Source organism: Helianthus annuus, chromosome 9 (genome assembly GCF_002127325.2).
Source record: "Helianthus annuus cultivar XRQ/B chromosome 9, HanXRQr2.0-SUNRISE, whole genome shotgun sequence".
Lineage (NCBI taxonomy): Eukaryota > Viridiplantae > Streptophyta > Magnoliopsida > Asterales > Asteraceae > Helianthus > Helianthus annuus.
The window spans coordinates 32,534,816-32,606,904 of NC_035441.2; the positions used below are offsets into that span (position 1 = coordinate 32,534,816).

The following is a 72,089-nucleotide window of genomic DNA, read 5'->3' on the forward strand; positions in this document are numbered from 1 at the left end:
TCGAATGATTTGTTCGATCGGTCAGTACACCACAGTTTGCCTTCAAACGGTTAGCATGTTCGATCGATTGACTTGATCGATCGGTTAGCTTGTTCGATTGGATGACAAACAGATGATTGTAATCAATTACCGTCCGATCGGTCGGCTTGTCCGATCAGTTAGCGATATGACGTAACCAAGAGATAACAATTTTCAACAAAGCTGTTCGATCGATCAACTTGTTCGATCAACCAACACTGATGATGCAATCAACAGAATGTGTAAGCACCCTAACTTAAGTCGTTCGAACAGTTCGTTCGATCGAGTTGATGATGTCAACAAGTCTTAAGAACAGTTAAGTAGTCCAAACGGCTGACATCAGCAACCAAGAACAGTTAGTTTTTGATGAATTTGAACAAGTTTTTGAGTGAATTTTGTTATGAAAACTTGAAGGATTATACTACTGATGATTTTGAATCGATCTATAGCAGTTTTATCAAATTTTAACCTTAAAATCACTCTCAATTTTAAGTTTTTCCGATTTTATGGTGACAAAATGAGAAACAAAGCTAGATCTGAGTAGAAAGTAGAAGAATCTCTCAAATTTCCGGTGAAATTTGAGTCAAATCGGCAGAAATAACAAATTTCCGGTGAAATTTGTCTCTAAATCGGCAAAAGAAACTCGAATTCCGGTGAATTCGTCATCGTAGATCTCGATTCAGCTCCCTGATGCTCTGATACCACTTGTAGGTCCCTTTGACAGGATCTGATCGACTGGAACTTAGATGAATCGGATATGATCAATGCGCGGAATTCATTGAATCAAACTACAGATGTACGAAGACAAATTCAACTCTAAAATACTGTCTGATCTTCCTTTAATCGAATATGAAAGTACAAGGCTCCTTTGGAATCTCAGACCGACATGAGTTCGCCAGAGAGTCAAAATATCAAAAGTTACAAATGAACAGCTCGGCTAGCTATTTATAGGCACATCAGGATAGAGAGAGTGCTGGCCGATCGGCTGTCATGCTGTTCCATCGAACACCCTGTTCGATCGAGTTGCCTGTCCGATCGACTAGGCTAGCCGATCGGTTAGCATGTTCAAAAAAAGTCAGCACTTTATCATATATTCGCCAAATCCGGATCTACTATACTAACTATCATACATACATACATAACATGTTCACAGACATTACAAAACATGACTACATACTGACGGAAGCTACAGACGTTTACACTAACACAAACTGATATCTTGCAAAATATTTCAATCTTCAATCAAGATTTACAATGCTAAAATCTAACTAAAATCCATCTATCTTTCTACCCAAATACCCGTCACTATCATTGTAAGTCCCACATGGGTTGGTGGTGCTGATGATGAAGATGATGACTTGTCTGCAGATGAAAGGGTGGGTTTGTAGTTTGGGAACCTTGAAGAAGATGATTTATGTTGAGAGAGAGAGAGAGAGATGTCTGTTTGAGAGATGAGGTTGAAGATGACGATGATAAGGGGTTTTATTATAATTGAGTTATAATAAAGAGATAATAAATCTAAAATGACCAAAATACCCCTGAGGGTAAAGACAAAATAGCAGGTCATTAATGGGAAATCTGGTCAAATTTGAAATTTGGACTAAAATGATAATAAAATGCAAACCACAGAGACCCAGATGTAATAAGTTTGAGATTTGGACTAAAGCGGCAACACTGGCCAAACCACAGAGACCAAAATGGCAGTTTACTCTTTTTTTATTTCAATTGAAACCCATCTACAGCCTAAAAAGACCAATGTGAATGCTGTTACTTGATTGCTTTTACTTTTTGTTGCTTCATATATTCGAATGCCAATACCAATTGTCGGTTCACCTACCAACTTCAATTATTGCAGATTTGATACATTGAATCAATTTCAATTTCAATTTCAATTTTAATGGCATCTACTTCCTACTCTACTGTTATGGCTTCTTCTAGGGACAAAGCCTGCAGCTATGATGTGTTTCTAAGTTTTAGAGGCGAAGATACTCGACATTCTTTTACTGATCATCTGTACCATAAATTAATTCAAGCAGGGATTTGTACCTTTAGAGATAACGAAGAAATTAATAGAGGTGAAGAACTGAAACCTGAAATTGAGAAAGCAATCAAAGCATCTAAGGCTTCAATAGTTGTATTGTCAAAGAACTATGCAACTTCCACTTGGTGCCTTGATGAGCTTGTGCTCATCCTCCAGCAAAGGAGGGAGTGCCGTCATATTGTTCTACCTGTTTTTTATCACGTCAAGCCCACCGATGTCAGGAATCACAAGAAAAAGTTCGGCATCAAAGTCAAGAGTGCTTCAAGGTGGACAGATCACAACGTAAGTATGTGGAAGATGGCTCTTATGCAAGTTGCTCAGTTGACCGGCTTGGTGCTCACCGGGTAAAAATTGTGCCCACTATTCTTATTATCTTATTATTACACATTTGGGTAATGGTGTTCTCGGTTTAAAATAGATAAAACCAAGCCTGAAACCGAATTCCGGATTCGGTACAGTTACTGATTTGGTATTTGGTTCTCCAAATTCTCAATTCAGATGACTCTGATAACCCATATAACGCATTTTCGTAGAGGGGCACAACAACGATTAACTTAACCATGACTGATACATTAGGAACCGGTTTAGGATAGAAAAAAACAGTAGGTTAGAAACCATTTTGGAGATTTTCTAACAAGATCCGGTTAGTAATTGATTTTTTTCAACTAACGTAACCAGTTATTACCGTTGCGGAAAAAATTGCCGTTTTTTGGACCATTCTCGTGTGTGTTGGTTAAAACACTTCTCAAGATTTAAAAAAATAAAAATAAAAAAAACTTTATTGATCTTATTGTATATAGAGTTATCTAATTCTGTTTATATCTTATTTTTATTAAACCGATTACAAATATGGTTATTTCAGCAAACCGGTTTGGTTATTAACTTAATAGGTTATATAGGTTAGGTTTTAAGGCATGCTTGCATCTGTTATTGACCTATTCGGTTTCGGCCAAGTCAGCCAATAACAGCTTTGGTAAATAACCAATATAGAAAGGCCCAGACTCTTCGCACCTTTCTGCTGCTAATTTGCACACTTAGGGTTTTAATACGTTGTGTATAGAGTTATGTACAGCGTATAGGTTGCGTAGAATTTAGAGCCTACCTAGCAATCATAGGCACAGACAACTAGGGCTTATAAACGTTTATTTAGGGCTATATCAGCGTATATAACCCATCACAATTTTGTCTGGTTATTTTGGTGTATTTGTGGTATAAATTCTCACCCGGTTCCAATTCTAAATCGCTTACAATATATAACGGTTAATGTTATACCATTAATATCATATACCGCTATTTTTTTTTTGAAAAACGTATATACGATTCGAATATATTATATTGTTATGGTTTAAATTAAATTATTATACCACGTCTAGTGCAGTTCGAATGCTATAAACGTTTAAAAATCATATGGTTAATTATTTTTAAATACTCGTGTACGGTTCGAATATATTATACCGTTTGAATACTATACCGTTTAAACTAAAACCGATAAATATTTTGAAATATCATGATACGGTTTGAATATATTATACCGTTTAAACTAAAACCGATAAATATTTTGAAAATATCATGATACGGTTTGAATATATTATACCGTTTGAATACTATACCGTTTAAACTAAAACCGATAAATATTTTGAATACGGTTTGAATATATTATACGGTTTCAATACTATTCCGATTAAATTAAATTATTATGCCAAGTCTCGGTGCGGTTTGAATATTATACTGTTTCCGTTAATTTTACTAAATTACTCGGGTATGGTTCAAAACAACTTGACCCACTTAGGCATCCATTCTTTTAGGCTTAGAAAGACATCTTGCTCGATTATGACCACGTTGTCTACAAATTCCACAAAAGTTAGTCTTTTTCCCTTCTTTAATCTCCATTCCATTTCGTAGCCTTGTTTAACGAGGGAGACCCTTTTTATCTCGTTTAAGATTCGAATGGGAAGTAATTTTTGAACAAACGATGAGTGTGGCCAATATGCTTCCTGAGGAAGCGGGAAAAACTCGGCTGACCAAGTAGCACAATAATCTACGATTGAGTAACACTTATGAACATATTGCCAAGTGTTCAGTGAAAGTTTGGCACATACACTCAATACATGTGAACACGGATACTTATATATCTCCCACTTACCACATGTGCAAGTTTTTTCTTCCAAATTAACCACTTGAACATTTTCCCCCTTTTTAGTTATCACCTCAAATATTCCTTTCTGTCGGTTAAAAGTTCTTAAAGAATATGCAATGGCTTTTGACATTGAAGCTGCTTGTTTGGCCAAAACATGAGGTGTATAGGCATCTCCATTAGCTTGAGCATTAGATCCCATGGGTCATCTCATATCAAAATAGTGAACCAATCTATAAAATGTAAGTTGAACACATGTTGTAATTGGTAAGAAACGAGCACCTTTAAGCACACTATTAAAAATCCCTGACAAATTTGTAGTGAGCAACCCGTATCGCTTTCCATTATCATGTGAAAGTGTCCATTTCTCACATGCATGTCCCTCGAGCCATTTATGTGCAAGTGTCCATTTCTCAAATGCATGTCCATCATGCTCAAGTGTCCATTTCTCAAATGCATGTCCCTCGAGCCATTTACTTGCACAGAGGTGCCATTTGCAACCTTGCTCATGTAACTGACACCTTATACACCAAGTGGATGGTTTTGATTCAGCAACCTCAAAATGTTTATGTGTTTTGATACTATGCAGCTTGACAAATTTAGTAAATTCTTCCTTGTCATTGAAAAAGTCTTTTCCCAACTAATTAGTAAAATCAGTTTTACTCTGAGAGTATGTTAGCTTCTAGTTTTCATCAATATTCAAATTAGTTTCGTCTAAAGTGGTATAAGTTGAAGGTACTTTACCATTTGATGTTTCATCTCGAATTCCATCTTCTTGAAACCCGTCATCCATATCAATATCATCTCCAAATTATTCTTCTTCTTCTATCACATCATCATTGTTCACGATTGCAAATTGAGATATTTTAGTAAAATCCTCGTTTTGAATCAATTCTCTTATCGCGTTAACTTGCTGCATTCTCTCTCTCTCTCTCTCTCTCTCTCTATATATATATATATATATATATATATATATATATTTGACAGCTGTTAATAAGAGCTATGAGACATTATAAGAAACAAAAAGCAAATAATGAAAGTGAAAAAAAGACAACAGAAAGCATCTTTTGTCATGGAGATAAAACAAAAAAAGCAACCTAACACAAGTAAAAACCAATAGTAGAAAAAAACTAGATGAAGGGATTGAACAACTGAAGGGATTATTTTGTACGGATAAACAAAACAAAATGCCATCCTGATCAAAACCTAAGAGGAATCGTAGAAAAAAAACTAGATGAAGCAAACTAACACAATTCAAAACTAAAGTAAAGATTATTTTGTAGAGATAAATAAAACAAAAGCTATCCTGATGAAATCCTTGAATGCAAAACTGAATGGATCGAATCTAACTAGATGAACTGATGAAGTCGCCCTATTGAAATCTTATTGAAATAAGAATACTGAAACGTCGCGTGTGTTTTAACCTATTTTCTATTTACAAAATAAAGATTATTTTCTTTCACCTATTTTGGTAATTATTTTTCAAATCACCTATTTTAGTAAATAATTTTTCCACCTCTATCCATTTGGGAAAAAACTCCAAACTCGTTTTGGTGGGCCATGGCTCATCGTTTGTTGGCTACAAACCAAAAAATATCCAATTTAAATGAGTAACCAAAGAAAGATATGTAATACATTACTCCATGTGAACATCCATTTCAATTAAGTGTATTGAAGCAAATCTGATTTTCATCTAATTTAGAGTTGTGTTTCTAAGAGACTCAAGTTCAATTCCTGCTTCTCCCCCTTTGTTTTCAGTTGCACATGGTGATGATGAGAGACTAGGCGAGTAGACGGCGATCGCTAGTTCGATCCTTGAACTGAATGGGTTTTACCTCACCGCATTGTCGTGCCTTTGGGGGAGTGTTCACTTGCTTCTGCCCTAAGTGAGGGTTTTCCCCAGTTCGGAGACGGGTATATCCCGATGTGGTGAATTTCGCCAGTAGTCCATTTGAAGGATTCGTTAGCCGTTCAAAAAAATTTAGAGTTCGTATCTTTCTGATCACTTTTTTAGTTTAGAAGCTTTAATTATAATAACTATTAACTTATTACATATAAACCTAGAGTAAAGAAACACTAATAAAAAACAAACATGTTAGAGTATTATCAACCTATTTATTATATAGTTAATATACGATAAAGTCTGTCTAAAATGCAACCATCAAATCCCCACACTTATCTTTTTTCGTCCCGAAAAAATCACATGTAATGGAATCATAATCAGAATCAATGGCCTTCAATGTATGCAGTTATTTTATTAAGAAGTCTAGTCACACGTTAACTAAGATTGCAGGTATATGATCCACCTAAACCCAACCGTCGATTTCTAAGCCCTTATTCACAATTTATTTAAGTTCAAGTAATTTATAATTATCTATGGATCTCACACTCAAAAGACTACAACGCCACCTAAGCCCGTTACAAGTTTATAAGGTTAAAAAATATTAAATCTACCATCTTATATAAAAAAACTCTTATGTTAGTCCCATTAAATTTATGATGGATAGATGGACGATATTGCGAGCTTTGCATGCTTTTGGATACGTTCAGTTTAGCAGCCATACCCCACACGAGTCACCATCCCCATGGTTAATGCCATAAACTTCACATATTTTCTTATAACTCCACTTAGAGGGTATGTACCGCATGAGTTGCTGTCCCCGCAACAATACCATAGGTTTTGTTTCCCTTTTTTTTCAACATGTGCTCAAATGAATGGATGGAATTTTTTTTCAGGCGCCACAATGTTTCTAATTTGTTTTCACAAAAAGAAACATGTGTGTTAATTTAATCGGAAAAACTTATAAGCTTTTTATTTATAACGTACCTCTTATACTTTCCACAGTTTCAGCTTTATCACAACTTCTAAAACGATAACCCACGAGATTCCTAATTTAAGGTATATTGTATCGATTCTAAGAAACCTTTTAACTGGTTGGGTGTACCCACATATCCTAAGTTAGACGCATAATTGACCGTTCGTTATCTCATATATATATATATATATATATATATATATATATATATATATATATATATATATATATATAGTGTGATGTTCATTGGGGAACACTCTTAAAAATTTAACTTAACATGTTAAAAATTAATTTTTTAAACATCTTTTTCGACGCTTCTCCTTATATATACTTGTAGAAGCATTTTTAATAAAAAAAATCAAAAACTAAAAATATTAAAAAAAACGATTAAAAAAAGGCTAAAAAATTTTTTAGAAAAAATAATTTTTTTTATTCGACTAGCTTCTCCTCCTTTTTATAAAGAAAAGCGCTGAAAAATATAAAAAAAAATTATTTTTAACATGTTAAGTTAATTCTATAAGATATAACTATTTTTTAAACATTTTTTTATATTTTTAGTTTTTGATTTTTTTATTAAAAATGTTTCTACTTGTATTTATCAGAAAAAGCTCCGATTTTTTTAAACATGTTAAGTTAATTCTATAAGATATAACTGTTTGTTAACATGTTAAGTATAATTTTTAAAAGTGTTCCCCCGTTCTCCACTTTTTTAGTGTTCCCCAATGAACCCTCCACTATATATATATATATATATATATATATATATATATATAGGGTTGATATCATTCCAGTACTCAATATAGTTACAGAACTTGTAGAACTCATATGAACCCTTAGATCATTTGATCAATGGTTCAAAACAATATTGGCATTTGTGTAATTATTGACACTTTAAGAGTCATTTTAATACGTACAAAAGGGCTTTTTAGAAAAATAAGTTTTTTTTCCTAATTTATGTTGCATCTTTTCTCACTCATTAACCAACCTTTTTAATATCTTTCTCAAATCAATTAACATCTATTCATGATTTCTTCTGTTACCTTAAATATTATTCCCAAATTATAATAGTTTCTTTTGAATCATGATTGTTTTGTAAACGTTAATTAATTTTGTGTTTTCATTTACTACATACTAGTTTAGTTTCCCATGTGATACACGGGTATAACAAATAATACTTATATAAAGTTTAAAGCTATAATTAAATAAGATAACATATTAATGTAAATAAGTGAGAAATCTCTACAATATATTAGAATTCACAAAACATATAAAAAGTTCATGAATATCTAAATATCTTCTTACATACAACATTGACTATTTTATTTGTAATATTGTCGTCTCTATAAGCATATTGTCGGTAGTACAAACTGCAAGATAATAAAAATGGTTATAGTGTTACACAAAAATGAGTTATTTCATTATAACGGTCATCACCTACATAAGAATTAGCCATTTTTATAGGTTTGTTATTTCATGTGTGTTTTATATTTTAATAAAGTAAATCGTGGATAATAAAAAACTTGCATTACAACTAATGTGAAATATTTCCTTTTAAATATTTTTTTCTTATAATATTTATCCTGGATAAAACATAAATATGTAAATAATTTAAATACATGTAAACTAAAAAAAATATTTTTTCATTCGCATGAATGGTGAATAGGAATCAAGCTAACAAATCATCTATATTTGGATTAAATTCATATGTTTAAACTATTATTTCCAGTTTTTTCTATATATTCGTAACATAAAATTATTTTTTATCGTTTTCATTTGGATTTGAAAAATAATATTTAGATTAGATTAGATTAAATTCATATGTTTAAACTATTATTTTCCATTTTTGCTATTTATTCGTAACATAAATTATTTTTTAATTCATATAAGATAAGTATGAAATTGAGGTTAATAATTTAAATTAAATAATAATTATCAACAATTAAGTAATATTAGATGGTCTAGAATAATGACAAGTGTCTTTTTATTAGTTTATTTTATTATATAGTAAGATATGTGTAGACCGGTTTTAACTCCGAAACGATTGCGAAACGAACGTATAACGTGCGGAATCCGTACACGAATGGGACCTAACACACGTGATGTAATATAAACGTGATTCTATATAAGATTTGATAACGTCAAGCACCTTGAATCACAATGACAACACTTTCTCTCTCTAGATCTAGAGCTTCCTAACCACAAATGAGCAAAAGTCTTTTAATCTATGACATAATCTTCTATTTATAGTCCAAGGCATTTAATGAGATTTCTCATTATTACAATTATGCCACCTTGCCTTTTTGTGTAGCTACCACCAATATAATGACTCGTTTTCTTCTGTTTCTCGCTACTAGTCAATCTCGTAGCGTCTTGTCTTTCTCTCTTTGAGTCTTCTTAAAGTTTTAACACTTTATCATCAACGTAGACTCTATTTTGTTTTAACAGAATCCCCGTGGATCTGTCTTCAGCTTCAGCTTCAGCTTCTCCTTTCTGTAAACTCTTTTCTTCATCAGGCTCCCGCTTTCGTCAAGCTTCTGTGCTTTGGGATCGACACCTTGCTTTTCGTATACAAGCTCTTCTAGGATAGTTTCCTGGCTTCTTGAATCCACGCTTCCTTTTGCGTTGAGCTCATCTTCAGACTCCCCCTTAGACTCAGCTTTCGGGATCGTAGTCTGGTATAACATCTGCAACACTCAGACATTTATAAGTAACAATGTTTTCATATTATCAATCAAATTCTCTAATCCACTCTCCCTATCAACAAACTAAATGATTTAGCAGCATTAAAGAATCCAAAATCCTCACAGTTAATCTTCCAAGTCCAAACTAATGACCTTGGAGATATCACAAACTGTTTTTGAAATTTTTGATTTTAATTCATGTATCAAATTAATGAACTTGTTTTATTTTCAGAAACACAATCAGCTTACTTAGATTTTGAAACTCAGCAACTCAGACATCGGTTTATCGAAAATAAAGCAGAAATCAAAATCTTTTTGTATTTTCTGAAAATATAAAGCAGTAAAGAAATATATAGAAACATATTTACAGACAATATTTTTGTTTGAGTATGCGTTAGATGACAGTTTTTGACAAGTCACAAGTACCGTTGAGCTTAATTACACATTAAGATTGAAACAATTCACTTAGATTCTCGATATACTGATCCACTTAAATTTTAGTATATCCACTTAAATTTTCATACAAATTTCAACTGATTCAGGATACGAATTAGATGTTTTAAGAACTTAAACTCATTCATGTGTCCCAGCTCTTGAATATACTCCCGTATCCAGAGTCTCAATATTCAGTCTTACAGGTGATTATACTACAATGATATCTGTACATAAATTAGGAAATGCGAGAACTGAGGGATCTCAGGTCGATACTTCCGTATGCGCAGAGAGATATCAGTTTCGACTTTTCGGTATGTCCCCTTTAGAGGATCTTTTAGCTACAACAGCAATGATTATCAATTTTATTGTATAATCAGCTGAGGGCTTATGCTATGTTTCAAGCATTTGAAAAAAATATGATCCAAGGACTAGGTCAGAATTTCCATTCAGCAGAAGTCCCGGAATAATACCCCAGACATCATTGAGTATAAAAACCTAATATATCAGAATACGAGACCTTTCAAACGAGATTTCAGGGCTTACCTATATATCCAAGTAGCGTTCTCCACGAAATAAGTAAGTGTTTGAATTTAGGTTTATATCCCGAAAAGTTTACTAAATGTATCAAAACCTATCGACATATCATCAGTGAGACTGTTTAACACTATTTAAACATTACAATTCTTTAGCATACTGTAACTGTCTACCAATGTACTATCATTTCCTCTTTTTACACAACAACTCAAATTTTTGAATTTTATCATGTTTTTGTATTTTTCAAATTTTCTAATGTTTTTGAATTTTCTAACAATACTTCTCCCCCTAAATTGCAAAACCATTAAAGGAAATTTGACAAACCGATACTCATAGCTTTGTCTCGCCATCCATTTTCAGCTAACTATGCACTGAAATTTATTAAAAGCAGTAATTACCCCATGATTTACAACACATTGATTTTTACAGTTTGAAAACCGTTTTTCAACCTGATGAATGTAATCATGTTTGTTCAGCCATGAGGGTTTCGGCGTATTCAATCAACACATATTTTTCAAATTTTTAGGGTTTTAAAAATATTGTTTATTTATGTACGAAAAAACAAATAAACTCCCTGTTTCAACCAACACAGGGTCCAGCAGCCTCTGCTTCCTCTTCATGTGCCAGGCTGCTCCAACTTCCACTTTTACAATCTTCAGAATTGTTGACCACCTGTACATTCAACTAATTGAATTACTTGAACAATTTAGCCCAGGTCTGTTGGACCTTAGGCATTCAACACAATAATTTTCATTCAATGCTGGAAATTCATTGTCATTTTTCACAAAAACTTTCTCAATTTTAACTTCAACTTTCTCATCTTTTACCAAATCAACATGTTTCTTAACACTCCATGTTTGACCTTTTGGTGTTCCTCGTTTGTAAAAATGTGAATCTTTTTTAGCACTTTGATTTTGAACAACAACTTTTAGTTTCAAAGACTGTTGGGGTTTTGTCATATCAACTGAAGTTTTCCAGCTCTGTGTTGTTCTGAATCTGGGTGTGTGAGAATTCCAGGTCTGTCTTGAATCGAACCTGTTTGGATTTGATTTCCAATTTTGATTTGAAGCAAACTTGTTTGTGTTATACCTCCAAGTTTGTTTCGAATCAAATTTGGTTGACCTTTGTCTCACAGTCTCAAATTTTTGTTTCTTAGCATCAATCTAATTTTGATCAACTTCCACAAGTTTTAGATTTGGACACTTGCGTGCAAGATGTCCTTTTTGATCACATTTGAAACATGTTCTCATGGACACATCTTTGACCTGTGGTTGTTGCTTTTTCTTTTTAGCATAGAACTCATCATTAGACTTTCTCATTTTGAGTTCTTTTTCTTCAGCTAAACTGTTTCCCTGAACAAAACTCATCTTTGCCTGATAATTTGGCGTTTCATTTTTGTTTCGATTCTGTTTCTTCTTATAACCCAACCCATCCTTCATGTTTTTCTTTTTCAAACCAGGTTTGTTATACAAACCTTTATGACTCTTACCGACAAACTTTGAAATCTCAGACTTCTCAATCTCAACCATTTTGAAAACTTTGTCAACTTTTTCTGAAATCACATTCTGAATCGGGAATACAACATCTAAGAACAATTTCTCTGATCCAATCATGGTATAAACCAATCCCTTTGAATCATCATTCAAATTTTTCTAGGATTTTGTATTTTTCAGATATCCATCATGAAGATTTCCTTCATCTTCATCCTGTGATTCAGATTTACCTGTATCAACCGACTCTTCTTTCAACACACTTTGAACGACTTTACCTACCACCTCTGAATCATGAGAATCATCAGATTTGAAATAAGTTATCTCAATGTTGTCTGCAATTGGTCTACCACGTTGAAAGCTTTTTCGACCTTTTCCTCATCTTAAAATGCAAACTTTTCCGGTGGTGGAACTTGATGAAACTCTGAGCCAATGCCTTTCTTGTTTTGCTCAGACTCACCATCTCCCGGTTTTATATTGAAAATTCGTTCAAGCACATATGACGACACGTGGTAACTTTTTAACTTGTTGTTATCCTGTTCTAAATCAGCAATCTGTCGCTTTAACTTAGTAACATCCTCAATATAGGAATTAACAACATCTTGTTTTATAGCATACATTCGTTTAAGCTCTTTAGTTGTTTCAAAAAGATAATTCATTCTTGATTGAGCATATTTCATTTCATCTTTCACTTTCTCATATGACTCTTTCATAATATGATATGCTAATTTTATAGAGTCATATTCCTTTTTCATTTCTTGACAAGCAATTTCTTTTTGAGAACACTCTTCTGTCAATTTAGAAACATTTTCTTTCAAAACTTGATTTTCTTTTTCTATCTTTTTACATTTTTCGGAAAGTTTTTCATCATTTTCTTTAAAAACTTTTTTTCTTAACATTTCTTTGCATTTTTCTTTGAAAATGTTTTCGATTTTTGTGAATTCAAGATCTCTTGTTTTGAATTGCTCATCTTTTTCAGTACAAGCTTTGCACGGTTCCATGCATTTCTTGCACTGATCAATCAGTTTTAAGTTTTCAGAATCAAAATTTACCTCAGTGATTGGCACCTCGGTGTTTTCAGCATATTATGTCTGCTTCTGATCAGCATCATCTTGTTTCTCTTCAATACTGACTTCCTAACCAGCATTACCAGCTTCTGACATCACATCCTTCTTTTCTTCTTCTTTTACCTCTTCTTCAATCTGCTGTTCTACAGAAACACCTTCTTTCACAACTTCTACTTCAACAACCTTTTCAGCAACCTTCTTCAAATTATCCACCATCTCTTCAACATTTTTCTTCATTCTTTCCTCATCCCTTTTTCTCAACATGACAGCATAGCATATCTGATATCTTTTTCATACTGTTTAACGTATGCATCATCTTTCATCACCCTTTTGTAGTATTCGGCTCTCAACGGGACAACAAGAAGAACATCATCAAAAATTATGTCTTTCTTTGGAACAACCGGTTCACCTTCTCTGTTGTAGTAACACTCTCTCTTCTTATCCCATCTTCTGTTGCTGGCAGCACTTTTATACTCTTCCTGCATGTCATCCATTCTGTTGTAGACCACATTTCTTTCTCTGTAAGTCTTCTCACTCAAGATCTCTTCTCGAGTTCTCTCTTTAATCTCAACTTTTTCTTCATGGATTTCAGTAGTGTCTTTGTCTTTGTTTTCATCTTGAATCTCAGCAACGAAAACAAACTTTCTTTTCTCTGTAATAGCCCTGCCATGAGCTGTTTTTCGAACATTCTCCAAACGATCTTCTTCTTGACAAATAGAGCTCCAATTAAAACCTTCATCCTCGTAAATTACAGCACAAACTCTTGATTTTTCTTTTGGTTTATCTTCAATCAAATTTGGCTCTTATCTGCTTCGATGGTAGATCGCCTTTCGATAATCGTCATCGTTGAAAGGACGTTCATTTCCTTCAGCAACTTCAGAGTTTCTACATTCTCTTTTGAAATGACCCTTTTGCTTGCATCTGAAGCAGGTCACCTTGGATTTGTCAAATCCAAGTTTTGTTGAAGCACCTACAAGCGATTGTTTCCCGGTAATCTCCATATACCTCTGAGCTCGGCGAATACAACTAGCTAAACATCAACGGATGTGAATGAGCTCCATCTCTTCCGGATCAATCTGGTCGTAGTCTTCTTTGGTTAACTCTGAATTTCCAATTTTGCCAGCTACAAGACCTTCATATGACTCCAGAACAGATGCAAGGAAACTCATTTGCTGCTTTGCTGCATTGATGCTCATTGAAGGAGAATTCTTCAATTTAAGAGCAATGTTGCACAGAATCTCTTCAGTTTCATAAGAACTTGACTTTGCAGATGAATGATATCCAGAATGATGACTTGTCGACGTTGTTTGTGGTTCTATCATCTTCTCACCACTTAATGCTATTTTTGGTGACCCAACGCCTTTATCAGAAGGTACACTGCCTTTATAGTACAAGCCCACATTCTGTTGACGTGAAGAACCAGTCATCTTGCTTTGCTTTTGTAGCTCCAGATCATGACTTTAATCTTTTCAAACAAAGAATCAAGAGAAATTTCATCATATGAAGCATCATTTTTTAAGATAAAAACAAAGGTTTGCCACTGGTCTGCTCGTGGTAACACTTCAATGACTTTATCAATAAGTTCCTCTCTTGTTTTGTCAATTTTAAAATGTTCAAGTTCGATTTTGAGGTGACAGAATCTCTCTATCATTTGTCTCACTGTCTCTCCTTTTATATTGTCAAACAGATCAAATTCTTTTTTAAGTAAAGCAATTTTATTTTTTCTAATCTGTTTTCCCCCTCAGCTTTAACTCGTAAAGCTTCCTAAACTGACTTTGACGATCCATCATGAGTGAGCAAGGCAAATATATAATTTCTGATTGCTGACTGGATCAATGCAATCATTCTTTGTTTGGCAGCAAACTCAGATTTATCATCTCTGGTAAATCTCTTGAACGGTAGTTCTTCTCCTTTATCATCTTTCGGCTTTTCGTACCCAAACTCCAGACAAAACCAGCTTTCATGGGCATACGCTTTCGCCCAGTTGATGAAACATTCTTTCCACCATGTATAATCTTCAATGCTTTCCAGAGTTGGTGGCTTTGAATGAGTTCCGTAAAGGTTATCATGCTTGATATTTTCGCCTCCGTGATGGTTTTTGGTGTAACATTTGCAATTTCGGACGATTCGGATGTGAACGCGTTGAAAAATGTGTTGTAGAATTCTTCAGTCATGATGCGAATTTCTTGAATTACCTTGAATATCTTGAATTACCTTGAATCAACAAACAAACAAACACTTATCAGTTTAAACACTTATCAAACAAACAACTGAATCAAACTAATACTCGAACTGGTGAATATTCTTGTGCGGACAGAAGGTTGACAGACTGTGCGGACTGAACTTGATGCGAATTGAGATTTAAATTGTCAAACCGTAGAAACTGCTATGACCCGGATCAAATTCAAACAACCCTGACAAAACCACACGACGTGAGACTGAACCACCTCTTGTGAACTGGGATCAAATTCAAACCGTGTGACACAAAATTCACTTTCAGACTACCTTGACCCTTTCAAGTGACTTCCCCCAGTGAATCAAACCATGTGATCTGATTGATAGGGCCACACAATAAGACTTCAACAATTAAAATTCAAACTATGCACTTCGGCCGTAAACACTTAACACATACAAACTATGATTGGGCCTTTATATTTAATAGATTTACCAATTCAAAACACAACTCGTCGATAACAATTTTCACCAAATCAACTCTATTGGACCTAAATTCCGACCACTAAAATGACAAGTTCAAATCTTAAAACTGTTCCCGACAAACAGAATCAATCAGGGGCCTTTTACCATGTAACCGACAACTTTATTAATTCAATTATATGATTGGGCCGCCCATAAATTTTGGTTAATTGTTGTTGTTTTTTTTTAATTCATTGGGCCGCAAAACTTTAATGAGCTGACATCAATTATGCAAATCACATGTATCTCTTAAACAAACATAAATGTGGCCGACAAAAGTTATTGGGTTTATAATCCTATTGGACCGCAACAGGAACCAATCTCATGGGTCGATAATTTTCATTTCACAATTCAATTCATTTAATTTTATGGCCCACATCATTTGTGTTTGATTTATTCATGATGTAAAAACATTGATTGGACCAAAGAACTAACAACTATGATAATCAAGCTAAATGATGAACCGACATTTCGTTTATCTTGAGCCAACACAATCACATGCACATTTCTTTAAATCTCGTGGCCGACAAACTTTTATTACTCTGTTTAATTATCAATTTATAAATGGGCCGATACGTTTGTATTCAGTCGATGACTGATAAGCGGACCTAATGAGCGGAACCTTTAAAGTCACTGTGAGCGGACCACACAAAATGTTCGAATAAGCGGACTTGAGCTTGTCAAATAAGCGGACCACAAAAGCGAACTTCTAATATGTCACAATAAGCGAACCTATATTGTTCGTAAAAGCGAACCTGCAATTTTGACAACGAATTTGAACTGAAAATCTTATATTTCTCCTAAACGGTTAGGAATTTGGATCTGAAACTTGGTAGGGTTATAGATTAGATGTTTACGCACAACATATCAAAAAATGAGACGATTTGGACCATAAAAAACCGTTCAATTTGACGAAAATCAGTTAAAAACGTGAAAAATATGAAAAAGATGAAGATAGATGAAATCCGGATCTGAAATCGATGAAATCACGAGCGGAAATGTGTGTTGGATCAGTGCAATCGAGCTCCTGCTCTGATACCACTTGTAGGACCGGTTTTGACTCCGAAACGATTGCGAAACGAACGTATAACGTGCGGAATCCGTACACGAACGCGACCTAACACACATGATGTAATATAAACGTGATTCTATATAAGATTTGATAACGTCAAGCACCTGGAATCACAATGACAACACTTTCTCTCTCTAGATCTAGAGCTTTCTAACCACAAATGAGCAAAAGTCTTTTAATCTATGACATAATCTCCTATTTATAGTCCAAGGCATTTAATGAGATTTCTCATTATTACAATTATGCCACCTTGCCTTTTTGTCTAGCTATCACTAATATAATGACTCGTTTTCTTCTATTTCTCGTTACTGCTCGGATTGACGAAGGCTATAGACATAAATGCACTAACAATATGTAAATAATTTAATTACACATATGTATGACAATTACATATATGTGAAAAAGATAAGGGTATAACTAAAATTAATAAAAAATAAGTTAACTTTAAATGGGTCTAGTGTATTACTATAAAAAAAAGTGAATTTGGAAAACACCATAACACATCATTTTTTGTTCTCCTCAATTATCTACGTACCATGCTTTTCACTCCTCAATCCTATATCCACAAACTTTGTATAGCCATTGGTTTATTAATTCTTTCTCTTTTCTTAATGCATTTGTCACACCCTGATTTTCGGTTTATGCGGAAGCGTATGGAGGTGTGACGAAAGCGACAATCGTTACAATCAATCGAGTAAACAACATATTTGTAACCAAAAAAAGAAGTTCATCCATACATTTGTTTTTGTTTCGAACCATAATTTACAATACATATGTCTTGTTCGGAAATTGAAAACAACTACAACTTTAACCACATTGTTTAAAGTTCAAAATAGTTTCATAAAAGATAACAACTGAAGATGGATGACATCTCAAAAGCTTGCGTTCTTGATAACAACTCGAAAATATTTTTTCCAAAGCCGTCCACTAATCAATCTCCCGTAATACATGTTAATTTTCAAAACGTCAACAGAAGTTGAGTGAATTCATGTTATTTTGTTTTCGCATCAAATTAGTCTCCAAATATTTGAAGTAGTAAAATTCGTTTTTGTATAGTATGATGAAAAATCGTATGATCATTAGTGTTTTGCAAAGACATTAATATGTATGCTATAATAGGAGGCAACCAAACCTTGACAATTTATTGCGCGTGTCAACGACACTAGTTTGGACACAAAGGCACTCTTAACGATCGAGGTTATCGTTGCCGATAAGAGTGGGGCTTGCCAAAACCTAAATAGATCTATCCGTTTGTTCCTCGGTACTTGTTTATTCATTAATGGTCCCTTTATTTTAAACACCTATCCGCATGTGATCAAAATTGTTTCATCGTATCATCATACTATTTGTAACATGTATACATCCCCGAAAGTTTAAAACTATAAACATTCAAAGTAAAAAGGGGAAAACATGAACTCACAGATTTGCGTTCCGTGTAAATTTTGCGTTCCGTGTAAATCTATATTCGATTCCAAATTCGTCGTTTGTTTCTCGACCTGCAAGTGTTCTAATCTCGTTAGACACTTAGGTTTGTTTTTGTTTATCGTACAAGTATTTCATCTTGTATTTCGTTTTTTAGTTTCTTGTAATCATTTGCTTCCTTTGTTTGTGTTTTCGTATATATGTATATGTATATGTATATATATATTCTATTTGATTTGTTTTTGAATGGGCTTAATTTATGCATTAGATCTTAAGTCCATTTTTGGTATTTGATGTATATGGGCCTAGCCCAAATACCTTTGTTTAAAATGGATCAAGCCCAAATTGATTTGTAGGAGCGGGCGTTAGCCCAAAACACTTTTATAAAAGTGGGTCTAGCCCAATTTAGTTTAAAATTGTGGACTTAGCCCAAATAATTTGTGTAAGAATGGGCCTAGCCCAAATTATTTTCTATTAATGTATCTAGTCCATAATAATTTATAAAAATTGGGCTTTTAGTCCAAGTATTTTGTAAAGTGGGCTTTAGGCCAATTTTGACTAAAAATATATTTTAGTCCATTGTTTTGTAAAAGTGGGCTTAGCCCAAATTTTATTTATGAGAAATGGACATTAGCCTAATTTAACTTATGGACTACTTTTTCATTTACAAGATTTTGGGCTAGTAAAAAATAATAGTAATACTTGTATTTTTATAAAAATCTAGGTTTTATAAAAATCATTACTTATGCCATATATGAACCTTTTTAGTGCATAAGCTTTTGTGACAGTTCGTATTTGGTTATGACTATTTTTTATGTTTCAGTTTGATTTATTCATCTCGTTTGTCCCTTTGGTGTCGTCCGTCTCGTTTTTAACAATTATTTGGTTTGTGCCATTTTATTTTGTCAAAAAGTCCATATTTTCCAATAGTGTCCGAATTTGTCCGTTTTTGTGTTCATGTCCAAGGATGGACATTTTATTTCGTTTTTCAAGTTCATATATATTTTTGTAATTTTCGTGGATGTGTATAAATTTTGTATTTGTTCTTTACTTGAACTAAACATATAATGTACACATCAAAATATATATTTATGATACTTGATGCATATTTTTGAAAGTACATATTTTATCCAAAAATATATACTTGTCACTTTTGTTTAGAAATATTTTTATAAAATATGGATTTATAACTTTGTCCAAAATTTGTTTAACCATGTTCAAAGACCTCAAATAGTTGTTCTAGTTACATACTTCTTTGTTTAACTACTTTTTAAACATAACAAAATTTATAAAAATTTTGCCATAGTTTTGTTTGAAATATGGATTTTTCCCCAAATTTATACAAAACTTGTTTTCAATTTATTTCAACACAAAATATCATCAAGTATCAATATCCATCAAAATTTGTCAACAAAAGTAGCATGAACATGATATAGTTCTTAACTTTCCCAAAAAGGAAACTTTATTCCTTATTTTTGCCAAAATTTTGTAGAACAAGATTTTATTGAAAATTCTTGTTTTAGATGACTCACAAGGTCATTTGAAGCATAAATATGTGTTTAAAACGTTTAATATTAACATATTTCATTCTTTTGATTCTTTCCAGAAATGGAAACTTTATTTAAGAAAATTTTCAAAAATTTATTTTCTTGGATTTAAATGATTTCTCATATTTTACTAGCATGCATGTTCATCATAACCCATTTTCATCACTTTTGTTGATGAATCTTGGTTGATCCTACATGCATGTATGTAGATCATATTTTTAAGCAAAAATAACCAAGATTCAAGTTTACTAGTCTAGATTTCTCCAAGTTCATCCCAAAATCATTGAAAAATCATGGATAAAAATAATGATTTTTAGTTGTTCTTGTTGTTATTCATGTGGGTTTATGATGAACTTGTAAAAGAAATCAAGAATAAAAGTAAGACTAGTGTAATGTTCTTACAATTTTTGCTAGGAAATAAGGATGAAAAGAAAAATCTTGAAGATCTAAGGGCTTCTAGTTCCACCAAAATGCTCCAAATAGCTTTACTAATCTCCCTAGTATCTTGTTTCATCCATAAACATCCATATGAGCATGTGTTCTTGAGTTTGAATATTGAAATGAAGGTGATGTAGGTGATGTTTGGTCTAGCTGATTTTGGAAGAGAATTGTTTAATGGTTTTAGGAATTATAGAAGAGAAGGTGGAGTGTTGGAAGGTTTACTTGGATTAGATCTACCCTAATCATGCTCTCCTAGTTCCAACACAACAAGTTAGATAATGGTGGCATTGAAAGGGGGCTACCAATTTTGAAATCAGCCATGGGGGGTATTTTACTATTATTATTTTTTTTATAAAAATCTTGTTTAAACTAGAAGCTTTAGGAATTTTAAGAACTTTGATATTTTATATAAAAATATCTACAAGGTTTCAAGCTCTAATATTTTAAAGTAGTGTGACACTAGGTAAAACTAGTCCACCAAAATTTTTAGTTTGTTGTTCGGGTGAAAAAGTTGGTTCGGGTCCTGTACCGGGTTAAATACTGACACCGTGTTTTTGTTTAAATAAATACATGACAAAAATTATTTTTGCACACGTTTTATCATCCAAATAATTAATCCAACTTTTTGGACTAAAAAATTTTCTATTTCTGACACGGTTCTGGTACCGGTTTTGCTGACTGGCAGTTTACTGAACTAGCCATGTAGCTTAACGCGAAAGATTCAATTGTGGATTTTGTGTCGTTTTTAATACCCAGTATATTATTTATGTCAAATAATATTTATTTTTGTGTTTTCAGACAGTTACTGTTTTGTTCTTCGGAATGCTGTACACTTCCGCAGGATTACTGTATTTTCTGCGGACTTCGACAATTTAGTTTTTAATTGGAATTTTCTAAATAATAAGGCACATATTATTTTGGACAAAGCTTTTATAGAATATTTGTGTAGACATATCTGTATGTCTTGTTTATATGGTGTCAGACTGTACCGCGACTAGTACTGACATGTATCGTTTATTCGCGTTCCTAGTGTCAGTCTAGGATATTGTTCCTAATCGCAACGGATTTGTTATCATACTTCACTATGATTTTTAAAATTCCTAAACTTTTAAGACTTGATTAATTAAAATCAAGTTGTAGGATCATTGTATGACCAGAATGAGTCGATTAGAAGAGTTGTTTATCCGAATCAAAGGCGGAATCAATGAAACGGACGCTCGATGTAATTATAATGTCTCTATTATTGATCTAACACTGATTTACAACCTGGAGACAATCCGGGAGAGCTTCGCTACTCAGATCCCAAAGTTACAAATGAAAAACCAAGTGCACCTATATATAGTAGTGAGATTTTGCTTGAAATGGTCAAGAACACTTTCAAGCGAAATCTATTGTTTCTGATTTCGCTTGAAATGGTCCTTGTTCATTTCAAGCGGAATCACCAACAATTAGGTGAAATTCAGTTTCTAGAACCTCGAGCACTTGTTATCCTATCCTATCCTATCTTATTATATGACTCGATACAAGACAAATCAATAGACATAGTGCACTAACAGACTCCCCCTTGGATATTGATGAAGTCTTCAGTGTCGAATCTCTATCATGACACATCTTCAGTCTTGATCAGTCTTCAAGCTCTTTTCCAAATTGTCTAACACTGTAAGCATCCATCAAATTTTTCTTTTCTTGATCAGCTTCTCTCTTTAATTATCACACCAGGATCTTATCACTGGCTCCATTATCAACAGCTTCTTCAGGCTCCCCCTTTCATCAAGTTTCCGTGCTTTAGGGATCGACACCTTGCTTTCCAGAGTTGGTCGCTTTGAGTGTGTTCCATAGAAATTATCATGCTTGATGTTCTCATTAATCGCTTTTGTGATGGTTTTTGTAGTAACGGTTGTAATCTCGGAAGATTCGGATGTGAACGCATTGAAAAACGTGTTGTAGAATTCTTCAGCCATCGTTTGAAATTCTTGAATAACCTAGAGACAAACCAAACAAACACAATCAGTACAAACAATATCAAGCAACTTGAAATAGACTAACACTTGGTTTACGTGAAATGATCTTTGACATGAAACGTCCTTTTTCAAGCGAAATAGTGATTTCAAGGGAAATCACTTTTGGAGCGGAATCCCTTTGGAGCGGAATCAAGACTTCAATATACAAGCGAAATCACTTGATGAACAACTTCAAGCGAAATCAAAAATTAATTCTCAAGCAGAATCTCTTGGATGACACTTCAAGCGAAATCAGAAATAATCTTTCAAGCGGAATACCACTTTGAAGCGAAATCTGATTAACTTTCAGGTGAAATAGCGATTCAAGCGGAATCAGGTGCCAATTTCAAGCGGAATAGTCATTTGAAGAGGAATCTGTTGTTGATTTCAAACGGAACTATAGTTTGAAGTGGAATCAGCTAAGTTTTTCAAGCGGAATCACAATGGTTGTTCAAGCGGAATCAGCTTTTTGGCCTATTTTTGTCATTTTTAATTAGAATTTTAGTCTGATTCTTTCAAGGCTTTGTTAAAACACTGTTTCGCATGTACTGTGAAAAATTCAATCCATTTTGACCGTGAAATCTTGTCCAATTTGAAAAAGAAGGTGTAGAAGACAGAAAACTGATGCAATCAAGCTGAACTCTTCTTCTTGAGCTCTGATACCACTTGTAGGATCGTTGTATGACCCGAATGAGTCGATCAGAAGAGTTGTTTATCCGAATCAAAGGCGGAATCAATGAAACGAACGCTCGATGTAATTATAATGTCCTTATTATTGATCTAACACTGATTTACAACCTGGAGACAATCCGGCAGAGCTTCGCTACTCACATCTGAAAGTTACAAATGAAAAACCAAGTGCATCTATATATAGTAGTGAGATTCGCTTGAAATGGTCAAGAACACTTTCACGCGGAATCTATTGTTTCTGATTTCGCTTGAAATGGTCCTTGTTCATTTCATGTAGAATCACCAACAATTAGGTGAAATTCAGTTTCTAGAACCTCGAGCACTGGTTATCCTATCCTATCCTATTACACGACACGATACAAGACGAAGTCAATAGACATAGTGCACTAACACAAACCATACACGCGAAAATAATAGTTGAAATTGTTGTTCAGGTTGTACGGAATTACCGGAATTTTGTCGACTGTCACAACATTGGTTTTTGTATAAATAATATTAACCTATACATATTAAAATATGTAATGTACGCTAGTTACACATGTAAATAAAAAAGTTACATATATGTAAATGCATAGATATATAAGTTACATACACATAACTGATAGATATATTTAAATTTGGATATAACACATGTAAAAAGTAAAAATAAATATATGTAATAAGATAAATACATATGTGTAAATGTTATATATATAAATGTGCACATATGTAACTTGTTAAATTGTACATATTAAAAAAAGATAAAGAATTACACTCACTAATCGGATGAATCATTGTTATACATATGTAAACTATCAATTACAAACATGAAAAGAATTACATATAAGTAACAGGATGAATCATAAGTTATACACATGTAAACTATCAATTACATACATGCAATCTGTATATATGTCGATCACACCTATATATAAAATAATAAAAAGGAACTACACATGCTTTAAAAAGAATCCACATCTATTTAAATTATATGTAAATTAAAGAACAACATATTGCAACCAAATCAGGGGTGTTCATCGAATCGAATATCGAATTTTCGAATCATTCGAATCGAATTGTTCGAATAATTTTTATTTTTCCTTCAATTCGTATTCGATTTGAATTCGATTAAAACCTACCGAATTCGATTCAAATTCGTATTCGAATAAAAAACCCAATTCGTATTCGATTAAAAATTCGAATTCGAATCGAATTCGAATAAATTCGATTTAATTCAGATTCTTTAAAAAAAACATGTAAAACACTTTCATAATGAAACATAAATGTTAAAGCAGCCATAAAGCACGATATCACATTAAAAAGTTCCAAATAAAGCACCACAAGTCTAAAATTCAAAACGAGAAGTCGGAAATAACCACTCCACATTACAAGTTAATATTTTTACGCTTAAAAATCTATTGATAGATTTGTTACTTAGGTTTTAGTTATGGGCCATGTAGTGGGTTTGGTAATGGGTAATTTTAATACTTGGAAAAAAATTGAAAATAATTTATAGTATAGCCTAATCAAAGTTATATATGTATTATATATAAAAATAATAAAGAAAAATATATAATTTTTATTCGAATTTCGAATCGAATCGAATTTGAAATTATAAATTCGTATTCGATTTACTTGAATCGAATTGAATCGAATTCGAATTCTTATAATCGAATTCGAATTCTTATAATCGAAACGAATTCTTATAATCGAAACGAATTCTTGATAGAATTTCGAATTTTTCGAATTCGAAACGAATTCTGCACACCCCTGAACCAAATATATAAGAACCCTGGCAGTTTCCTTCACATAATACAAAGCATATTACGTATGAACTGAAAAGTTTCAATTCCCAAAAAAACAAATTATGCGTAAGTTAAAAAATTACACAGTGATTTACATTTTTAATTGGATGATTTGATGGAAAATGGATGATTTGATCAAATTGACTATTTCAAAACCAAAAAACGTAATTGTGACATTCAGTAGAAAGCCTAACTCTTGAAATTGAGATAAATAAGGAGATTTGAAAAAAACATGTGATATAACGGTAGTCAAATTTACTTTTATACCCTTATTATAAAAATAGAGTAAACATTAAATCAAATAACATGAGTAACTATAAAGAGTTGTGCAAGTTATTCTGAGAAGAAAATTAAATTGAAAAGAAAAAGAACAAAGGGTACAATTGTAAAGCCTTAAATAGTTTTCTCTGATCTCATTTATTATTCTCTTTGATTAATTAATTAGTCATAAAGATATCATCCTCCACACTAAAATTTTTGCTAAGATACATCAAAATTTATCCTACACGTTTTTTTAAATTTATCCTACACATATTGAAATTTATCCTACACAACTCGTAATTAATCCCACACACCTCATAATTTATCATACACCTTAAATTAATTTTTTTCTTCTTTGAAAAGATATATATTTTTTTTGAAAATAAGTTACAAATTTAATTTAGTTAGCTATTAAAAAGGAAGACTAACAATTAATGATCTATCTATATTACCAATATACCCTAACACCCATATTAAATACAAAAATTAAATAAAGTAAAATAAGACATTTTTATTGGTTGAAGTTTGTTATTTTTTATTCTAACAAAAAATTTCTTCTCATTAGAACCCTATATATATATATACATATATATATGTATGTATATATGTATGTGTATATATATATATATGTATATATAGGGAGAAGATCATGCGAGAAACACCTCTTATTGTGAGAACTGCGAGAACCAATGTGAACACACCAAAAATGCCTAAAAATAGCTAAAAATCACACAAATTTTTTTTAAATATTTTTTATATAAAAATCGCTAATTTTCGAAGCAAAAAAAAAATTAATTAAAAAAATTTTTTTTTTTGGCCACTAAAAGTAGCGATTTGAGCATAAAAAATATTAAAAAAAAAGAGTAAATTACAAGTTTTGTCCTTTATCTTTACACCAAATTGCAGGCGCTGTCCTTTAGCACAAAAGTTGACAAGTTTTGTCCTTAACGTTCCAAAATCTTGCACGTTATATCCTTTAGGCCAAACCTAGTTAGATTTTTTGATTAAATCTAGCCATATGCCTTGCATATGAGGGCATTATTGTCATTTCATTATTGTCAATATTGAAAAACCTAAAATCTTTCTCTGACTCTCTCCCTCTTTCTTTGAACACCACAATAAACACGATCATCATCCAATTCACAAACAAAACCACATAATCAAAACCTAAACATAACATAAGATGATTCACTTCTTCAAACTCCCCCGAACACCAGGACCAGATTTCGATTCCACCAGGGGCGCTAGAATAGCATAAAGGTTCGTGATCTTGGATTCATCGTACGGAATCTTAGGTTGTTTAGACTCATGGTGAATCTGCATGGTTTTGATGTCTGGTGCGGTGGTCTTACAAAGAGGACATTCGAACTTAGCGTGACCGCCCTTCGATTGACCGGTCCGATCAACGATTCCGGCCTTGCCGTCGCCTCTGTTGGTGGTAGCTGCGTCCACTTTGGCCTGGATTTCCTTGGCTGTGTGCTTCTTTGGCTTCGCTTTTCCGGTCATGGTTGATTTATAATTGTTGTTGGGATGGTCTAGGGTTTGTTTGGGTATGAGATTAGATGGGAGGTGGAGAGGATAGGGGAGAAGGGAAAGAAGGAATTAAAAGGGGAACAACTGAAGAACCCTAATTGGATGTTGCTGTATAATAATGAAATGACAATAATGCCCTTATATGCAATGCACATAACTAGATTTAACCAAAAAATCTAACTAGGTTTGGCCTAAAGGATATAACGTGCAAGATTTTAGAATATTAAGGGCAAAACTTGTCAACTTTTGCGCTAAAGGACAGCGCCTGCAATTTGATGTAAACATAATGGACAAAACTTATAATTAAAAAAAAAAATTAGATATTTATTTTATTTTTTTAGATTTTTAAGGTTTTTTGGGGGTTTAGTTTTTAGCATTTTTGCTTGGGGTGTGGGGTGGGGGGGGGGAGGGTTAGGTTTTTTGGGGGGTGGGGGAGGGAGGTTTAGGTTTTTTTTTTTTTTTTTTTTTGGGGGGGGGGGTTTCAGTTTTTTTTTGGGGGTTTTAGTTTTTAGCATTTAGCTTTTGGGGGGGGGGTAGCTTGGGGGGGGGGTTTAGGTTTTTTAGGGAGGTGGGGTGGGGGTTAGGTTTTTTTAGGTTTTTTTAGTTATTTTAGGTTGTGTTCACATTGGTTCTCAAGGTTCTCACAATAAGGGTGGTTCTTGCATGAGTCTCAGCTGTCTGATCATCTTCCCGCATTGAATTCGCATGTTGTTTTTTGTATCAATTTTGCATGTTGTTTTTTTAACATGCAATTTCATCAAAATTACCACATGCGAAATTGTTACAAAAAAACAACAAGACATTTCATCAAAATTATCACATGCGAAATTGGTACAAAAAAACAACATGCGAATTCATCAAAAATTATTACATACGAAATTGTTATAAAAAAACAAATGCTATTTCATCAAAATTATCACATGTGAAATTGGTACAAAAAAACATGCGAATTCATTAAAAATTATCATATGCGAAATTGTTATAAAAAAACAACATGCGATTTTAAAATGCGGGAAGATGATCTGACGGTTGAAATTGAAGCGTACATAATGTACGATAAACAATATTGTACGGTACACTTTACCTATATCTATATACATATATATATACATACATACATATATATATATGTATGTATGTATATATATATGTATATATATATATATGGGTAAGATCAAATAAAAAGTTTATTTTGCTTAAGTAGGATGAGAAGGAATCTTAACCATTCATTTTTTCAAATCAATGGTTAAGATGAAATCCTAGAAAAATCCTATTTATGGACTTTTTCTCTTCACATACAAGGCACAAGCATATTCCACCCCCATTTTTTAAACGTTCATAACTTTTTTATACGACATTATTTTTTCATAAAAATAGAGCGTCTTTTTATCTTTAATTTGAGTACCATATTGCTATATAAAATATGAAGATTAAAAAAACCCACTAAAATCTGTTGTATATCTATTTTGTATAAATTTTTTTATGCTGGATTTTTGTACTATATTTTTGTGCTAATTTTTTGTGTTGAATTTTTGTCTTAATTTTTTTCTCAATTTTGTGTGCTGCATTTTTTGTACTACATTTTTTTGCTGAATTTTTTTCGTGCTATATTTTTTTGTACTAGATTTTTTTGTGCTATATTTTTTTGTACTAATTTTGTGCTATATATTTTTGTACTAGATTTTGTGTGCTAGATTTTTTTGTGCTATATAAATATATCTAGGGGAAGGTTTAAATAAGAACGCTAAATATTGTGAGTATCGTGAGAACAAATGAAAAAACCGTGAGAACTTGGTCAAAAACGATTCAAATTCAAAATTTTTTTTCTACACTTATCATTATTATTCGAATAAAATGTTACAAATTTAATTTACACGTTTAAATTTACGTGAATTCGTAAATAAAGAAAATTTACACATGTGTAACTTTGCCATTTACAAATGTGTAAATCTGTTATATTTACATATGTATAAAAAATCTAAAAAGGGTGATTTTGAAAGATGAAATGAATAATGTGATATTGTAATTTCTTTTTTTTCATGTTGTATTATAATTACAATGAGGTTTGTATTAAAAAAATATGGTTTTGACTGGTTTTTCTTTCGTTCTCACGGTTCTCGCAATATTTAGTGTTTTTAAGATAACCCTCCCCAATGTATATATAAGGGAAGGTTCAAATGAAAACTAATTAAAAAAGCCAAAAAAACATACCATTTTTTTGCATACTAATTTTCTCAATTTTTTATATATAAAAAAAATTTCAAAAACAAAAATATTTTTTGTAGTGCACATGTGTAGATACTACACATGTGTATGTGTACTACTATAGCGATTTTTAATTAAAAATAGTAAAAAAATAATTTTGGTGTCTTTTTTAGGCTATTTTAGTTAGTTTTCGAGTTTTCACAATAAAAGTGGTTTTTATTTAAACCTCCCCCTATATATATATAGCAATCAAATGCCAAGGATCTAATTATATCTATTATCTTCCATTTCATTGCAAAAACTTTCTCGAGACATTTTCTATTTTTTAATTTTTTTTGGATTTTTGATTTTTTTTCAATTGTTTTTAAAATTTTAGTTTTTACGACACGACTAAGAAACACTAGACGCTAGTCTCCCCTCCCTACACTTAATTCCTGTATTGTCCTCAATGTGGAAGGAAACTACAACTCAAAATAAAAGGAATATATATATATATATATATATATATATATATATATATATATATATATGTGCAAAAGATTGGAACAGACTTCCCTGGTTAAAGAAGCACGACGGTATAGCATTTCTTTTGCGGTCGCGTCCAGTAAAAACTCCGGTTGCTCTCTACAAGTGATGTTCAAATCATTACGGTCCAAATGGAGATTAAGTATGGACAATTCTGAATGAATCTTGATCTGATAAGCTCTATCCATGTTTCGAAGAATTCACCTGTACAAATTCAAACAGGACAGCCAAGCGTAATACCGAACTAAAGAAATATATATATAATAAAATAAAAGAAAGATATTTTTGGGTTTTTGTTTTTTATATATTTTTTATGTTTTTATTTTTTGTAATTTTTTTTAGAAAACTAGAAAAACACTATGCGCACTAATTCCTCGACAATGGCCTAATTAAACTACGTAGATATCGTAAGTAGGGTATCGTATCCATGGGGAATTTGTGGTTAGTGTTTAACTAGAGAATTATTATATATTAAAGAAAGCAAACTCCCACCCAGAATCCCGATTGCAAGTTTAACACAAAAACCGGTTTATAGATTCATAACACCGCATAAACATGGCATTGGAATTAATGACTTTGAATAATTATTAGGGATAGTTTTGTAAGATTCACCATACAACCTAATAACCCGTTTAGTTATACCAATGACCCACCAATTTACCAACCCGTTAACAACGCAAGTATGGTGCCAATACGCTTGATAAATGACAAAAAATTCAAATATAATAAACGTTTCACAAAATTAACACAAGTGGTCAAGATTTACCAGTTAATACAAATCAGAAAAACAACGTATAATGTGAAAATATAGAAATTAATCATCCGGGGAAAGTCCTCCAACTTTCAGATTCTAGGTTCACAACAAACTCAGTTTAATCATTAATTGGACACCACATAGACATGATGCTGAAAAGTCGGTTAATTTAAGCGGCAATCAAAACAGGTCTTTATTATCAGATCTTTTACAGTTCAATTACCCTATTTTACTAATGTGAGTCAACGTACTCTATGTCACCCAACAAGCTACAAGGTCTTGTCATCGACCGAGCATGTTGTAAAGCAAGAACTCAAACACACACAAATAGTACAAATAAAGCAACTCATCAAATTATTTATACGATGTTGTCAATGTCAAAAACAAATCCAAACCTGAATAAGCTAAGAAAAATATTAAACCCTACGAACCGTTCACTTAAAGAAAGCCACCTAGACGCTCATGCCTTGAACCATGTGCAGCCGCCAAAAGGCGGCTGCCTTCTCCGTGCGTCCCTCCTGTCAAAACTTCTCTTCAAAACCGCCGTCCAATCCCCCAAAACTGCCGTCCAACTCCTCCCATTCTCTATTTATCATTTATTATTGGGTTTTGTGGTGGCCCAATTTATGTAATTTAACGTTGCAGCCCAAACATAAATTTAATGCAAATAGTTTCCACTAGATCCATCCTTGTCTTTGCAGCAGCAGTTCTTTGCTCTTTCTTTTATCATCCAAAAGTGTCACATAATAGTTCTAATACACAAACTCCTTTTGGTGAGATATGTAATACATTACTCCATGTGAACATCTATTTCAATTAAGTGTATTGAAGCAAATTTGATTTTCATCTAATGTAGAGTTCGTATCTTTATGATCACTTTTCTAGTTTAGAAGCTTTAATTACAATAACTATTAATTTATTACGTATAAACCTACAGTAAAGAAAAATTAATAAAAAACAAACATGTTATAGTATTATCAACGAATTTATTCTCTAGTTAATATACAATAAAGTGTGTCTAGAATGCAACGATCAATATTTTAACAATAATAATACCAATAATAATAATTATAATCTTAACAATAAAAATAATATTTTAACAACAATAATAATAATAATATTTGTTTATAATAATAACAATGGTAATTATTATTATAATTTTAACAATAATAATATTAATAATTCAAACAATAATAATAATAATAATAGTAATAATAATAATAATAATATTTTAATAATAATAATAACAATAATTATAATTTTAACCTGATTAATTTGAAACGGATTGCCTGGGTTAAGAGGGTTGATTATCATCATACAGTGGTTTGTTCGGAGGCTCATCACCGTATCCATACGGATTACCTTGTTGCACGTACGAATATTCACACCCGTATCCTTAATCAGGATACACTTGATGCGTCGGGTAATATGGTTCATCAACAGGTGGAGTCGAAGCCTCGTTCTGGCAACTGTATCTTTTGATCAACAGGGACGCAAGAAACAACCTCCTCCTCATTAGCATCATTCACACCACACGAGTCATTAGAATACTGCTTAAAGAAATAATTGTTGTCCCCAAATGATGCCATTTTAGCTCCACAGTCGTGCGAGAAGTTATAACCGATGAAATGAAGAATGAATGCGTGTTGTTTTGAATTCGTAGGCAAGGCAGATGAATGTCTAAATACTAATTTGAATTCACAATTATCAGCCTCGTATAGTTCTATACGCGGCGTATACATTTATTCACGTGCCTAGACAACATCGTATCAATGCCAAATTTGTCTGACATACCCTGCGTATAGCTCTATACGCAGCATATAGATGCTTCGTGTATACTGGCTGCTTATAGCTCTGTACGCAGCGTGTGTTAGACAAATTTGACATTGTACAAGGTTGTCATGTACCTACCTTGTACATATCCAGCGTATAGAGCATTACGCAACATATAGATACCTCGTATACAGGCTTCGTATGGCTCTATACGTAGCGTATATATAAATGATTTGACAGTGTACCAGGTTTGACTGAGTGGTCATGTACGTAACTTGTACCTACGTTGAGTATAGACCTATACATAGTGTATAGGTGTAACCCTATACTCTGCCTATAGAGCGTAGGTACATGTAGGGTTTTGTGTGCAAATAGCCAATGTTGGTGTGCCAATACGTGGACCCTATAGAAAAACCAGTTAACTGGTATGCGCACCTCTACATTTTGGATATGTCTACTGTTAAGATTTAACTTAGCCCAATATAGCCCTCTTTTAGTTTTATCTAAGCCTAATCAGTCCATTATCAGCAGCCCAAGTTAGCCCAAAAACCAGTTAACCTAAACCCGATTTGAATTGAGCGTCTTATTCACTTTTTGGTTTTGTTTGAACCTTAATGAATTCGGGTTGGTTTGGTTTTGGTTACACCCGAATAAAAACTCAATTCGAACAAACTGAATCAAGTAACCCAAAAACTAAACCGATGAATAACCCTTACATTTGGAACTTTAATTTTTCTAGTGTTCTAATTTAAAATACCTAAGAATCTCTATATGTCATCCAATGAGCATCTTCATTTTTCTTGTGTTTTTGCAGGCCTGAAACAAGCTTTTTAAATGAAATTGTTGATATAGTTTACACTAAATTAGATCGTAAAGATGTTTATCTTCCACTCAACATAACGGGGATGACCACTCGCTATGAGGAGATCAAATCCTGGTTAGATCAGTACAATCTTGAATTTTTAGCAATTTACGGCATGGGTGGAAGTGGCAAGACAACACTAGCCAAATATATATACGACTCAAATCAAAATACTTTTGAATACGTGAGTTTTGTTGAAGACATTGGTAGCAGATGTAAAGGACCACATGATTTACTTAAACTACAAGAACAACTGCTCAAAGATATTTTAGGGGGGAAAAAGAGAAAAATACCTAGTGTTTCTCGAGGTACATGCATGATTGAGGAAGTCTTGCAAACAAAGAGAACTCTCATTGTTCTTGATGACATTGTTGATCATAAGCAATTAGTTGCTCTTCTGGGAACAGGGAAGATTAATGCACAAAGCAAAATTATAATTACAACCAGGGAAAATACAGATACCTGGTTTGACCATTCATATTGGAGGTGTCAGAAGTATGAAATGAGATTATTGAATGATGATGAATCACAAGAGCTATTAAGTCGTCATGCATTTGGGTCCAAAATTCCCATGGCGGGCTTTAAGGAGCTTGTACTACAAGCAGTACAATATTGTGAAGGAAATCCTCTAGCTCTTGAAGTTTTAGGCTCATCTCTATTCAAGAACAATACCATCTCACATTGGAAAAGTCAATTGAATTTATTGGAAAAAGATATAGATTCTCGACTTCATGGTGTACTTGTTAGGAGCTACATGTCATTGCCATATAACTCTGAAAAAGAGTTGTTTTTGCATATCGCTTGTTTCTTTATAGGCAAAGACATGGATTATGTGGTAAAGATATTGGAGCCTGATTACTCTGCAACATCTGGGGAAATGGGGAAATGGGTAAAGATATTGAAAGATGTCTTCTTTCTGTTTCACCAAACAAAAAGCTCATAATGCACAGATTGCTTCAAGAAATGGGGAAAAACATAGTCCGCCACGAATCGATAAAATCCCCTGCAAAGCGTAGTAGAGTTTGGCTTAATATAGACACTTATAAGATATTGAGCAAAGGAAAGGTAAGATGCTTATCATCTAACCATTTTTGTTTCCCCTTTTTTGTCCTTCTAGTTTATCTATCTACTATAGTTTCAAGCTTTCTCCTTCTAGGGTTCAAAAACGGTAGAAGGTTTAGCACTAGATATGGAAGTGCTGTTGGAAGAGAATTTTGCAATCAAGGTAATTTAGAATAAGTAATAGTCTAAAGTTATGCTTTTGACTTTTTAATTTGTTTTTATAGGTTTTATACTACCTTGTTATGTATATATTTGATAAAAGATGTAAAAAAAGGCTTTTTGCAAGCTCTTTCAGTATATGTTAAGGATTTGTTATAACAAGTTTCATAGGGATGGATCGAATATGTGCACAAGGACCTATGACATGCTCATGTGTGTCAGACTTTACTAATTAAGTTTCGCCATGCTAATTTTGCAGGCTTCGGAGCTTAAAACAGACTCACTTAGAAATATGGATCGCCTAAAATTGCTCCAGCTAAATTTCGTGGAACTCCATGGATCCTATGAAAATATTTCTGAGGATTTAAGATGGCTCTGCTGGCTTGGATTCCATTTAAGAACCATACCCTCAGACTTATACATGGGAAACATGGTGGCTATAGATATGAGCTATAGTAACCTGGAAGTATTTGAACCCCCTATGGTAGTGAATCCAGTATCTTCTTTTGTTGCTTCTTGTGTTTTAATGATCTTTAAGAAACTATACTTTACTCACTTATTGTATATGACTTATGCTGCAGGTTCTTCAGTCATTGCAGATTCTAAATCTTAAAGACTCACACAATCTATTTGAAATCCGCAACATATTCAAGATGCCTCATCTTGAGACTTTAATTCTTTGGAACTGTTACGAATTGCATAATGTTTGTGAAACCATTGGAGGCCTTAAAAGTCTTGCAACATTGAACATGATAGGGTGTAAAAACTTATTCAACAGGGAGCAAAACAATCTGTTGGGAGCTTCTACTTCTGGTGAAGTTCTTACAAAACAACCTACTTTTTACTTCCCACTTTCATTACATCGGTTATTCCTCAAAGACTGCAATCTTGAGTATACTGATTCTTTTTCTTTGGGTTTCAAAATACAACCATATTTGCAATACTTGAATTTAGGCAATAATTTATTTGAGTTCATCCCTTGCTACAATCATCTTAAAAGTCTTCGGGTTCTTGATTTGAGTTTTTGCTCTAGACTCAAATGCCTTCTATGTCTCCCTAGAACACTTGCAGAACTGTATATATATTATTGTGTGTTACTAGAGAGAATAACTTTCGAATCACATAGATTCACTTTGCATGAGTTCGGTTATGAAGGCTGTAATAGTTTGTATGAAATTGAAGGCTTTATCAAATTGGTATTAATAGCTAATCTAACTGAAAATGATTTGGGACACTTGAAGTGGCTACAAGAATATAAGAATCACCAGATGTGCCTTGTTGGTGATGATGAGCTCACATTAGGCAGAAGTAGCCAAATCCAGGTTCGTTGTTTCTCTATGAAAAACATCATAAATGTACCATCTGCAAACTAATCATATAGAATAATTGAGCCTTTTGTTTGTGTGGCACAGATGCTGTTTGAATTTGGTATGATGAGCACATCTCTGCCGGATATAAAAGATCCCAACATAACACCTACGTATATATCAGAATCAACGTCTTTGTCCTTTGAAGTTCCTTCGTGTCCCATAAATAAGACTCTTAAAGGAATTAATGTAACTTTTAAGTATGCAGTATCAGGTGATGATTGGGTATGGTTTTGTAAAGTCAGTACGAGCAATGGTGTTGTTGATATGATGTACAACCCTAAAGTCTTTGGCAAACCTGAATCTGGGAAAGTATGCATATGGTTAAGCTATTGGCCAATCGGGAAGGTATTGGACATGGGAGACACAGTTAGCGTGTCTATTGTTGTCATTAGCGGATTGGAGGTACATGAATGTGGTGTGAGTCTTGTGTACTGTGATCATGAAACCTTGGAAAATAACATGGGATGGGCCGAAATTGTTGGGGTAGATTTGACTGATTTTAAATTAAGTACCGGAGCGTACTATCTTTGTCGGCGTGATTTCTTTTCGTTAATGGAGGTTGGTAGATTAACTCCTGACTGGTTTAGGATTTTAGTCGGTGATGCCATTGACTACACTGGTATGTCCTTGGATCGTGTAAAGCTAATTGTTCATGTTTGTATTTAAATCTACGCTGAAAATAGAGAAATTTTATCATATCTTCTCTTTTTATTTATGTTGCAGAGGTAAGAGGATGGAGAAAGACAGGTCGGCCAAAACAGGTGAATGATTCATCATTTACCGAGCTGAAAACTATTAGATGTATCATCGATGGTCCTGAGTTGGTAAGTTTGCTATGTAACATTGGTTACTTTGTATCTACTTGTTACATGAATAAGATGGATAGGACCTTTGTGATTAAGGTGTCTATAAGCTTTTTAAGTTTAATAGACTTACTTTTTATTTCTATATTATCCTCTGAATGTTATGCTACTTCACATTCGTCATGTTGTCTTGGTTTCGATTAGTAACGATCCGAGCTACGCTAATCTGGGCTTTGGTGTTTATGATAAACAAATAGGAGCATGTTTACAAGATTGCAGAGATGTCCAAATCTTCTATTGATGATAAAACTGTGGCATTCACATCAAGCTTGCTTGAGAGGGGAGTGCAGTCTAGCACTAGATCTGATTTAATTGATAAAGCAATAGAGGTAATTGAATAAGTTTATTATAAATATAAGAGCTTAATGTGCAGTTGTGTAGTAAATTAAGCCTCTCACCTGTACTCAGGAAATTTATGACGAGCGATATGGGTCTGGCGATGAGAAGTTTGGCAATTTTATATCTACTGCTGATGAAATCACGATAGAGGAATCTGATCTTTACCCACATGTAAGTATGTCTTTTTCAAAAAAAAAGGTGTTAGTGCATATTAGTGTGTGTCCATCGCTGTTCGAATAGACATGGTGTAGTCATATGCTGAATAGGTTAATTTGTGTTAAAGTATACGTGGTGCAAATGATTAGGCCAATTGTTTGGGGACGTAAACAGTTGGACCAAATGTTTAAAGTGATTGTCCTTAATGTTCAGCCATCACTATAAATAGTCTAATCATTTGCATTTCTTGATATACATAATTGAGGAAGAGTAATTGAGAGTGACGTGTGTGTGTCTGAGAGTAATTGGTGTGTGCTGATGTAAACTATTTCGGTATTGATACAATCTGTGGCGGTTCGTTCACGTTTATTCATCAGTTTTTCCTATCTCAAACATACTTTGTTTATCAAATTCAACCGGACTCTCTGTCCTAGCCGAAGGGCATAAGACATATTACAGGAGTAAGTGCTTTGATTTCTGGTTGACGTCATTAAAGTTAAAAAAAATTCATTCTAAAAGTCCATTTAAACCTTTATGATCCGATCTCTAAAATACCAAAAAACTCGATTAACTAATAAATAATATGGTAATAATCTAATACCAGGAATAATAGTTGTAGTGATAGTAACAAAAATACTATAAAAATATAAGAGAAATGAAATATATATTAAAGTGCCGGCAGGTTCAAAGCCACAACATCCTCTTATTAGGTGGACTGCCCATTCATTAATCAATGCAAATGGTTTGTTATCTTAAAAACACTTTTAACTTTTTTTTTCTTGGCATAAAATATTAGTGACTATTGCGGAGTTAGTCACTTATTTTTGTTTCTTATAGAAAATTGATAAAGCACAACGCCAAACTTGGTTGACTAAGTGGGAGGGGTGGTCATCACTTGCAAAAATTCCATCACTCATAACATCTAATCAAGTTACGCCATGTCATCAACCATTATTCTGTCACTCACAACCTTTTTTAGTGACAATGGTCATCACTCACAACACCCAACAATAAACCCTCACACCCCCTCAAATCCATTTATCACTCAATACCCCATAACGCGTGAAATATATCACGCACTACATCCATCACTCGTTGAAATATATAGTGGCGGTGATAATCTATATTGTCCACACGTTGAACATTGGTCATCACGGAACATCACGTGTTCCACCCCCACTGCCCTAACTATGCAATATTCAGTAATATTTTGTTCTCGTCGTCTCATCTTCGTTATTGATTTTCTTGTTATTTGTTCAGGAACAAAAAGAGAGCGAGGGCATGTGTTGGTGCACTTGTGTCTGTACTTTGTCTGTATTCAGTCTGTATGTAAACGATGTCCTAAATCAGTCTGTAAGTTGACCAAGTCAACTATCCTCCTAGTTTGACTTGGACAACAGGATGTTTGTCTGGATCGAAGGATAGCCTCGAAGGATACGCACCATCCTTCGAGGTGCTCGAAAGATATGGTTCGACCATTAGACATCGAAGGATGATCCTTCGATGTCCACGCTGATCGTTCGAGCTCCCTGTCATCGATAGATGATCCTTCGGACCATCTATCGATCCTTCGACCAAGACCTGCTGTGTATGGGTATAAATACCCATGCAGTGTGTTAGTGTGAGACATATGCACACTTAGAGAGTTAGAGAAACTCTGCTGGAAAACACACACACACACACTTTAGAGAGTTTGCAAACAAGATTGTAAACATTGTGCTTGTAACCGTAAACCTTCATACGTATTAATACAGTGGTGTTAATCGGTGAACTTTGTGTGTTCTTGTGTTTGTTCTTGCATCATTCCGGTTTGCCCGCTAGCTTGGATTCCGCACTCGCTAGTGGGTTAGTATAACAAGGTTTAGGTTTGTTCTCGATCCTCCGAGAAAAGGGACCTACAAGTGGTATCAGAGCCTCGCTCTTTACCTTGTTTAAAACCGGTTTGTTCAAGATTCTTGGTGTGTTTGGACACTTGGCTTAGCACCCGTTTTTGGTAGTTTTCTGCATAAAAACGCGTACTAAACCTATCGGGAGTGTTCGGGGTCGGTTTGGGTAACATAAAAATCGTTTTTGTGAAACCTTAATTTTTCCGGCCATATCTCCGGTGTGTTTCCGGTGACCAGTTCTTGAAGATAAGGTTGCTTATTTTGGCAAAATTTTTGAAAGTCAATTGTTTGGTGAAAAGTTGTTGCAGAACCATCCTTTCTGCCGAAAGTTGGTACATCAACACATCACCCTTTTTCACCAACCCGTCGTACTTTGTGTCAGTGTGTCAGAGCTGTCGAAAGATATCCTTCGACATCGAAAGATATCCTTCGACATCTTTCGATCAAAGGCAGCTCGAAAGATAAGCATCCTTCGAGTAGTCTTTCGAAGTCTAAGGGTTATCCTTCGTAGTTGGAATCTTTTCGAAAGTTGGTTGTCCGAAAGATAAGGATACATCTCGAAAGATAAGGATCTTTCATTGTGAATCCTTCGAGATCAGTATTCGAAAGATATAAATCTTTCGAACATTGAATCTTTCGTGATAATCAGTCGAAAGATAAGGATCTTTCATTGAGAATCTTTCGAAGACTATTGCTCGAAACTCAACAGTAATCTTTCGATCACTGTTGATCCTTCGAACAAGTCTTGATCTTTCGATCAGATTGTATCTTTCAATTGTTGTCTGTTTGTTGTTAACAGTTTGTGGTGTGTAGGTTATTTGTTAATTTTTGATCACAATGAGTTGCACAAGTCCTTGGGATTGGAGTACGGATCCACAACCAGATCTGAAACAGATGTCGATGGCTGAATATATGACGAGTGCCATTCCAAAACAACAACAATCAATAAGTTCGTGTCAATGGGCTTTGGTATCCAATCAAAGTCAAAGTCTTCAGAATCTTCTGATTAGTGAGAGTGAAACAGGCAGTAACAATCGTCCACCAAAGCTGAACCACATGAACGATTTTCCATCATGGAAAGGCCGATTTCACACATATGTTCAAGGACAAAGCACCGACCTTTGGATGTGTTTTGTCAATGCATTCAATGAAAGTCTTGAAAGTAGAGCATCCACTTCAGAAGGTTACGCCAATATGCTTGAAAATGACAAGAAGGCTTATGAATTGGAGAAAAAGGCATATGCCATACTTACTCAAGCACTCAACAAAGACATCTACCATCAGTTTTCATATTGCAAGACCACGAAAGCATTGTGGGATGCCTTAGTTGCTAGAGGAGAAGGCAATGCAGCTGCTCGAAAGTCTAGGCATGATTTGTTGAAGAAAGAATTTGAATCTTTTCAGTTTTTGGAAAACGAGACTCTGAATGATATGACCACACGTTTCTATCATTTGATTAGTGAAATGTGTGCTTATGGGGTGGCAGCTACTCAACAAGACATGGTGAACAGGTTTGCTGACGCCCTACCCCCAAAATGGAGTTCGTTTATTGAGCTGTTGAAGCATACTAAAGCTCTAGATGAGATTAACATCTATGAGTTCATTCAGAAGCTGGAACATAAAAATGATGAAGAAATTAGGAAAGCAAGGCGTGCTCCAGCTCCTCAAAATACAGAAATGTATTTGCCTGGTTTTGGTCCTTCAGCTAGTTCTGTTCAGCAACCGAAGCTTCAAACTGCTTTTGTGTCCAATACGAGTTCTTTTCCATTTCCTCAATCAACAGCTGCTCCACCACAACCTCAATTCGATCCGAGGTCTTACATTCCTGTTCCAACACAGCCACAACCACAACCTCAACAACAACAACAGCAAGCTCACTATACAAGCAATCCTCAACCTCAATCCCAAAGTCATCACACAATCCGAGTCGACAACTCAAATCTTTCACACCTTAGTATTGAAGTTGCTAAGGAACATATGGAAATTATCAACACCATGGTCAGTGCTTACTGTGGTTTGGTAGCTGGTCAGCTTGGAAACATCAACATGACCAATGAAGATTATGATCAGATCGACAAGGAAGAAATGGAGTTGATGGATATTAAATGGGCTTTTGCTAGTGCGGTTAGAAGGGCAAAAGATTTCATGGCACGAACTGGAAGAACTTCGTTGGAAGGAAAGAAAAACACGAAGTATGGGTTTGATATTAATGCCGTCACGTGCTTTAATTATGGCGAGAAAGGGCACTTTAAACGTGAGTGCACTCGACCAACAAAACACGGCAATCACAACCCGTTCAGAAACCAGACTAATGCGAATGCCCAACAAGAAAACCGTGAGAGGAGGATGGTGGCAGTGAACAACAATCAGGGACAGCCTGGAGCTACCAATCACAATCGGGCTTTGGCTGTTCAAGCTGATGAAGGATGTGACTGGTCAGTGCAGTTTGGTGAAGGTGATCAAGGAAGTGGAACTGCATTGTATGCTAAAGTCATCGAGCAGGTTCATAAAGAAGAATCTTCTGGGAGCGATGACAGTTCTGGTTATTCGGGCAGTTCGGATGAAGAAGGCTCTGTTTCTGGGGATAATCACTCAGAGCCTGATGTGAATGAAGAAGGAGATGATGATATACAGGAGCTACTGAATGAAGCTGATGAGCTTAAATGTCAGAAATCAATTCTGATTAGGAAGGCTGCTGATACATCAATGGAAATGGAAAAGCTATTCTCTGAAGATGGAGCTTTTTCTTTTCAAACTGCCTTTATGGCAAATGGTTCAGCCTCTACTAGTCAGGTAACTTCTGAACCTCCTGCTCCTAGTATTTGTAAATCATGTGCAGAGATGAAGCTTGAATCAGAAAAGCTTCATAGTCATAATCAGAATTTGGTTATTGAACTGTCAAAATGCCAAGAGGCAAACATGGCTTTAACCCGGAATGAAAAAGAATTTAAATCTGTAATAGAAACATTAAAGAAAAATGTGTCCGAGGTTAACAAAGTAGTTTACCACAAACAAGTAAGTATAAATGAGTACATTAACCTTGTGGAAGAAACTAAGAAGCAATTAGCCATTGCCCAATGCAAGCATGATGCGATCAAACAGAAATTGGATAGTTATTCTAACTCCCGATTTGTGCTTGATCACATCATAGACGTTCAACAACTGAAAGGTAACGTGAAAGGTGTAGGGTATAAGGCGTGTCCACCCCCTTTGATGGACAACTATACCAAGATGCCTGATGAAGAGGAAATGCCCCGGTATGAACCCAGTGTGCCTTTGAACTTTGAGGAATTTTCTACTGGCCTAGGGTTCAAACCGGAGAATTCTGAAAATACATCCACAGAGCAACAGGAAGCTTCAACATCCATGAAACAAAGTCCTCCAATCATCGAGGACTGTGAGTCATCGGATGATGAATCAGAAGTGGATGTGAGTGAACAGGATAACTCACTTAACAAGATGAAAGGAGTTGTCATTCCCATTGAGAATCACATCCTTTGTGATCCTGATACTCCTGAGGCTTCATCTGTTGAGAAGCAAGTGATTGATCCTGTCAAGGTTGATAAGACAAGTGTGTCTACTGTTAAAAGCAGTAATGTGTTGTACACTTTGGTTGGAGATAATAAAATCTACTCAGATCATGTTTTTCCAATTAAAAATGTAAATAAATCTTTGATTGACAAAGTCTTTGAAGACAATACAAACAAATTTTTGGGAAAAACACTTCCGGGAATTGTGGTAACACAATGTGATCCAATTCCTAAGGCTGAGATTAGGAAACATTTTGGTAATCAAAAATCTCCAACCACTCGACAACCTACTGCTTCTAAAGGTAAACAACCAATCAATCGAGCTCAAAAGCCTGAAACAACAAGAGCTCGAGTTCAAAAGAAAGAAAAGGATGTCAAGTTTGTGTCATCCAAGGGTACTGATAAGATTGAAACTTTTGAAAACAAATCTAATACAGATTTTGTAAAACAAGTCACAATCTTAAAACGAAACAGTGATAACAATTACACTCAACACACAAACGGGTGTGATGAAAAGGCTAGTACCTCTGGGTCCACGACCTCAACATCTGGTAGTCGATCAAGTTCTCCTAAGTCTGTTGAAAGGAGAACTTGTTTCAAATGTGGAGAAATTGGGCACATTATCAGAAATTGCCCAAATGCTCCAAAGAAGAAGTTAGTTGAGAAGGCTTCACCTGAAACAGTTCACCCTCAACGTCGGTCAGTTTCACCTAAACAAGATAAACGAACTGTAAAAGAACAAGAAACTAAACAACGACGTAAGAACATAAAAACTGTTGAAAAAGCTTTAAAATCTGAAGTTAAAACAGTTCAGAAGGAACCAAGTGTGTCACAACCTGTTAAACCAGAATCTTCAAAAACTGGTAGGCACAGACAAACTTGGTTACCTAAGTCGGGTGACAGTTCAGGGGGAGCAGTTGTTCTTGAAAACCATCAAGAGATAGAGCTTACGTATCGTGATGCCAAGGGACGACCCAAGACCACTAAGGCTTGGGTCCCCATTCTCAACTGATGTGTTTATTTGACATGTGCAGGATGTTCTAGGAGGAACTATTAATAGTCATTGGATTGTTGATAGTGGAGCATCCAGGCACATGACTGGCGACTTACGGCTCCTGTATGACGTGAGAAATATTAGAGGAGGGTATGTTGCTTTTGCGGGTGATAAAGGAGGGTACATCACTGGAGAAGGAAGTATCTCCAATGGCATCGTGTGCTTTGATAAGATCAATTATGTGAAGCAAATTGATCACAATCTTCTCAGTGTGTCGCAAATCTGCGATAAAAAGTTCTCAGTGATTTTTGATGATGCTGGCTGTTATGTGCTGAAGCCTGGTTTCAAAATTCCACAAGAATGGGTTCTCTTATCGGCTCCGAGAGTTAATGATCTTTATATTCTCGACATGAGCCAGGCGATTACAACATCTGCACAAGTTACTTGTTTTGTCTCAAAAGCCACAGAAAAGGAGTCTATATCTTGGCACAGAAGAATGGGACACATTCACTTGAGAAAAATGAACCATTTGGTGAAAAATAATCTTGTGAATGGTGTGCCTGTAAGAAGTTTTCATCTACAAGATATCTGTGTCTCTTGCCAAAAGGGGAAGCAAACGAAGAAGTCTCACCCTTTGAAGAAAATCAACACTGTCAGCATGCCTCTCGAACGTCTTCATATGGACCTTTTTGGACCTATGAAGCACAAGACAACGTTTGGTGATGCTTATTGTTTAGTAGTTACTGATGACTACTCTAGATTTTCTTGGGTATCTTTTATGGCACACAAAAGTGAAACTCCTGGCATCCTCAAGGATCTTCTTACAATGTTGGAGAATCTCTATACGTTGAAAGTGAAAAGGATCCGAAGCGACAATGGAACTGAATTCAAGAATCAAGTTATGGATGAGTTTTGTACTTCTAAAGGCATTCTTCATGAGTACAGTTCTCGTTATACTCCACAACAAAATGGTGTCGCTGAGAGGAAGAATCGAACTATTATTGAAACTGCAAGAACAATGTTAGTAGAGTCGGAACTCCCTATTCAATTCTGGGGGGAGGCGGTATCGGCTGCATGCTACACGTTGAACAGAGTTCTTACAGTTAAGAGACATGGCAAGACTTGCTTCGAACTCCTTCAGAGAAGGAAACCGGATCTTTCTTACCTTGAACCATTTGGTGCTCCTTGTACTATGATTGAACCGGATGGAAAGTTTGGTGCAAGAGCTATCGAGGGTTTCTTCCTTGGATATGCAACTCCGAATTTTCGTGTTTGGAATCTAGCTACCAAAAAGATTGAGCTATGGAGTGAAGTTAGGGTTCAAAGGTACACGAGTCCTGTTAGGGCTCCGGGTGATCCGTGGATGTTCGATTATGATGGATTATTTAACTCCTTCAATCTGCCAACCTTTGACGAAGAATCAGCAGCGGCTCGAATGTTGTTGGAAAGTGACAACGCTGCTGTCTCGCCATTGGTTAGACCTATTGTTGTTGATCCTCAAGCTTCTACGTCAGTCAACAATATGGTTCAAAATGAGGTTTATGAAGATGCTGCTGATTATAATGACTCTTCTGAAGATGATGAATATCATGATGCAGCCGAAGGATCTTCAGCTCCAGCTGCTCCTGTTCAAGGTGCCTCTGGGGATACACCTCATACGCAGAATATAGATACTGCTGAAGGGAATGCATCCACTTCTAACCACATTCCTGGTGTGGAGTTGGTTGTTGATCTTAATCTGAACAATTTGGGTATCAATGCTCGTGTGCCAGATAATCCTGAAATGCGGATTCACGATACCCATCCCCAGCAGAATATCATAGGAGATGTCCATCGCGGTGTGCAGACGCGTAATCAGCTGAGAAACAACCGGAATGCTGGTTTGTATTCAGCTATAAGAGAGTCTGGTCAACAAAATGACTGGTCCTTCGCGTGTTATGTGTCACAAGAAGAACCAAAGTCGTGGAAAGAAGCATTGAAAGACTGTGCTTGGGTTGAGGCCATGCAGGAAGAATTACAGCAATTTCACAAGCTGGGTGTTTGGAAGCTTGTTGAAAAGCCTGAGAACTACAAGAAGATTGGCACTCGATGGGTCTTCAAATGCAAGAAAGACGACCGTGGAGTGGTTATTCGAAACAAAGCTCGTTTAGTCGTTCAAGGTTTTCGTCAGATAGAAGGAATCGACTACAACGAAGTCTATGCACCAGTTGCACGTCTGGAAGCTATTCGGATCTTTCTGGCTTATGCCTCATTCAAAGGATTCAAGGTTTACCAGATGGACGTCAAAAGTGCATTTCTACATGGTGTGGTTGAAGAAGAGGTATATGTCGAACAGCCTCCAGGTTTTGAAGATCCTGTTCATCCCGATCGGGTTTGGTTGCTCAACAAAGCTCTCTATGGTCTTCATCAAGCACCACGAGCTTGGTATGCAACCTTATCTACATATCTGCTGGAGAACGGTTTTCGAAGAGGTCTTATCGATTGTACTCTCTTCATCAAAGAACAAGATGGAGATCTTCTTCTGGTTCAGGTATATGTTGATGATATTATTTTCGGTTCTACTAATGATGTTTTGTGTAGGAATTTCGAGCGCATCATGCAGGATAAGTTCGAGATGAGTGCTATGGGGGAAATGAATTTCTTTTTGGGCCTACAAGTGCAACAAACGAAGTCTGGGATATTCATCCATCAGACTAAATATGTTGGAGACATCTTGAGCCGGTTCCAGATGTCCGATGCAGCGCCTATTGGTACCCCATTGCCAACTAATCATGGAATTACTCCTGACTTGAAGGGTGAACCTGTTAGCCCTTCATACTATCGCGCGATGATCGGATCCCTTATGTATCTCACAGCATCAAGGCCAGATATAATGTACCCAACATGCCTGCTTGCCAGATATCAAGTCAACCCGAAGGCCTCACATCTTGCAGCTGTCAAAAGGATTTTTCGTTATTTGAAGGCTTATCCAGACACCGGTCTGTGGTATCCTAGGGATAATAACTTTGACTTGGTCGCATTCAGTGATTCTGATTTTGGCGGATGTAAAATCGACGGCAAATCCACAACGGCTGGATGTCAGTTTTTAGGAAATCGCCTAGTCACCTGGCAGTGCAAGAAGCAGACGTGTGTCGCTACATCAACATGCGAAGCTGAATACATTGCTGCCTCAAGTTGTTGTTCACAAGTTCTTTGGATCCAACAACAATTGCGGGACTACGGTTTTGAATTCCTAACTACTCCTATTTACGTTGATAATTCTGCTGCTTTAGATATCACTAGAAATCCTGTGCAGCATTCAAAGACCAAACACATCGAAATCAAATATCACTTCATACGTGATTGCTTTGAGAAAAGGCTAATCGATGTTGTTAAGGTCCACACCGATGACCAACGTGCCGACTTATTTACCAAAGCTTTTGACAAATCTAGATTTGACTTCTTATTATTGGTAAATGGCATTAAGGTCAAGCAAGAGTAAAACCAACATCGGAAAATCATTTTTGTAAATATCTTTGTGTGTTTTTAAATTTATCTTAGTTTGTTGATTTTAGGGGGAGTAAATCCAAAAATCGGAAAATACAAAAACATCGAAAAATTTCAAAAACACAAAAACAATAGAAAATCAAAAATGAGTTTCCTGGAGAGCAAAAGAGAAAATGATAGTACATCAGTGGTCTATCCAAACCTCTTTATACCTTAAATGCAAAACGATAAGCAGCTCTATATAAGATGTATCGGTAGGCTCACAATCATTTTAAAGTGTGCAGGGTGATATAAATCTTAATCGACTGAAGACCAGGTGGGAACCATTCATTGGCATATGGTCTTAGTACCGAAATTTCGTTTGATAGATTGCCGAGGTTCTGAGATATTCGGTCTTTATGCTGCTTATCATCTGGGTATCATGGTTGTATCTTTTACCGAAAAATAACGGGGACGCAAGTCTAGATCTTCCATGATACTATACATACGTGTACATATTGCATACTGCATTCGACCTCAATAAGTGATAAACAATCACATGTCCAAAACAAATAAGTGATAAAATATCACATTTATCCGGGTGTCAAGTTCGTCTCTCTGCTGTACGGAAGTACTGACCTGTTCACGGACTTGCACCTGTGCCCTCATGCATACGAAAATCAAGTTCCTCATCAATAAGTGATTATATCACAAAGGACTTGTTTTCAAATCAAAATAAGTGAGTATCTCACAATTTATACGGTCAAACAGATGATAATCGGTATACTCACCGGTAAGATGAACTCTCGTGCATACCTTGATACGGGAATGTGTCGTGATGTGGATGAACACCGGTTGGTAAGTATAAACCATACATTAACGTATCCTCTAAACATGATTACATCTGATAAGTTGAGCTTAAGTGGACAACAATACCGATAATTGTTATAGGATGCTTATCTTAATGTTAACTAACTGAACAACAAGAGTGTTTTGGCATGACCGTACACTGATATGATTCTCTTACCCTCGAAACTCGCAAAAAGAATGTTTGTATATATTTATTTACTGTTTAACTTTTATTTGTTTTCTTTTTTAAACAGTTTCGTCGTTTGGTGCATATCAGCACGACATTAGCGGTGATGTCGTTTGATAACACTCAAAGGATTTTAAATTGTTGTCTTTTTATTTCAAAAACACACCTGAAATCCGTGTTTTAATATAAACTTTATAAAAGCCAAAAAGATTTTATTTCTACTTTATTTTCGATCGTACGATGTTGGAGCTCGAGTCTTCGTTACCTGAAACCTGAACGAAAACCGAATTGACTAAATCTTCATAAACGGTCGAAATTTGCAAGTTTTGAAAGTTAAAGACTTAAATTGACAAATTTATTAAACTTTCAAACTGTCGGACGGTGTTTGATTATGACATGGTCATTCGTGTGTCATTTGTTTATACTATATTCCAAGCAGTTGTTCTCATTACGCGTTTAGATTTCTTGCATGTGCAGATTCTAAAGGCAAGGAGAACATGGTCGATGACTAGCTTTGGAATGAAGACACGACGAGAAGGCGCTCTAAAGATGAAGATGATCGAGTTGCCGCTGGCCATCATCAACACCACAAGGATCTCACTTCATAAAGTTAAAGTATTTCACGAGCATAACTCAAGGGGGAGCTTATGCTAAGGGGGAGTTTGTTAACACACTGCCTACATGATACGGGTAGTTTGTTGATACACTCTCTGCTTTCAAGACGTGAAGACTTTGAAGATCCTCCGACCATGAAGACTTGAAAGGACATCAGAGTTTTGGAAACTCGAAGACCAAAGACTGTCGAAGTTCGAGACAAGTCTACATCTATAGAAGATAAAGACAAGATAAAGACAAAGCTACAGCCAAGGGGGAGTTTGTTGGTGCACTTGTGTCTGTACTTTGTCTGTATTCAGTCTGTATGTAAACGATGTCCTAAATCAGTCTGTAAGTTGACCAAGTCAACTATCCTCCTAGTTTGACTTGGACAACAGGATGTTTGTCTGGATCGAAGGATAGCCTCGAAGGATACGCACCATCCTTCGAGGTGCTCGAAAGATATGGTTCGACCATTAGACATCGAAGGATGATCCTTCGATGTCCACGCTGATCGTTCGAGCTCCCTGTCATCGATAGATGATCCTTCGGACCATCTATCGATCCTTCGACCAAGACCTGCTGTGTATGGGTATAAATACCCATGCAGTGTGTTAGTGTGAGACAGATGCACACTTAGAGAGTTAGAGAAACTCTGCTGGAAAACACACACACACACACTTTAGAGAGTTTGCAAACAAGATTGTAAACATTGTGCTTGTAACCGTAAACCTTCATACGTATTAATACAGTGGTGTTAATCGGTGAACTTTGTGTGTTCTTGTGTTTGTTCTTGCATCATTCCGGTTTGCCCGCTAGCTTGGATTCCGCACTCGCTAGTGGGTTAGTATAACAAGGTTTAGGTTTGTTCTCGATCCTCCGAGAAAAGGGACCTACAGCATGTCTAAAGCATTTGTTTCTGATGAAACTAGTCAAACTGTTCCCGATCCCGTTTCTAACACGTCCTCAGGTACTGAATGGACTCGTTATTTTGTTTAACGAGCATATAAATGTGTAAAATGTACTAGAATGTTAAGTTGTATTTTTTCGTTTTTTTCTAATGTTTTGGGGCTCGTGATTAGATGGGCAAATGGGCCAATGGCAAGAGCTCTCGAGCCCGATTCGTGGAGTTCAAGACCAAGCTTTTTAAGCCTGTTTAGCGAGCAGAATCATATCATTAGCTACTGATTATATAACTTTTTTTATTTTTTTCGTGTGTTTCTAGGTGTTATTATTGAAGAAACTCAGGGGAAACCTGAATATTATATAAACCAATGTACTGAAAACATCGAAAACAATACCAATACCAATTCTTGGTTTTCTTCTTCTTTATGGGCTTTTGTTGACTCGATACCAACCACACCAGCTTCGGTTTCAGAAAGTAGTGCACTTGTAAACAGGGCGTTTGAGCGAATGTCAAGCTTTGTTAGGGGTAAAAACGTAAATTTAGCGGCCACTGATGCCAGTGCCGCTAGTGGCAACACAACGGAAAGGTTAGAGAAACCAAAACCGTCGAGATCAAGTAGGGGTATTTTATATTTTTCTGTTCTTGGAGTATTGTGTGCTATTTTATGGGTATTTATAGGGTGGTGTATTGAATTATCAAGTAGATTTTTACGGTGATTGGTGTAGATTTTGAATGGTTTAGCCGTAGTGGTTTACTAGTGTCTTGTTGGTAACGATGGCAGCCATGAGCTAGATCGATTGGAATGTGTTCATATGTGGCAATAAAAGTCGATTCTCATACGTGGTTTACATCTTGTTTTTTTGTATCCTGATGGTTTAGGTCAGTTATTTATTGTTTATTTTGAATTAAAACAACTATAGGTGTCAATCGCGTAAGGTTAACATGTTGAACTGATAAATCTGGACACTTATGCGTGTGAAAGTTGTGTCCCGTCAATTGGTATATTGTTATAATTTTTGGTTCTCACCATAAACATGTGCTATTTAAATAAATTGGTTAAACATGTTGGAATTCATTTACTCTTTGTTGAGATTCATTTGATTGTGCAGCGGATATTGAATCACCGATAAGAATATGAACAAAGTGGATAGAATGTGAACGAGAATAAGCAAATGATCGGACAAGGATTATGGCGGGATAATCTGTCTTGGTAACTATAAAAGTTACCGGTTATTACATATATATAGGTGTGAGAATGGCGGTTGATTTTGGCGGCAATAACTGTCAAAGACAGTTTGAATTTACCCGCACAGGATCCGACCCACCATTCATAACATGATCATCCGGGATTACACTAACTAATCACTACATAATTGTACATATAACAGAACATAATAATTAAGTTTAATATTCATAATTAATATCCTCCCCTAAACTTGATTATGGTTTCATCTTCATCATCACGCTCTTGTTTGCTTCATCTACCGCCTTACGTGCTTCATTAAAATTGAAGCGACGGCGTTTCTTGTGCAGTCGCCAAGATCCTTCCCAGCTATTCCCAGCATACAACGCGTAATGTTCTGCCGTTCCTTCTTCTTGCATCGGACCATTGACACTTTTACATTTTCTTTCTTGTTTATTTCCTGCTGATGGATCTTCTTGTTGATCAACCATTTCTTTATCTTGCACCTTTTGTTGTACAGTTTTGAATTTGTAATAATACACAAGAACATCTAAATACATAGCGTAGATGACTCTAACAAAATCACCGTCTTGATACTCAAAACCGAGATCTTTCGCGATGGCCGGCCACAGGTTGTCAATGGTGACTTCTTGATAGCCTCCATCTTTTTCAACCATAACATAAAGGCTGAGTAAATCTATTCTTCTTCCATCATCGAGTACCGGTGGTATAGATCTTGAGGTTATTCCCAGTTTCTCTTTCAGAAACCAACCCACCATTATCTCGAACTTCATTTCAAGATCATGTTTGTATTTAAATACAAAATCACGATCATCAATCATGTCTAATAGGGCTTTACAGTCAGAGAATTCCTTGAATTCTAGTTCCCTTATGATCATTCGACTCCAATCAAATTCATTTTCGTTCCAAACATTTAAGGTTTCGAAGTATGAATTTAAATAGTCATTCTTATACTTTTCGTTCACATCATTCAAGTTCTGGACTTTTTGTATTTCCCTCTTCCCTAATTCTTCTTCTTTTGATAAACCGGTGATCTCATTTATTGTATTTATAACAGGCGTCGAAAACATAGGGTAAATTCTACAAGTGTCACCATTTTTCTTGACGGTGAAACCTTGCAATGATAACTGTTTCATACTTAAAACATTTCTGTCCAATTCAGGGGTATAAAAAACGCTTTGTATCTTCAGTTTTTCATTGTTGGATTTAACTTCGACACACCCTATACCCCGGATGAACAGAAAATCATTTTCACCGGTCGTCGTGTCAACACCAACCAAGTGCTTAATTCGTTTGAAAACGTTTACATTACCGGCGTAGTGATGAGAGAACGAGTTATTGACATACCAGATGTCATCCCACTGACCGCCTTCTCTGCCGGTCACTATCATTTCACTCCGATCTCCTGCATCCATCCTGTGTGTTTGGATTCCGGCATTAACCGCTTGGTTAATCAGTTGTGTTGCTTCATCATGCTCTTTTGATTTACATGAGTAGATCTGATGTCCTGGACGGTGACAGTAAAAACACAGTTTTACCCTTCGTTTGTTCTTGGCCCCTTCATGTTGTTCTTCATAACAGTGTTGACATGGTAGTGTTGAAGATGAAATACCGATTTCTGTAGGATTTCTGAACGTGGCTCTGATACCACTTTGTTGGAATTCATTTACTCTTTGTTGAGATTCATTTGATTGTGCAGCGGATAAACCCAAACCAGGCATATTTGGTGTTAATGTGAGAGTGATATTGAATCACCGATAAGAATATGAACAAAGTGGATTGAATGTGAACGAGAATAAGCAAATGATCGGACAAGGATTATGGCGGGATAATCTGTCTTGGTAACTATAAAAGTTACCGGTTATTACATATATATAGGTGTGAGAATGGCGGTTGATTTTGGCGGCAATAACTGTCAAAGACAGTTTGAATTTACCCGCACAGGATCCGACCCACCATTCATAACATGATCATCCGGGATTACACTAACTAATCACTACATAATTGTACATATAACAGAACATAATAATTAAGTTTAATATTCATAATTAACAAAACAAGTCAATTTGAACACTTGTTTATTAAACGGGTTAGACATTACAACCTAAACTTATTATTATTAATTTCTTAGAACATGTTTGATTAATTAGACATTATAACCTAAACTTATTATTGTTAATTTCTTATAACTTGTTTATTAAACGGGTTAGACATTACAACCTAAACTTATTATTGTTAATTTATTATAACTTATTACTTTTAAGGATATATTAAAAACATCACATCTAATAATTTGGTAATTGTATTACACTAGTGGGAAAGCCCGCGTGTCGCGGCGGGTGTCCCAACTGATATCAAATTCAATTATGATGCCTATTACGAACCACAACCCATTCCAGGCTGCTAACATTTTTATTCCATTTAACGACGTAAGACGTTATACACATGTTTGCCCAATCTTCTCAGCACCTTTGATACCAATCTTAACCAGAACCCCTTTGACACCTATGCTCCATCATCTAGCCCAACATCAGCTTTAAATCCAAACTAAATCTAGTCTTCAACACAATTTTGTATGGAATCTTATACCTTTTTAAATCAACAGTTCAAACATTAGTCTTTAAATTCTTCAGATCGACACCGACCGGAACCTGTGATCACATTCTTCATATCATCAATCATATTCTACCAGTTACTTCCCATATCCGCTCAAACGTTCCCTGCTTATAAGGTTTATCAACCACATCCTTGAACCTGACCACCACTGTGACTTGTGCCGAAATCCTTCACTGTAGCAAATTGTCGCCACTGGCCACCGACGGGAGTCGTCAGTTTCTCTCACTGAAAAATTATCACATGGCCACCCATTTGAGACGTTCCGTCATAGCAATTATATATATAACTTGCTTGAAATAAGACACATCCCAGATTATTCCAATCAAAATCAATTAATTCAGTACGGGTCACGTTGACCTAACAAACATTTTTGTCCATTTTTACCGTTTGGTAGTAATGAATAACGCTACAATTATGATTAAAATGTTATGTGCGTAAACTTAAATTTTAAGTGACTTTAAACCTGTTTGACTCATTCGACTGATTTCCCTTTTAAAAAAATATACTAAAAAATTTAAAAAAAAACACTAAAAATATTTGACCCGTTAAGAGATAAAAAATCCACATGGTTAGATGTGCTATTCATATGTGAATAAATTAATTATAAGAAAACAGACCCGTTACCCAACTCACTGGACCTCACGACCCGCCCACTTAGCCACCTTTAGCAAATGTTATATTTTGGTCAATATGGTTTTCTTGTATTATGAATTAATAACAACTATCGTAATAAACTATATATATATATATATATATATAAAATCATAACACAGATTGCAATTAACAAAGTGAATCTGGTATCACAAGTAAGTCCACAAATGTGAGAAACAATAAAAAGACCCCTCTAACTTAGAAAAAAATGAGTGATGAACATATGTTAAGAAAATATACTACATAATGTTCAAAGCTACTTCTAATACAACTACTTTCTAACCATAGATCAGAGGCCTTCATAAAATAAAGAACTAAGTAACTAACAACTCTAGATGTGTAGGCACAAGTGCGTGAGTGAAAATGATTAAAGCATCGTTCTAGTTCCCTTAAACTACAAGACGAATAAATATAAAAAAGCACTAACAAAAGCTACATGTACAAAACACTAAAAAGTATAGCACTACACTTGCTGTATCAGCAGTTATGGAAACTATAAAGCTATAAAAGTTCCAACAGAAAAATGTCCGGTTCACATACAGACTACTACTGAAAACCCGACACAATAAAAAAGTATATACAACTGAATACAAAAATAGTAGATTTCAAGTTTCAGTACCTGCGCACCTCATGACGGTCATGCACAAACTTTAGAACATGTAGGATTAGGCGTATATATGAGGCATCTTGACAATCTTAAAGATGGTATGTTTGATAGAGACTTAGAAGAGAACCTTTTGTTACAAGCTCATAAAATGTATACAAGTTTGAGTTATGAAGGTCCACTTGGAGGATCAAGATTAAACCTACTTCCTTGTTTGTTAACACACTAACGAGTGCGGAATCCACGTAAGTATGCAAACCAAAGCAAAAAGGAACAAGCACAAAGTAACCAAATATTCACAAAGCTTTGATTAAGTGAAGAGAATCTGTATACATACACACACAGTGTTACAAGTTTCACACAAAACTCTCTAACTCTCTTGTCTAAACTATGAAACAAATCTCTGTTTATATAGGCCCAAAACCCAGTACACTATGAACCATGATAACTGGGCTACGAACAGTCATCAAGCCCACGAAGACTAGGAGTCTTCATGGGAATCATCAACGAACCGTCCATATGCTACGAACCATAAGGGTTCGTGGTGAACCCTCCTTAACATCCAAGTTCTACGAACCATGAGGGTTCGTGGTGAACCCTCCTTACAAAACTATTCATTGTTCGTCAACAGGGATTCCCACGAAGACCTTGACTCTTCGTGGGGGGGGGGGGACCTTATATAAGGACAATAACATGCAAACACCATACATGTTCCACGAAGACTAGAATTCTTTTCCATGCACACATATGTTAAAAATGACATCATCGTGACATCATGGTGATGTTAACTCGTGGCTCTTCGTGCTTCGCGTGTCGAACTCTAGGACGCACGACGGAGGAATGTTGTGACATCGGGCTTGAACCAAACCGAACCGAGTCAAACCAAACCGAGTCGAACCGAACCAAGCCGCATTCACAAAGTGCATCAACAAACTCCCCCTTAGATGCTGCTCGTGATGGTTCGACTTTACATTGTCGGATCTTCAGACATCTTCACTTGAAACAAACAGGAGGTGTATCAACAAACTCCCCCTCGTGATGGTTTGATCTTCAAGATGTAGGATCTTCAAAGTATTCACGTTTTACAAACAGGGAGTGTATCAACAAACTCCCCCTTGAATGATGCTCGTGAATCTTTTGATTGTCAGCTACAATTCGATCATCTTGATTCTTTGATTGCATCCATGTCGTGTCTTCATTCCAAAGCTTATCATCTAATGTGTTCTCTTTGCCTTTAGCTGGTTCAAGTGTCACATCTCCACATACAACAGAGCTAAACACGTAATGAGAACAACCGCGTGAAATATAATCAAACAACACATGACACACATGAGATCAACTCTCAATCAAACACCGACCGATAACAATTTGAAAGTTAAGTGATCAATTTAGATTTTAAATTTCAAAACTTGCTAAATTTTGACCATTTATGAAGGTGCAATTGTTTTCCGGCTTACAATCAGGCTTTAGGTGGTAAAGACTCGAGATCCAACATCGTACAATAAAAAATAAATAGAAATAAAATCTTTTTGGTTATTATAAAGTTTACATTAAAACACACCTAAAATCTTTGTATTTTTTTTGAATATTTTAAAAGTAAAGACGGAAAGCAGTAAATAAATATATACAGAGGTGCAGAAACTGAAAGCAGTAAATAAATATTTACAGACATTCTTTTTGCGAGTTTCGAGGGTAAGAAAATCATATCAGTATACGGCCATGCCAAAACGCTCTTGTTGTTCAGTTAGTTAATATTAAGATAAGCATCCTATAACGATTATCGGTATTGTTATCCACATAAGAGACGAACTTGACTCCCGGATAACTGTGATATTTTATCATTTCTTGATTGGGACATGTGATTGTTTATCACTTATTGAGGTCGAATGCATCATGTATTATATACATGTTTGAATGATATTTACACGAATGTATCGTATCATGGAAGTTCTAGACTTGCATCCCTGTTGTTTTTTCTTTTAAAAGAAACAACCATGATACCCAGATGATAAACAACATAAAGACCACGTATCTCAGAACCTTGGCAATCTATCAAACGAAATTTCGGTACCAAGACCATATGCAATGAGCGGTTCCCACATGGTCTTCTGTTGATTTAGGTTTATATCCCCCGCACACTTTAAAATGATTGCGAGCCTACCGATACATCTTATATAAAGTTGCTTACCGTTTTTCATTTTAGGTTTAAGGAGGTTTCGACAAACCACTGATGTAACACTCCGTTTTTTGAAAGTCAAAATCAAAATCAAGATTAAAGTCAAAGGAAGAAAAGATTGTTAATTGCGATCTGTCACTCCTTGCTCAATTACTATTTTGACTTCTTTGACTTGTAGTTAGTCTTTTTATGCTATTACGTTAGTTGTATTATGTGGAGTACTTTTTAATAATCAAGGTTTAATCGATATTTATTGAATGTTTTATCGCTTTATCGCTCATCGCATCGCAATCACGTGCGTAACTCGAATTATGTGTTCCTGATATTGTTTTACGTGTGTGTTACTTATGTGTTACTTGTGAAGGTTATTTATGTTTATGTTGTGGAGATTAATCGAAACGCAATCGCAACGCTATCGCAATCGAATCGCAAACGCTAAACGCAAGTTAATTATGATGATTATATGTTAGATATAGTAGTTAGGATTAAAAGTAATTTGATGAGAAACTCTATCACATCGCAACGCTCAGCACGTGAATCGAATCAGCAAAACTCGTCGCGCCGAACACTCGAATCGAGTGGCCAACCGATCGAGTTACCACCCGATCGGGCTGCCACCCGATCGACCAGCCACTTTCCCCCACTTTCCTTTTATGGAAACCCTATAAATACCCCTCATATGTCACATCAGTTCATGTTGACAGCTCCCACTCGACCCAACTCGCTCTAGCCTCTATTTCTTATGATTTCTCGCGATTCTTGTAAGTTTTCAACCTAAATATTGTACTTTCTTGATCTACACGCACTCCTACACCTTTCTATCTTTCGAATCTTAACTTCTAACTGTGAAATCACTAGATTCAAGGTGTTCTAGGATGATGTCATCATGGTGTTCCTGTGAACTTCAGGTTTTGCCTTCAATCCACCAAGAACAACTTAGATCTCAATGATTTCCACATAAATAAACAAATATCTTACATAGATCTGAACATATTCATGGTGAAAAGGATTGAAAGTTGGTTTTCTAACTTTCTTTCAACTCTTTTACACTTAATGCACTCAAAACCGATAGAATCGGAGCTTGTCCTGATCTTTTACTCCTTCTTAGTGATGTGTTGGTTCAAGATCTGGATTCTATCCGAGAAGATTTCTGATTTCGGGTTAAACATGAAACACCGTCTCGAACAGTTAACTGGTCGGACTAGGGTGGTTCATGTCCGATTGGGTCACTAAGTCTGGACGAGGTTTCTATTGTTTGGCCCGTTATCATACCATCTCGAGGAAACCGCAAAAAGACCAAGTATCAAGACGATCAGGCTACTTGGACGGATTGCTGTCCGATCGGATTGCCACCCGTTTGGACAACCACCCGATCGGCTTGCACCTTGGTCCCACACTTAACTTTTATTTCAACTTTTTGAGTTTGGAACATTGAACGGATTGCCGTCCGATCGGATTGCCACCCGATCGGATTACCACCCGACCATGTGATGTTTGGACTTCAACACTTAAACAATTTTCAACATGTTCAGTGCAGATTGCCACCCGATCAGATTGCAATCCGATCGAATGTCAAACTGCTGTGAACTTGTTCTAACTAAAGTGTCCTACCAATCGGATCGTCGCTCGATCGGACCGCCGTCCGATCGATCGACCTGAAGGGTAAAGATACTTCTTTGTTTTCAAAATGCTACAGCGAAAACTTCAAAGCACAAGCCATCATACACAAACACATCCATCCCAAACGAGCTCCCTTCAATCCATCATCGCTGTGAGTATACTCGAACCCTTTTTGCTTTTCGCACTTTTGGGTGTTACATACGTTACTTATTCTAAATCACATCAAACACACTACGCAATACTTTAACGCTAACCGTTACTGTATGTTATACGTGACTTAATGAATGCTTGTTTGTTATGTTTACACATGGATTCTTGTCTACCTGCCTTAGCAATGATAGTACTATAGTTTGGACTCAGCACCTGTTCACTCAGGGGTTGTTAAGGAACTGCCTTGCGCAATCAACCCGCAGTCATTGGTATTGATAGGATCATGTCGATAAATTACGTGCTTCATTTCACACTGTGTACGTGCTGGTTATGCGAACGATTTCGAACTCTATTATATCTATTAAACTTGTATGCTCACCTTTACACTATGTGTATTGAGTTTTACTTTAACGTATGTGACAGGTGCTTAAGATGTTTAAATGCTTGGCTTGCTGTGGAATCGAGGCTAGGAAAGGTCTAAAAACAACTAAACGAATTTTCTGTATTTAAAATTCTAAGTTGTCGAAGTAGAACAACTTATCTTGATTTTTCCTGTAATAATTATGTTACTTTTTATGTCATGATATGGGACGTGATGCTTTAAATAATTGGTATTTGTAGTTGTTATGGAAACTTCTGGACAATCTGTTTCGCTCAGTGCCACGCTCCAATGTTTTCGCCATCGGTTGGGGTGTGACAGATTGTATCAGAGCCATAACTATAGGGAATTAGGCAAGACTCGACCTAGTTTGGGTCGATGTCTTAGAAACGACCTAGTCTATAGTTAGGTACCAACATACCGACTTCTGCACACCCTGTAGGGGTTTTGTACGAGCTTATTTGCTATCTCTCGCTATTTCTCGCTTAAGCTACCCTATCACTGCACGCTAATCTTTGAAAATGAACGAGCGATTAGGTGGAGATTAGGTGTGAAAACCGCAAACTCTCGATAATTGCTTGTTCGACCCACATTTTTATCTATAAAAACGAGAATTTGCATTGAACCAGGAGTGAAATCCATACTTTGACGCAAATTTCTTCTTTATTTTATCAAAACAGGAACGAAGTTGTTAAGTCAGGGGTGAAACCCGAACCTTGACGACTTGTTCCGACCCTTGCTTTCGTTTACAAAACTCCCACCAAATTCTCGACGAACTCCAACGACTTGAAGTCACACCATTACTAGAAGGATGCGTGTCATTCGCCTAAAATCGAGGCGAGAACACCGTCCCGAAGGTCAAAGTGTGAACCAAAGGTCCTTGTGAATAGTCGATCCACTTTGGGAAGTCGACGTCTATAGCCACAGACAATTCGAATTTTATGTGTTTTGATTCTGAGCTCGTTACTGCCGACTCTAATATTTGTCATTTTTATGTGGATTATATGTGTTTTATATGGCTTTATCTGTTATGTGTTTCCGATTTTTGATGATTTATTCGCTTTTCGCTTTGCTCGACATACATGACTCGCACTGCACATCTATCTCGAAACGCTGACAAATCGCTGCTACTTGAGGAATCGTTGTACACTATGTTGCTCACTATGTACTCGCTAATCGCAGTCGCTATTCTCGAAAGCTCGCGGACTTTGAATAATAGGTTTCTGTATTCTGACTGCCTCTTGTGCTTCTGTGCTTCTATGCTCTACGTGCCTATGAGCTTCTGTGCTTATGTAAATCTGTGATTATGTGCCTATGTGACTATGTGTTGAAGTGAATATACGTGTTTCTGAGCTTTAGCAGTATTAGGCGTGTGAGGTGAGATTTGATTATATTGTGTCTGAGTCCTATGGCGATGTCTATTGCAGACATTGTCGTCATCTGGATCCCGTCACTCGCGCCCTGCTCTTCGGAGCCAGAAAGACAAACGCCTTGTTGCTCTCATCGCTAAGAAAATGGCGAAAGTTGTTCCTCAGATCGCGAGTGAACTATACGAGAATGTGAGCAAATCGTCTGAAGAGTCCAGGACTGAAACCCCTAAAGCTGCCTTCAGCTTCAAGCAATTTAAAGCTTGCGGACCGAAATAATTCACTGGAAAAGATGGCCCTACGGCTTTGTTTCAATGGTTTGATTCGATCGAGGTCACCCTGCGCCAGAGTGGTTGTCCTGACAATCTCCGCACTCTGAATGCTACCGGCATCTTCCAGTCCCGCGCTTTAGATTGGTGGACGACTGAGAGGAACTAACACGGAAATGATGCAGCTTATGGTCTGACATGGAATGAGTTAAAGAACGTCATGTTGGAAGAGTTCTGCCCTCTCCATGAGCGCCAATAGTTGGAGGATGAATTCTGGTGAGAATGCTGCTTTAACTGCTCGCTTCAAGTAGCTCAGTATAATCTGTCCTGATCAAGTGAAGACGCCTGAGATCACGATCAAGAAATACATATGTGCTCTGCCGGACTGTGTGGCTGATTTTGTGCAGGCCGCCAAGACAACTACCATCGAGGAAACTTACCTGCTTGCCGCTGAGATAAATGAAAAGCGAGTCAAGGCTGGTGTCTTGGACAAAGCCTAGAAGCTTTAATTACGATAACTATTAATTTATTACATATAAACCTATAGTAAAGAAAACTTAATAAAAAAACAAGCATGTTATAGTATTATCAACGAATTTATTCTCTAGTTAATATACAATAAAGTGTGCCTAAAATGCAACGATCAATATTTTACCAATAATAATAACAATAATAATAATTATAATCTAAACAATAAAAATAATATTTTAACAACAATATTAATAATATTTGTTTATAATAATAACAATAGTAATTATTATTATTATAATTTTAACAATAATAATATTAAGAATTCGAACAATAGTACAAATATTAATAATAATAATAATAATAATAATAATATTTTAATAATAATAATAACAATAATTATAATTTTAACCTGATTAATTTGAAACGGATTGCCCGGGTTAGAGGGTTGATTATCATAATACAGTGGTGTGTTCGGAGGCTCATCACCGTATCCACCGTATCCATCCGGATTACCTTGTTGGACGTACGAAGATTCACACACGTATCCTTAATCAGGATACACTTGATGCGCCGGGTAATATGGTTCATCAACAGGTGGAGTCGAAGTCTCGTTCTGACAACTGTATCTTTTGATCAACAGGGACGCAAGAAACAACCTCCTCCTCCTCATTAGCATCATTCACACCACACAAGTCATTAGAATACAGCTTAAAGAAATAATGATGCCATTTTAGCTCCACAGTCGTGCGAGAAGTTATAACCGATGAAATGAAGATTGAATGCGTGTTGTTTTGAATTCGTAGGCAAGGCAGATGAATGTCTAAATACTAAATTGAATTCACAATTATCAGCCTCGTATAGTTCTATACGCAGCGTATACATTTATTCACGTGCCTAGACAACATCGTATCAATGCCAAATTTGTCTGACATACGCTGTGTATAGCTCTATATGCAGCGTATAGATGCTTCGTGTATACTAGTTGCGTATAGCTCTGTACGCAGCGTGTGTTATAAAGATTTGCCATTGTACAAGGTTGTCATGTACCTACCTTGTACATACCCAGCGTATAGAGCTATACGCAACGTATAGATACCTCGTATACAGGCTTCGTATGGCTCTATACGTAGCGTATATATGAATGATTTGACAGTGTACGAGGTTTGACTGAGTGGTCGTGTACGTAACTTGTACCTATGTTGCGTATATACCTATACGTAGTGTATAGGTGTAACCCTATACTCTGCGTATAGAGCGTAGGTACATGTAGGGTTTTGTGTGCAAATAGCCAATGTTGGTGTGCCAATATGTGGACCCTATAGAAAAACTAGTTAACTGGTGTGCGCACCTCTACCTTTTGGATATGTCTACTGTTAAGATTTAACTTAGCCCAATATAGCCCTCTTTTAGCTTTATCTAAGCCTAATCAGTCCATTATCAGCAGCCCAAGTTCTCCCAAAAACCAGTTAACCGGTATGTGCACCTCCACATTTCGGAAGTGGTTTCCCAATCGGAAACCTAAACCCGATTTGAATTGAGCGTCTTATTCACTTTTTGGTTTTGTTTGAACCTTAATGAATTCGGGTTGGTTCGGTTTTGGTTACACCCGAATAAAAATTCAACTCGAACAAACTGAATCAAGTAACCCGAAAACTAAACCGATGAATAACCCTTACATTTGGAAATTTAATTTTTCTAGTATTCTTATTTAAAATACCTAAGAATCTTTATATGTCATCCAATGAGCGTCTTCATTTTTCTTGTGTTTTTGCAGGACTGAAACAAGCGTTTTAAATGAAATTGTTGATATAATTTACACTATATTAGATCGTAAAGATGTTCATCTTCCACTCAACATAACGGGGATGACCACTCGCTATGAGGAGATCAAATCCTGGTCAGATCAGTACAATCTTGAATTTTTAGCAATTTACGGCATGGGTGGAAGTGGCTAGACAACACTAGCCAAATATATATACGACTCAAATCAAAATACTTTTGAATATGTGAGTTTTGTTGAAGACATTGGTAGCAGATGTAAAGGACCACATGATTTACTTAAACTACAAGAACAACTTCTCAAAGATATTTTAGGGGGGAAAAAGAGAAAAATACCTAGTGTTTCTCGAGGTACATGCATGATTGAGGAAGTCTTGCAAACAAAGAGAACTCTCATTGTTCTTGATGACATTGTTGATCATAAGCAATTAGTTGCTCTTCTGGGAACAGGGAAGATTAATGCACAAAGCAAAATTATAATTACAACCAGGGAAAATACAGATACCTGGTTTGACCATTCATATTGGACGTGTCAGAAGTATGAAATGAGATTATTGAATGATGATGAATCACAAGAGCTATTAAGTCCTCATGCATTTGGGTCCAAAATTCCCATGGCGGGCTTTAAGGAGCTTATACTACAAGCAGTACAATATTGTGATGGAAATCCTCTAGCTCTTGAAGTTTTAGGCTCATCTCTATTCAAGAACAATACCATCTCACATCGGAAAAGTCAATTGAATTTATTGGAAAAAGATATAGATTCTCGACCTCATGGTGTACTTGTTAGGAGCTACATGTCATTGCCATATAACTCTGAAAAAGAGTTGTTTTTGCATATCGCTTGTTTCTTTATAGGCAAAGACATGGATTATGTGGTAAAGATATTGGAGCTTGATTACTCTTCAACATCTGTGATTAAAACCCTGATTGACAGATGTCTTCTTTCTGTTTCACCAAACAAAAAGCTCATGATGCACATATGCTTCAAGATATGGGGAAAAACATAGTCTGTCAAGTATCGATAAAATCCCCTGCAAAGCGTAGTAGAGTTTGGCTTAATATAGACACATATAAGATATTGAGTAAAGGAAAGGTAAGATGCTTCATATCATCTAACAATTTTTATTTCCCCTTTTTAGTCCTCCTATTTTATCTAACTACTATAGTTTCAAACTTTCTCCTTCTAGGGTTCTAAAATGGTAGAAGATTTAGCACTAGATATGCAAGTGCTGTTGGAAGAGAATATTGCATTCAAGGTAATTGAAAATAACTAAAAGTCTAAGTAAAAAAAAAAGGCTTTTTCCAAGCTCTTTCAGTCTATGTTAAGAATTTGTTATAACAAGTTTCCATAGGGATGGATCGAATATGTTACTTGGATATGTCCACAAGCACCCATGACATGCTCATGTGTGTCAGACCTTACTAAGTCTCTCCATGCTAACTTTACAGGCTTCGGAGCTTAAAACAGACTCACTTAGAAATATGGATAGCCTAAAATTGCTCCAGCTAAATTTCGTGGAACTCAATGGATCCTATGAAAATATTTCTGAAGATTTAAGATGGCTCTGCTGGCTTGGATTCCATTTAAGAACCATACCCTCAGACTTATACATGGGAAACATGGTGGCTATAGATGTGAGCTATAGTAACCTGGAAGTATTTGAACCCCCTATGGTAGTGAATCTAGTATCTTCTTTTGTTGCTTCTGGTGTTTTGATGACCTTTAAGCAACTATACTTTACTCACTTATTGTATATAACTTATGCTGCAGGTTCTTCAGTCATTGCAGATTCTAAATCTTAAAGACTCGCACAATCTATTTGAAATCCGTAACATATTCAAGATGCCTCATCTTGAGACTTTAATTCTTTGGAACTGTTACGAATTGTATAATGTTTGTGAAACCATTGGAAGCCTTAGAAGTCTTGCAACTTTGAACATGATAGGGTGTAAAAACCTATTCAATAGGGAGCAAAAAAATCTGTTGGGAGCTTCTACTTCTGGTGAAGTTCTTACAAAACAACCTACTTTTTACTTCCCACTTTCATTACATCGGTTATTCCTCAAAGACTGCAATCTTGAGTGTACTGATTCTTTTTCTTTGGGTTTCAAAATACAACCATATTTGCAATACTTGAATTTAGTGTAGGTCCCTCTCGGAGGATGAGGTTCAACCTTAACCTTGTTATACTAACACACTAGCAAGTGCGGAATCCAAGCTAGTATGCAAACCGGGATGAAACAAGCACAAACACAACACACAAAACTTGGGAGCAACAACTTGAGGCAGCAATGTATTCAGCTTCGCATGTTGATGTAGCGACGCACGTCTGCTTCTTGAACTGCCACGTGACTAGGCGATTTCCTAAAAACTGACATCCAGCCGTCGTGGATTTACCGTCGATTTTGCATCCGCCAAAATCAGAATCACTGAAAGCTACCAATTCAAAGTTATTATCCCTAGGGTACCATAGACCGGTGTCAGGGTAACCCTTCAAATAACGAAAAATCCTTTTAACAGCTGCAAGATGTGAGGCCTTCGGGTTCACTTGGTATCTGGCAAGCAAGCACGTTGGGTACATTATATCTGGTCTTGATGCTGTGAGGTACATAAGAGATCCGATAATTGCGCGGTAGTGTGAAGGACTAACAGCTTCACCCTTCAAGTCTGGAGTGATTCCGTGATTTATCGGCAATGGGGTACCAATGGGCGTTGCATCAGACATCTGGAACCGGCTCAAGATGTCACCAACATATTTAGTCTGATGGATGAATATCCCAGACTCCGTTTGCTCCACTTGTAGGCCCAAGAAGAAATTCATTTCCCCCATAGCACTCATCTCGAACTAATCCTGCATAATGCGCTCGAAATTCCTACACAAGACATCATTAGTAGAACCAAAAAAAATAATATCATCAACGGGTATACCTGTACCAGAAGAAGATCTCCATCTTGTTCTTTGATGAAAAGAGTACAGTCGATAAGGCCTCTCCGAAAACCGTTCTCCAGCAGATAGTTAGATAAGGTTGCATACCAAGCTCGCGGTGCTTGATGAAGACCATAGAGTGCTTTGTTGAGCAACCAAACCCTATCGGGATGGACAGGATCTTCAAAACCTGGAGGCTGTTCGACGTACACCTCTTCTTCAACCACACCATGTAAAAATGCACTTTTCACGTCCATCTGATAAACCTTGAATCCTTTGAAGGACGCATAGGCTAGAAAGATTCGAATTGCTTCGAGACGTGCAACTGGTGCATACACTTTGTTGTAGTCGATGCCTTCAATCTGACGAAAACCTTGAACGACTAAACGCGCTTTATTTCGGATAACAACTCCGCGGTCATCCTTTTTGCATTTGAAAACCCAACGGGTACCAATCTTCTTGTATCCAGCAGGTTTCTCTACGAGTTTCCAGACACCCAGCTTCTGGAATTGTTGCAATTCTTCCTGCATTGCTTCCACCCAAGAATTATCTTTCATGGCTTCTTTCCAAGTTCTTGGCTCTTCCTGTGAAACATAACACGCGAAAGACCAATCGTTTTGTTGCCCGGATTCTCTGATAGCCGCATACAAGCCTGCATTGTTGTTGTTCCGCAACATGTTTCTTGTTTGAATGCCACTTTGCACATTTCCTATGACGTTTTGTTGAGGATGGGTATTATGAATCCTTGTTTCAGGATTATCTCTAACTGGAATATTTATACCCAGGTTGTTGAGATTAAGATCAACAACCGAATCAAGGCCCGGAATTGACGAAGAGGATGATGCAGTAGCTTCAGCTGTTCTATGGGCATCCACTGGAGGAGTACCCTCTGAAGTACCATGAACTGCTGTCGTAGGGACTTCTTGATCTGCATCTAGAAATTCATCATCCTCTGAAGATTCGTTCAATTCGGTTGCATCATGAAAATCCTCATTGTTGAGAGTATTATTGTTCACCGAAGAAGATGGTTCTTGATTGACAAGAATTGGACGAACCACCGGTGAAACTGTTGCATTGTCACTCTCGAAAAACATCCTTGCCGCAGCATTTTCTTCAACGGCTTCAACATTGATCGAATTGAAAAAGTCATCGTACTCAAACATCCAAGGCTGACCAGGACATTTGACTGGCAAAGTGTGCCTTTGTACTCTGACCTCAGACCATTCTTCGACCCTTTTAGTCTCTATATTCCAGACTCGTAAGTTAGGGGTGGCATACCCAAGAAAGTATCCCTCAATTGCTTTTGCCCCAAACTTTCCATTAGGATCGATCATTGTGCATGGAGGTCCAAACGGTTCAAGATAAGACAAATCTGGTTTCCATTTGTTAATAAGCTCAAAGCAGGTCTTGTTGTGCCTTTTGACTGTAAGGACTCGGTTCAGTGTATGGCATGCAGAGGCCACAGCTTCAGTCCAGAATGGAATGGGCAACTGCGACTCCACCAACATTGTCCTAGCAGTCTCGATCAATGTGCGGTTCTTACGTTCAGCGACACCATTTTGCTGAGGAGTATAAGCTGCACTGAATTCATGAAGAATACCCTTTGTAGTGCAAAACTCCGCCATGGCATGATTTTTAAATTCAGTACCATTGTCGCTACGTATCCGCCTAACCTTCAATTTATACAAATTCTCAATCTGAACGATCAAGTTTTTGATAATTCCAAAGGTTTCACTCTTGTGTGCCATGAACGCCACCCAAGAAAATCTTGAATAATCATCAGTAATCACGAGACAGTATTGATCACCCCGAATACTTTTGTGCTTGATAGGACCGAACAAATCCATGTGCAAACGTTCAAGGGGAACTGCCACCGTGTTGATCTTCTTTGTAGGGTGCTTCTTCTTTGTTTGTTTACCCTTTTGGCACGAAACACAGACGTCTTGAAGATGGAAATTTTTTAGAGGAACACCATTCACCAATTCATTTGAAACCAAATGATTCATTTTGCGTAAGTGAATGTGACCCATACATCTGTGCCAAGAGATAGAGTCTTTTTCTGTGGCTTTAGAAACGAAACATGTTGCTTGTGCAGACGTAGTAATAGCCTGGCTCATATCAAGGACGTACAAATCATTTATCCTTGGAGCAGACAAGAGAATCCATTCTTTTGGAATTTTGAAGCCGGGTTTCAGCACAAAACATCCATTAGCATCAAAGTGTACTGAGAATTGCTTGTCACAAATTTGAGAAACACTAAGAAGATTGTGATCAAGTTGTTGCACGAAATTGATCTTGTCACAGCTGACAATCCCATTGGATATCATTCCTTCACCTGTAATATATCCACCTTTATCTCCAGCAAAAGCAACATAACCTCCTCTAATAGATCTGATGTCGTAGAGAAGCTTCATGTCGCCTGTCATGTGCCTGGATGCCCCACTATCAACAATCCAATGACTACTGATAGTTCCTCCTGGAACACCCTGCACATGAACTCAAATGATTAGTTGGAGATAGGGACCCAAGCCATTGTGGTCTTGGGTCTTCCATTTTCATCAATAACAATAACCTCTTGTCTTTGATGATTGGTAAATTGTGATGGTCCCCCTGATTTGACAACCGTTTTTGGTTTCCAGGTCTGTTTTGTTTCACCAGTGTTGTTCTTTAAAATTTTAACTTCGTTGTTGTTTGAAGTTTTTGAATTGTCTGGTTTTACAGAAACAGATGTTTTGTTAACCACATCGGTTTTAATTGCTTTTTCAATCTTCTTGACCTGTTGGCGTTTCTGTTTCTTTTCCCTTTCTTTTACAAGGCGGGGATCTTGTTTTGCAGAAACATATCGCTTACGGTCAGTTTGGTCATGGGGAACATCAACTTTTTCTTTCTGTTTATGAAGATATGGACAATTTCGAATTATATGTCCAATTGTTCCACACTCAAAACATGATCTTCGTTCAACAAACCCCGAAGAATCATGTGTTCGTCTAGCCGATGATGATGAACTTTGTGAACCCGAGGTACTAGGTTTTGAACTACTTAGTTCATTTCTTTTCTGAACGGTCGCTTTCTTGACAAAATCTAAGTTAGATTTGTTTTCAAAACTTTCAATTTTGTCTGTTCCCGTCGATTTCACAAAGTTAACATTTTTCTTCTTCTTTTGATTCGGCTTCTTTTGTGCTTGAGCCGGTGATTTTCCTTTTGACTTGGTGTGATTTTGCTGTTTTGGCACTGTTGGTAATTTCTTATTTCCAAATTGTTTTCGAATTTCAGCCTTTGGAATAGGAGGACACTGTGTAACTGTAACATGTGGTCCTGTCTTTCCCAAAAACTTACTCGTCGAATTTTCAAAGACTTTACTGATTAAGGATTGATTAACATTCTTAATAGGAAAATCTTTGTCCGAATAAATTTTATCATCACCAACCAGAGTGTACAGCAAATTCACACTCTCCGACTCTTTCTCAGAAACGGGCTCGATTGCAATAGTCTTAGCGGGTTTTGCAGGAGGATCACATAGAATGTAATTCTCGAGAGGTATGTCCTCATCTTTGACTACCGCATCAGACTTTGCTGTGACAGCATCATCAGATTCATCATCAGAAGAACCAGCATCCTCAATGATGACTAGAGGATCCTGATTCAGTTCAGTAGAAGGAACACATGGATCTGCTAAAGTATCTGAATCTGGTGATACTTCTTTCTTGTATCCGAGTCCTGTGGCAAACTCCTTCACATCTAGAGGAACAGATGGTTCAAAGAACACTCTATCCTCCTCATCAGGCATGGCATCATAATTGTGTCTAACTGGTGGTGGACATTTTTTATAGCCTATGCACGTGACATCCCTTTTCTCTTTCTGAACGTCAATGATGTGATCCAACACATAGCTAGAGCTCAAATAACTGTCTACCTTAAGTTGAATCGCATCACTTTCGGTTTTCACACAAGCCATCTCTTTTTGCATAATCTCAAGACGAGATATATACAAATTAATGTCAGTTTGTTTTCTAGAAACCATTTTTGTCAGTTCGGTTTTATCTTTCTTTAATGTTTCAATTACCGACTTAAATTCCTTTTCATGGTTTTCGTAAAACATGTTGGCTTCAGTGCACTTCGAAAGATCCACAGTCAATTTCTGATTGTGGATGAATGTCACATCATATTTCTCTTGCAAAGCCTCGTGTTTGCTTTGCAAGTCACACCACTTATCATTCAACGAAACATGTTTGTCTTGCAAGTCAAACAAACTAGCTTGTAAAGCATCATGGTTGCCTTGCAACTCAGACATGTTTGCTTCTAATTCATCACATTTAGCATGCAAACTATTACAGTTAACACAATTAGCAGCAGTGGGTTCATCGACACATACCTGACTTGATGAACCGTCGACATTAGCCATAAAGGCTGAATGGAGAGAAGACGAAGAATAAGCAGCTTGATCCACCAAAATAGATCTTCTATCATTTCCTGCTACTGCTTCTCCCAAAAGTTCATCAATATCAGCATCAGCATCAACTGAAGCATTAGATATCTCACCCACATTCTCATCGCCTGAACTTGAGGATTCTTCATCTGAACTCCTGCTATAACCCGAAGAGTCTTCATCCCCAGAAGATTCACCAATATTGGCGGAAGATTCTCCACCTCTGGTGTGAACAAGATCCTCTACAACCTTAGCAAAGCATGATGTTCCATCAGGAACATCACCACTCAACTGAATAGACCAGTCGCAACCTTCATCTACTTGAACCACAAGTGCCTGGTTGGCATTTGATGGTCCCGCTTGGTTGTTAACCGGTACCAATGTGCGCTCATTGTTCCGTGCTTGGTTCTGGTTTGCCCTGTTCCCTTGACCTCTGAAAGGATTTTGGTTCCCATGTTGTGATGGCCTCGTACATTCACGTTTGAAATGGCCACGTTCTCCACAGTTAAAGCACTTCACAGCCTGTTTATCGAACCCATACTTGGTGTCTTTCTTACTTTCCAAGCTGGTTCTGCCTGTTCTCTCCATGAAATCCTTTGCTCGTCTGACAGCACTGGCAAAGGCCCACTTGATATCCATCATCTCCATCTCCTCTTTATCGATCTGCTGATAGTCTTCTTGTGTCAGATTAATGTTACCAATCTGACCTTCAACTAACCCGCAGTACGCACTGACTAACGTGTTAAGCAGCTCCATGTGTTCCTTAGCTACTTCCACACTGACTTTTGAGAAGCTTGAAGTGTTGAGCCGCACTGTATCTGGCTTTGATTGCTGACCAGCAGATGATGTACCTCCATAACAAGCTTGAGCAGGAGGAGGTGGTTGTATTGGATTTCCAAACATGTCTGTGGTGGGAGGAGGCTTAACAGGAACTTGCACTGTATTGCCATACATATCTGTGCTTGTAACAAAAGCTGTCTGCAGTGGAGCATGTGAACCAGGGTTGCTTGGCACAATGGATCTTGCAGAAGAAGTACTTGAAGTTCTGTAATACATTACCGGATTCTGTGGCACTGGAACTTATTTTGCTTTCAGGGTTTCTTCTTAATCCTTGTTATCCAAAAGCTGCACGAAGTCGTTGATGTTTGTAGTAGCCAAAACCCCATTATATTTCAAAATCTCCAAGAAACTACTCCATTGGGGTGGCAGTGCATCAGCAAACTTCTTCACCACTTCTGTTTGAGTTGTCGCTACACCAAAATTATTCAACTCAGTAAGCAAGTGATAAAACCGGCTTGTCATGTCTCCCAAAGACTCCTTATCTAAACACGTGAAACCGTCAAATTTCTTCTTGAGAAGATCATGACGCAATTGGCATGATGCTTCATTCCCTACTCCTCTGGTCTTCAACCCGTCCCACAACTTCTTCGTAGTCTTGAAGCTGACAAACTGATGATAAATATCCTTGCTTAACGCCTGAGTGAGGATGGCGTAAGCTTTCTTTTCCATATCATATGTTTTCTTCTGATCCTCTGGAAGGTCAGCAAACGTAGCAGTCGACGAAGCAGCAACCTCTATAGCTTGATCGAAATCTGTGGTGAACTGTATCCACAGCTCTGTATTTTGACCCAGAACATATGTACGGAATCTGTCAGCCCATCCTGGATATTCGTTTATGTCACACCCCCAAAATCCACCTGCGGAGTATCACCGTTTGGGAGCGTGACTGACCAGGATCAAGCCACCAATCATATTGAACATGTAATTAATACCAAAATAATAAATGTAAACCAATCATTCAATACGATAGGTGTTCAACATAATCATAGTTTCAAAGTATAGCGGAAGCATAAGTACGAAAACCCAAATTTGTAACATGAGTTCAATAAGTTTCAAAACATAATCCATGCTCCACAACGACCTGCTCCTCCCTGTGCAAGCTCCATAAGTATCTAACGACCTGCAAGGCATGTAACAGAGGATCAACAACTAGTAGAGCGAGTTCACAGTTAACAGTTCAGTCATAGTACGGTGTGAGTAGTAGTATGTTCGTTCGTTATGTCATGTATCGTATTAGTTTCCATCGCGGCCTCCCAGGCAGGTATGCGAAGATATTAGGGGATGTTCATCCCGTGTATTCTAGACTAGGTTTACCTGTATCGCGGCCTACCAGGCAGGTGTGCGAAGCTTAGTAAATTCAGTTCGCGGCCTTCCAAAGGCAGGTGTGCGAAGTCAGTCATAATATCGCGGCCAACCCTTGGCAGGTGTGCGAAGATCAGTTCAATAAGTGTTACTAGTCTAGTCGTA

General features: G+C 36.2%; 5 protein-coding genes across 5 annotated transcripts; 4 read left to right on the top strand and 1 right to left on the bottom strand.

Moving 5' to 3' along the window:
* The first annotated feature begins 1,893 nt into the window (after nt 1–1,893).
* LOC110875552 (toll/interleukin-1 receptor-like protein) lies at nt 1,894–2,455 on the top strand. Its single transcript, XM_022123748.2, has one exon. It carries the CDS (start codon nt 1,916–1,918, stop codon nt 2,405–2,407), a length of 492 nt encoding a protein of 163 aa, XP_021979440.1. The 5' UTR covers nt 1,894–1,915; the 3' UTR covers nt 2,408–2,455.
* LOC110875549 lies at nt 2,290–49,977 on the top strand. Its single transcript, XM_035976896.1, has 12 exons — nt 2,290–2,403; nt 32,732–33,844; nt 33,936–34,004; nt 34,260–34,484; nt 34,582–35,322; nt 35,413–35,989; nt 36,094–36,194; nt 36,431–36,562; nt 36,642–36,743; nt 37,989–38,007; nt 49,123–49,203; nt 49,459–49,977. Exons 2-12 carry the CDS (start codon nt 33,665–33,667, stop codon nt 49,854–49,856), a joined length of 2,625 nt encoding a protein of 874 aa, XP_035832789.1. The 5' UTR covers nt 2,290–2,403; nt 32,732–33,664; the 3' UTR covers nt 49,857–49,977.
* LOC110877449 (protein METHYLENE BLUE SENSITIVITY 1) lies at nt 26,316–26,655 on the bottom strand. Its single transcript, XM_022125593.2, has one exon. The coding sequence runs from the start codon at nt 26,631–26,633 to the stop codon at nt 26,316–26,318; it is 318 nt and encodes a 105-aa protein (XP_021981285.1). The 5' UTR covers nt 26,634–26,655.
* LOC110875551 (disease resistance protein RPV1-like) lies at nt 32,296–33,634 on the top strand. Its single transcript, XM_035976895.1, has 3 exons — nt 32,296–32,342; nt 32,732–33,535; nt 33,595–33,634. The coding sequence occupies exons 1-3, from the start codon at nt 32,296–32,298 to the stop codon at nt 33,632–33,634; spliced, it is 891 nt and encodes a 296-aa protein (XP_035832788.1).
* Nucleotides 49,978–62,785: 12,808 nt separating the features above from the next.
* Nucleotides 62,786–63,703, top strand: LOC110875548 (disease resistance protein RUN1-like). Its single transcript, XM_022123745.2, has 3 exons — nt 62,786–63,304; nt 63,364–63,522; nt 63,617–63,703. The coding sequence occupies exons 1-3, from the start codon at nt 62,786–62,788 to the stop codon at nt 63,701–63,703; spliced, it is 765 nt and encodes a 254-aa protein (XP_021979437.2).
* Nucleotides 63,704–72,089: the final 8,386 nt, after the last annotated feature.

Coding starts and splice junctions, on each gene's coding strand:
- LOC110875552 (XM_022123748.2), top strand. CDS start 1,916: ATGGCATCTACTTCCTACTCTACTGTTATGGCTTCTTCTAGGGACAAA.
- LOC110877449 (XM_022125593.2), bottom strand. CDS start 26,633: ATGACCGGAAAAGCGAAGCCAAAGAAGCACACAGCCAAGGAAATCCAG.
- LOC110875549 (XM_035976896.1), top strand. CDS start 33,665: ATGGGTAAAGATATTGAAAGATGTCTTCTTTCTGTTTCACCAAACAAA. Junction 33,845..33,935: donor AGATATTGAGCAAAGGAAAG/GTAAGATGCTTA, acceptor TTCTCCTTCTAG/GGTTCAAAAACGGTAGAAGG. Junction 35,323..35,412: donor GCAGAAGTAGCCAAATCCAG/GTTCGTTGTTTC, acceptor TGTGTGGCACAG/ATGCTGTTTGAATTTGGTAT.
- LOC110875548 (XM_022123745.2), top strand. CDS start 62,786: ATGATTGAGGAAGTCTTGCAAACAAAGAGAACTCTCATTGTTCTTGAT. Junction 63,305..63,363: donor GCAAAGACATGGATTATGTG/GTAAAGATATTG, acceptor CCTGATTGACAG/ATGTCTTCTTTCTGTTTCAC. Junction 63,523..63,616: donor AGATATTGAGTAAAGGAAAG/GTAAGATGCTTC, acceptor TTCTCCTTCTAG/GGTTCTAAAATGGTAGAAGA.
- LOC110875551 (XM_035976895.1), top strand. CDS start 32,296: ATGTTGGTGTGCCAATACGTGGACCCTATAGAAAAACCAGTTAACTG. Junction 32,343..32,731: donor ATAGAAAAACCAGTTAACTG/GTATGCGCACCT, acceptor GTGTTTTTGCAG/GCCTGAAACAAGCTTTTTAA. Junction 33,536..33,594: donor GTACTTGTTAGGAGCTACAT/GTCATTGCCATA, acceptor GTTTCTTTATAG/GCAAAGACATGGATTATGTG.